Source organism: Triticum dicoccoides, chromosome 5B, assembly GCF_002162155.2.
Source record: "Triticum dicoccoides isolate Atlit2015 ecotype Zavitan chromosome 5B, WEW_v2.0, whole genome shotgun sequence".
NCBI lineage: Eukaryota > Viridiplantae > Streptophyta > Magnoliopsida > Poales > Poaceae > Triticum > Triticum dicoccoides.
The window spans coordinates 91,705,941-91,778,029 of NC_041389.1; positions in this window are offsets into that span (position 1 = coordinate 91,705,941).

Genomic DNA, 72,089 nt, shown 5'->3' on the forward strand with positions numbered 1-72,089 from the left:
GCCGCGGAGGCCTCACCACCCCCTACTACTCCCACCGCTGGCCAGGCCATCCCTCCACTCACCCACACGCCCTGTTATTCTGCGGCGATGGCAGCGCAGCCGAACCAGTGAACCCTCGTACTCCTCTCCGCGTGTGCATCCACTTCCACGTCTTCCCTGGCTCCGGGTCTTTGTTGGGGAATGAAACGTACACGCAAGATCATGGTGATGGCATAGCAACGAGAGGGGAGAGTGTTCGTCCACGTATCCTCGTAGACCGTAAGCGGAAGCGTTATGACAACGTGGTTGATGTAGTCGTACGTCCTCACGATCCGACCGATCCAAGCACCGAACGTACGGCACCTCCGAGTTCAACACACGTTCAACTCGATGACGATCCCCGGGCTCCGATCCAGCAAAGCTTCGGCGATGAGTTCCGTCAGCACGACGGCGTGGTGACGATGATGATGTTCTACCGGCGGAGGGCTTCGCCTAAACTCCGCGACGATATGACCGAGGTGGAATATGGTGGAGGGGGGCACCGCACATGGCTAAGGAACGATCCGTAGATCAACTTGTGTTGTTGTGCCTAGAGGTGCCCCCCTGCCCCCGTATATAAAGGAGCCAGGGGGAGGGGGTCGGCCGGCCAGGAGGGGCGCGCCAGGAGGAGTCCTCCTCCCACCGGGAGTAGGACTCCCCCCCTTCCTTGTTGGAGTAGGAGAGAAGGAAAGAGGGGGAGAGGGGGAAGGAAAAGGGGGCTGCACCCCTTGTCCAATTCGGACCAGAGGGGGGCTGCGCACCTCCTTCCTTTCGGCCTCTCTCCTCTATTCCCATATGGCCCAATAAGGCCCATATACTCCCCGGCGAATTCCCGTAACTCTCCGGTACTCCGAAAAATACCCGAATCACTCGGAACCTTTCCGAACTCCGAATATAGTCGTCCAATATATCGATCTTTACGTCTCGACCATTTCGAGACTCCTCGTCATGTCCCCGATCTCATCCGGGACTCCGAACTCCTTTGGTACATCAAAATTCATAAACTCATAATATAACTGTCATCGAAACTTTAAGCGTGCGGACCCTACGGGATCGAGAACTATGTAGACATGACCTAGAACTATTCTTGGTCAATAACCAATAGTGGAACCTAGATGCCCATATTGGCTCCTACATATTCTACGAAGATCTTTATCGGTCAAACCGCATAACAACATACTCTGTTCCCTTTGTCATCGGCATGTTACTTGCCCGAGATTCGATCGTCGGTATCCAATACCTAGTTCAATCCCGTTACTGGCAAGTCTCTTTACTCGTTACATAATGCATCATCCCGTAACCAACTCATTGGTCACATTGCTTGCAAGGCTTATAGTGATGTGCATTACCGAGAGGGCCCAAAGATACCTCTCCGACAATCGGAGTGACAAAACCTAATCTCGAAATACGCCAACTCAACATGTACCTTCGGAGACACCTGTAGTACTCCTTTATAATCACCCAGTTACGTTGTGACATTTGGTAGTACCCAAAGTGTTCCTCCGGTAAACGGGAGTTGCATAATCTCATAGTTACAGGAACATGTATAAGTCATGAAGAAAGCAATAGCAATATACCAAACGATCAAGTGCTAGGCTAAGGGAATGGGTCATGTCAACACATTAATCAAATGATGTGATCCCATTAATCAAATGACAACACATGTCTATGGTTAGGAAACATAACCATCTTTGATTAATGAGCTAGTCAAGTAGAGGCATACTAGTGACTATATGTTTGTCTATGTATTCACACATGTATCATGTTTCCGGTTAATACAATTATAGCATGAATAATAAACATTTATCATGAAATAAGGAAATAAATAATAACTTTATTATTGCCTCTAGGGCATATTTCCTTCAGTTGTCCCCTTCCTAGGCCTCGCCGTCGTCCACCGCCGTGGTCAACGTGGTCAAGGAATGACTTCCATCGGACGTGGACTGTACGTGGAGAGGCTGACAGCTGGGTCCGTGACAGTCGCAAGGAAGTGCCTCCTTATTACACGAAAAATAATTATTCCTCCACCTGACAGCGGGGACCCACCGGGCGGGCCACCGTATTTTGCGAAAAAATGATTCGCCCCCCTGACTGCTGGGACCCACCAACTACATCTTCGCACGCAAGGAAGTGCGTCCGAAAAAAAAACGATTCGCCCCCCTGACTGCTGGGACCCACCAGCTACATCTTCGCACAAAAGGAAGTGTGTCCGAAAAAAAAGATTCGCCCCCCTGACTGCTGGGACCCACCAGCTACACCTTCGCACACAAGGAAGTGTGTACGGGCAAAAAAACTATTTGCCCCCCTGACTGCTGGGACCCACCAGCTACATCTTCGCACGCAAGTAAGTGCCTGACAGTCGGGACCCACCTGGTCGAAGCGTACGTAGTGTTGTCATTCTGGTCGTGAACGTGTACGTACATACTGGTCGATGTAGAGGCGCACATATGTCGTAGTAGAGGTGCGCACGTCTCATAGTAGAGGCGCGCACGTAGCATGTACATGTACGTACAACGGCCAGGGTGCAAGAAAGAAAATACGGCCATGTACGTACATACGGGCGGGGTCTCGAACGCCTACTCGCGCATACATACGGCCAGGGCTCATGTACATGGCTGGGTTGGAACGGAGAAACAACGTCGTCATCGTGTTCATGGGGAGCCAACCGGCTGGGTCGGAACGGAATGCGTCGTCGTGTTCATCGGGAGGGCTTGGACAGAACAGGCGATGGAAACGAGGCCTGGCGTACCTCAGAACGAAGGAAACGGCCTTGTGTTCGACCGGCCACGTTCAAAACGGGATCTTGTTCATCGGGAGGGGTGTGGCGTACCGCAAAACAGAGGGAACGGACCTCCTACGGTCGAAACGGGGGTCCTGTTGATCGGGAGGGGTGTAGCATACCGCAAAACGGATGAAACGGACTTGTGTTGGAGCTCTATGGTCCAAACGGGGGTCCTGTTCATCGGGAGGGGTGTGGCGTACTGCAAAACGGGACTCCACAGGATACTGTTCATCTCCACCGTCGACCTCCTCCAGCCTCCACGGGCTACCGTCGACCTCCTCCAGCCTCCACGGGCTCCTGTTCATCCAGCCTCCACCGCGCGCTACTCCACTGGCTACTGTTAAACCACCCCTCCACGGGCACCCTCCACCGTCTACTGTTCATCCAGCCCTCCACGAGGTCGTCCTGTTCATCCAGCCCTTCACACCACGGGGTCCTCTTCATCCAGAGACAACGCCACCGCTCACTGTTCATCCAGCCCCCCTGCAATGCTCACTGTTCATCCAGAGAGGCAGCATTGATCGGCTTCAGTTACCAGCAGTAGCGAAGGAACCGCTCGATCGGGTTCAATTAACAACCATCAATCAATCGCTCGAGTTCAGTAATGTGTAGCCTGCAGTGCAATCACTCGGGTTCAGTTAGAGCCAACACCTTGCACACACGCGCGTACGTGCACGAGAGAAACGCACATTGCTCGGCCCCCGACCGCCCACCGTAACCGGGAACTCCCCTAAATTTTCCTCGCCCTCGCTTCTACCACGGTTTTTTCCGGCATGGACGGCCCAAAGAATGTCATGCAGCTGCATCTCCTGCCCACCAGGACAAAAAGCCCATTTTCTGTCATGATTTTTTGTCATAGAAGTAGGAGCCCACCACATCTATGATGATACCGGGTTTTGTCACAATTATCGTCATAGAAGTGTCATAAGTAGGACAGGAAAAAAATTCGTTCGGCACAAAATGTCACGGATGTGTCTTTTTTTTGTAGTGTGCGTTTTTAGAATCATGCAAGCCAAATGAGCCTTTACAGAATTACTTCAGTCACAGGTAGGTGTCGAAGGGAATTTTGTGTGGTTTGTCCTGCTCCTACCGCGACGTCGTCCACCTCACATGAGTTGCTTCATCGACAGAAGCATCCACCAAACCAGACATCACGACTCTTGACCGTCTTTCGCCGCCTCAGATCTCCTTCCCTTCCGCCGGCACCCACCGAAACGGCATCACCATCATCGACTCAGCAGATGAACCCAAGGAGTACACGGGTCCACAAGAGATAGGTCGCACTCTTTTGTTTCTACTTATGTTATGCATTGCCTAAAATTGCCTGCTACTTTATCGTCATGTTCACCTCTTGGACTCCAAGTCAGGTCCAAATTAAATGTTCAAACTTGAGTTCTAAATTAGTTGTGGGGCACATATCGAGGAAGCAATGAATAGTATCTCTATCTAATATCTTGTTCACCTAGGGTATGTCTATGTTGTTCATCTTGGGTGGGAAACAAATAGTAAAGCAATCATCATCTGTCTTTTTTTAAATTAAAGCAATCATCAGCCTGCTATCATTATTTTTGGATCCATCCACTGGTTGTTACCATCACTCTAAATTTCTGCATGCTCTCCTTACATAATCTCACCATATTTTTTTGGATGCATGTCAGATATTGTACACAGTCATGCTGAACATGTAGAGAAAAAGAGAAGAGGTTTGCGCGGCAATACAATGTCAGGCAGACATCGCTCCATGGTGGGTTTAATGGCAAACCCTCCCCACCCCTCTCCATATTGTAATCCAGAGGAATATATCTCTTCTGGGGCAGATTCAGACGCCGCTGACCACTCCTATTTACCCCCCAAGGTGGTTGATCTACCTTGGCATGATGATGTTAGTCATATCATGCATATGTTGCCTTGTAGTGCCTACTTTTGACATAATATATGTCATCTGCTTAGTTTAGACATGTTCTATAATGCCACATGTTTAGTTTCTATATCATACATGGGAATTATGCAGTCTCATGTCTTTTAGCCAGCCATAATATATGTGAAATGTGCAACGCCATCCTGTTTAACCAGGCATCATATATTTGAATGATATCTTGCCCATCCTTTTCTTCATTACATTTCCATTTGTAGACAATGTTTGTACATTAAACTACTCTTCCTGTGAATCAGCCATTTGGGTGGGAGATGGAAAAATCTGGAGTGAAAACAAGGCCTTCGGAGCAGACAGTGCTGCCTGTTGAAGCAGATCTCTTGTTGGGTCCCGATAGCTCCTCAGAGATGGATTCAGAGACAGATGACCAGTCCTATTCCCCTACCGAGGTGTATGCTCTAACTTGGCACAGTTATACTTCTCATATCATGCATATGGTGTCTTGCATTGCATAGTTAAGACATCATATACACAATATTCAACACCATGTTCTTAGTTCAGACATCATATCGAATACCCTCTATTTAGCATATAAATCACATATATGAATTAAATGATGCGATCCTGATTACTTAGATAGCATGTAGGTGAATTATGTCATATGATCCTGTTTAGTTATTCATCATATCTTTGAATTATGTTATGCTATGCTATCCAGTTTAGATAGACATCATATATGTGAAATTATGTCATGCTATCCGTTTTAGTTAAACAATATACATGTCAACTATTTCATGCCCTCTTTTTTCCACACTATCTATTGCATTTGTCTCTCATACAATGTCTATACATTCAACTATGTTTCCTGTTTATCAGCCATTTGAATTGGAGCGGGTGATGCCAGTATCTAGCGGACTAAAAACACGGTCTTCAAAAAAAACAATGCTACCTCTTGGTGGAGATAGCACCCCGGTTGTACATGCACGAGAACCAGCCCTACCACACATAACCCAAACTCTCGAAGATTGTACCCTACTGTGATGGACAGAGAACCAGCTTCACCCAATCTAACCCCAACCCCAGCAGATAGTAACCCAGTTCCTGTTGACACATCACCATCTCCACCACAGAGCTCCCAAACAAGAGTAGTTAGTAAGGCAGCTCCAGTTCCCAAAGGGCCAGTACTACCACGGCGAACCCCAACTCCACCAGTTAGTATGCCTATTCCTGTGGAGGAAGCACAACCAGCTAGTCGTAGTTTAGCATCTATCGCATTTGATGTTGTTAAATCGTATGTGCGTATCTTCCCATCTTGGAAATATTGTACTGAAGATGGAGGAAAATGCCCGTTGCAGGTGTTTGTCCAGGAGTTATGTGTAAGTAATGTTATTCATGGCAATTACTTTGCTTTGTCCCATACATTCTACCTCCATGATGGTCATAATACAACAAATTTCCCATTTTTCTCTATAGAGAAGGACCAATTTGGAAACTCAGGATGAGGTAACCTGTGCTAATACCTCTTCTATCTTCAAGAATGCTTGGTGGCAGTATCAGAAGTACCTGAAGAAAACGTACTTCACCAGCAAAGAAACTCATCAAATTCCCTTACGCTCTCATGAGACACATTTACTGGACGATGACTGGGAATGCCTTGTTCTGTACTAGTCCCGAACCAAGAATGTGGTAAGGTCTATGAGCTCATTTTCTATTTTTAAGTACTATATTCTTGCGTCTTACTGTACTCTGTTCATGTAGAACGAGTGCCTAAACCTGAAGAACAACTGTTCTAATTTAAGATTCCATTGCTATCATAGTTCAAAAAAGCACTAGGCGTTAATTATGCGTTTTGCCATCGCCTTGAGCTTTACTGACTGTCGTGGATTTGTCACGGCAGATGTCCTCATGAAAAGACTTAGTCGTGGAGCCATCGCTATGGGTTAACTTGAAGGGGTTAAAGCGGACACAAAGACACAAGGGTTTATACTAGTTCGGCCCCTTCAATGAAGGTAAAAGCCTACGTCTAGTTGTGATGGAATTGATGTGGTTTCGATGGCTAGGGAGCAAACAAGCTTCGCCTAGGCTCGAGTTATTGTTGCCTGTCCTTGAACCGCCGCCGGGTCGTCCCCTTATATACATGGGTGACGCCCGTCGGTCCACAGAGTCCCACACCGGTTCATACTTGTATCCCGGTTGGTCTCTCTCTATTCCTAACTTACAATACAAGTTTACATACCAAGCCGGTTTACAGCTACAGGTTCTAAACCGACTACAGGCCTTGGGACTTTATCTGCTTAATCACCTTTACACTACTAATGAAGTTAACCCGGCCCAGGTAGGCCGGTTCACGCCTAGTGGTAATATCCCCAACATTAGGCCCCAGATTGATTTGAACTGGTTCATGTCAATCCTTCACAAAAATCTTTGTCTTCAACCTCTTCTGGTAATTGGTAAACCGCCATGTCGTTATCATCTCTAGTTACTGTAAACCAGCATGACATCATCATGAAGTTAACATTTATGACGCCTTCTTTTATAAATAGATCTGCGATACCCAAGGCAGCAGCTCCACTTCCGAATCTTGCGGCTCCTGGATTCGCGCGCTTGACATACGTCCTCTGCCTTATAAATAGGACCGAAGGGTCATTTCCTTTTCTCCCCTTCGTCTCTTTCCCTTCGTCTTCCTCGCGTCGCCAGCCTCGGAGCTCCGCCGCCGCCGTTGACCTCTGCACCGTCTTGGGCCGCTGCATCAACCTGAACGCACCAGAGCACTGCAGTAGCCTTCCGCGTCTTCTTCAACTCAGGTAAGTCTTCTGTTCTTCTTAACATAGATCTACTCTAGGGTTTCATGTTCTTGCCGTGTTCATCACTTGTTCATACTCGCACCTAGATTCCTGAACATATCTGTGAAACCTTGCTCTGACCAGCAGTAGCTTCTTAGTATCCGCCTGTAGTTTCACGCTCAAGTCCGTAGATCTCATCTACATACCTGCCCATTGATTCACTTCCGTTCTGCTTTAATCTTCTGAATATTTTCTATTTTTCTGAACTTGCTTCAGATCCATTGCTGCAATAAGACCTTGTGAAACCTGTTTCTGCATACTTAGCCATCCACAACCTCAATTGCTTTTAATGTTTAGATCAAGCGGTTTAACTTAATATAGAAATAGTTAATAAACTGGTAGATACCATTAGTCCCCTTGTTGAACCGCCAGACTTCTGTAGCCATATGATGCCACTGCATAAAAATCCAGTTTAAAGGTACTGCCTCCGGTTTAACATTGTTCATACCAGCGCATTCTTGAACCGGAATCACTTATTTCTTGTAGATCTCATCATGGCCAAACAAGTGTATGTGTGCAACTGGGTTCCTTTTCGCGTCACAGAAACTCAGCTGGATGATTTAGTTTCGATCGACGCTTTAGACAGCAAAGAGACTATCCACTGGAGGGTTCCTGGCAATGAATGTCCTCCCACACCTCAAGAGGGAGAGGTTGTGATCTTTGCGGATCACTTAGCCCGGGGCTTCAAACCGTCCGGCTCTAAATTTTACCGGGTTGTGTTAGCCAATTTTCAACTCCGCCCGCAAGATATTGGCCCCAATTCTGTTACCAACTTATGTCACTTCCAAGTGCTCTGTGAGGTATACCTTCAAGAGAAACCCACAGTTGAATTGTTCAGAGACTGCTTCCACTTAAACCGCCGCACAGAATTCACTGATGGTCCCAATACCGAATTGGGCGGTATGGCAATTCAGAAAAGGAAAGAAATCACTTATCCTCATGCCAAACTGCACAGTCACCCCAAGGAGTGGAATGCAACATGGTTTTACTGCAAAGATACTTCCCCTGATGATGAAAATCCCTTGCCTGGCTTTCGTCCGGAGCGGCTCAGCAATACACACCCCTTCCCACAAAGGTTAAGTGCCAAGGATAGGAGTAAATACGCTCCGCAATTATCCAAACTCCGAGCCTTCATGGCCAATGGTTTAACAGGAGTAGATCTCGCACGCTGTTGGATATCATGGAGCATACTGCCTCTCAGCCGGCGCTCCGGTTTAATGTGCAAGTATACTGGTAGCATTGATGACCCACTCCGACACACCAACATTCAGCTCTCCGATGATGAAGTCATAGAGGCTGTGAAGAAAATGCTGAACGAACCGGAGCACCTCTGCGCTCAAACCGGCCTGGCCCGTTTCTGTGCTACCAACAAACCGCCAGCTGTAAGATTTTAATTGTACTTTTTACCGAACCTGTTATTGCTATCTCTGTCTGACATCAATTGCTGCTTAACCAGGGTGATAATCTGTTTTGGAGCAAGAAGCTTCCACAAGACAAACCGGAGAAAACAGAACGGCCAACCCGGCTAAAGACCAAGGTTGTCAAGAAGCCTGCTAAGAAGAGGAATACCACTGCTTCATCTGATCCGGATGTTGATGATGATGTGGGTAACTCGGACCCTGAGGTAGAACTCGATTCACTAGGCTTACTTTTTACATGCCTTATTGATAATGATACTTGTCAGGACGACGCTGAAGCCAGTAATGCTGATGTCGCTGAGGTAACTATTCTCTCTTCCGATTCAGATCCTTTGCCTTTGCCAAAATTTCGCCAGGAAAACCGGAAAATTAAATTTTCTCATCCTCTTGCTTACTTGGATCCCAAATTTCTTATGAAGACTCAGCAACATGAAGCTCTCTGCACAACCCGGCACAGCGGCCAGGTAGTTACCTCCGCCGGTTTACCAAACAATCCGGTTCGAAAACGCCGCTTCGAGGTCTCCGACCTTTTTATTAATTTACCTCCTAAAGTGGGTTTCATCCATCAACCTCTTAATCCGTCCGACTCCGATTATCAGGTTACTTCCCATTCTTCCTCTGATGAATCGTCAGCCACTCAGCTGCCACCACTAAAAACGGTTCTTGGGTAAGCTAGACTGAGTATATGCTTCCGGTATACCATGTTATAACTTATGCTGTTCCTTGACTCTTTGTTTCTCTTCCAGGGCTAAACCTAAACCAAGCAAGAAAGCCCACCTGAATAAAGCGGCCGAGGAAGACACTGCCCCTGAACAGGATAAAACACCGGATCTTGAAGCGTTCGTTCCTGAGGATATTCCCAATGATCCTCCTTTGCAAGATGATGCCATTATTGATAAAAGGCCTATCGATACCTCAGTCCCTGCTGATCAGCCTACCAGCTCCGTCCGAATTGATAGATCCTGCAGCCCTTCAAAGCCTGCCGATAAACCGACCGCGCCAACGCAAACCGGCGAGTCCAAGGATGATGATGTTGTAATTACCGGCATAGGTCACTCTGAACCAGGGAATCCTGTCGCTTTAGCTAAGGATACTATCAAAGAAGATTTCTCTGCCATGAACAAAGGCAAATGGGATGTTGATCTGGAAACATATGCTGCTCTGAGTGCCCGAGATCTTCATTCTGGTTACTTGAACCGGTTATACACTAGTCGTGTCTGTGAAGCTGGCATGGTAAAGATGATGAGAGATAAATTTGAGGTAACTTCCTTATGCTTCTTCTTTCTTTAATTACTGCCACTGTATTAATCCTCCTAGCCCCCAAGGGCCGGTTTGTAATCTTCTTCAAACCGGGACTTGAATATAGTCCTCAATACTTTGAACTCCATCAATGTAGCCCCCAAGGGCCGGTTTAACTTAGTATAGTTAAACCGGGACTCCAATAAAGATTCTAACATCAGAACATAATTGAGCAAATAGCCATTAGCCCCCAAGTGCCAAGTTGAATACCTGTATTGAGCTTGGGACTTTGCGATTTAGTAACAGATGAAAATTGAAGGTGCATTAGCCCCCAAGTATCAAGCATATAACTTGTTATGTGGTTGGTACTTCAAATTCTTGTACCGTTTGTTGAAAGCCACGCACTGTCTTTATGCAGGCTGAAGTGCAGATCAAAGAAGACCGGATTACTGACCTGCAGGAAATTTTGAAAACCCAGCAAGCTGAAACCGACAAGGCAAGAGAAGAATTAACCAGCGCTTTGAGTATCACAGAACAGCTGAAGGAGGGCTTTGAGAAGGAGCGGACTGATTGGGCCACTGAGAAGGCCGATTTAATAAAAAGAGTTGAAAACGCTGAAGCTGCTCTTAAACCGGTGGTAGATGAGCTGACCGCCGTAAAGCGGCAAGTACATTCCATGACCGCTGCTATCTTTGGTAAGTCCCTTTTGATTTCGTGAACAACTCTGGCCTGCTTATAATAAATCCGGTTTGTGATCTTTCTTGTATTGTTACACGTACACGCATTGGTCACTTAGGGTCAGATGTTCGAAAGAAATTGAAGGCTGCCTACACTTTAATTGAACAGCTGTATACCGGAGCGCAACAGATCATCACCACTACATCGCATAACAATCCGGCACCTTCCTTAATCCAAGACACTCTTAATAGGTTGTCAATGCTTCCTGCTCGGATTGAAGAACTAAAGAAATCTGCTGCTCGAACCGGAGCCATTAATGCCTTGATCCGGGCAAAAGCTTGGGTGCCGGATTTCGATCCTGTTGAAGCAGCTCAAGGCTATCCCAGCTTGAAGGAAGATGGCTTAGAGTTCAATGAAGATGATTTGAGGGCGATAAACCATGCAGTACGCCCTCTGGCTTGTCAATTGGCTGAAGAGGCAGACCTGTCGCATTATCAAGCTCAGTACAATGACCAGAACAAACGAGTGCATGCACCAACTCCTGAAGCGGAAAATCGGATTCCTCCAATCCGTAAGCATACTTACGCTCCTGATATTGAACCATCTTCTATGATCCATGAAGAGGCTGTCTTTCAAGCTTTAATGGGAATCGACTGGTCCACTATTGATTTCCAGCCAATGGATAGAGATGAGGAAGCTGAAGCAGCGCGGGACGACCCACAACCATCAGACCTGTTTGATGAGCAAGCTTGAACCGGAAGCCGGTTTACATAACTTCTTTATTATGATCCGCCGGAACAACAATGATCTTATTTGGGCACCGTGTTGCCTTGTAATAGGATAGTCAATACTTCTGTCTCGAAATATGCCTTCGTGCATAAGTACTGATGCTTTTGCTTGAAATCCTTAATTATATTTCCTGCAATCAGAAAAATCTTGAACTGCAGTGGCGGTTATACCGCCAACCGGTTTATAACCTTGATATATATATATATATCAATGTATTTAAAACATATAATCAAATATGTGATACAAAATACCTGCCATCGCTGGGCATGAAGTTGGCTTAGCCAGGCTTGAAACGGAGTATTTATAAACCGTTACCATCAAAGGGGAGAAAACAAGTCTTTTGTAAATCGTGCTGGGTCATTATGAGCCCCCCTGCTACTTCATGACGTTAACAGGAAAGTTAAACCGGGCATACTTCTCCGGAATACAAATGAACCGATTTCCGTCAGCTGAACCGGTAAAAAAGTGTTGTTGGTTCAAAGGAAACACAACAAAAAATTGAAGAATAGTCATAAAAGAAATATGGTAGCAAAGGTAATGATAAAAACCGTTTGCAAAAACATGCTTTACTGAGCTGATCAGATGGTGTTACCATGGTCGGACAGGACCAAGCCCCCAATAGGAGTGACAATGGTTCAAGTCAGCCAGGTCCCCAAATGAAACCGTGGCAATTATGCCGATCAAGAGGCGTGGCAATGGTTTGGGTTCGACCAAGCCCCCAAGTGATTTTGTGGCCTTAGGCCGATCAAGAGGCGTGACTGGTTCAGACTTGACCATGTCCCCAAGTGATCTGGTGGCTTTCGCCTATCAAAAGGTGTCCCGTTGGTTCGGACACGACCAAGGCCCCAAGTGATATCACAAAGCTTTTTTTTGAAAAGCAAATTTTCAAGGGGTAAACCGGAGGCCGTTTTAAAACAGAACCACTCCATGTAACCACGCATGATACGAAAGGACAGAGACCCCGCTTTAGCTAAGGCTCCGGTTTTATTATTTCAATGATAATATATACACTGCCATAATATGTACATAGATATAGCCGATGGCTCAAGTGTAGTAAGGCCGAAGATGAGCTATATTCCACGACCTGTTGGTCTCCTCCTCTGATGTGCGTGAGTCTTTATGCTCTCGAATATCAATCAGATAGTACGACCCGTTGTGCAGATTCTTGCTGACCACGAAAGGTCCCTCCCAAGGTGGGGATAACTTGTGCATATCCGTCTGATCTTGGATGAGCTGAAGCACCAAATCTCCTTCTTGAAAAGTTCTGGTTCTGACCCGGCGACTGTGATAGCGACAAAGATCTTGTTGATAAATCGCCGAGCGGGCAGCCGCTATGTCACGCTCCTCATCTAATAGGTCCAAAGCAACTTGCCGTGCTGTCTCATTGTTCGCTTCAACATAAGCCGCCACACGAGGCGAATCATGCCGGATATCACTAGGGAGAACTGCCTCTGCCCCGTAGACCATAAAAAACGGTGTGTATCCTGTAGATCGGTTGGGCGTAGTATTGATACTCCATAGCACAGATGGTAGCTCTTCAACCCAACATCCCGGTGTTCTTTGTAATGGAACCATAAGCCGGGGTTTGATGCCTCACAAGATCTCTTGATTAGCTCGTTCTGCTTGCCCATTGGACTGGGGGTGAGCCACTGATGATACGTCCAGTCTGATGTGCTCACGTTCACCGAATTCCTTCATAGCACCCTTGGATAAATTGGTACCATTGTCAGTAATGATACTGTTTGGAAAGCCACACCGGAAAATCACTTTTTTAATGAACTGAACCGTTGTAGCTGCATCACACTTGCTGACAGGCTCCGCTTCAACCCACTTGGTAAACTTGTCAACTGCCACCAAAAGGTGGGTTTTCTTATCCTTGGACCTTTTAAAAGGTCCGACCATATCCAGCCCCCAAGTCGCAAACGGCCAAGTAATTGGAATCATCCTCAATTCTTGAGCCGGCACATGAGCACGCCTTGAAAATTTCTGACAGCCATCACACCGTTTAACCAAGTCCTCCGCATCAGCATGAGCCGTCAACCAGTAAAACCCGTGACGAAACGCCTTAGCCACCAGAGACTTTGAACCGGCGTGGTGACCACAATCCCCTTCATGGATTTCGCGTAAAATTTCACAACCTTCATCAGGAGAGACGCAGCATTGAAACGCCCCTGAAACACTGCAATGATGCAATTCGCCATTGATAATTGTCATAGATTTGGATCGCCGGACTATCTGCCTGGCTAGAGTCTCATCCTCTAGCAACTCTCCCCGGTTCATGTACGCAAGATAGGGAACTGTCCAATCCGGTATAACATGCAGGGCTGCCACCAATTGAGCCTCCGGATCAGGAATAGCCAAATCCGCTTCACCTAGGAGCTTGACTGACGGATTGTGCAACACATGAAGAAAGACATTAGGCGGGACCGGTTTACGCTGAGAGCCCAACCGGTTTAAAGCGTCCGCCGCTTCATTTTTTCGACGATCCACGTGATCCACCTGATAACCCTTGGATTGACCTGCCACAATATCCACCTCACGACGATATGCAGCCATGAGTGGGTCTTTAGAATCCCAAGTGCCAGACACCTATTGAGCTACGAGGTCCGAGTCACCGAAGCACTTAACCCGACTTAGATTCATCTCCTTAGCCATCCGGAGACCATGGAGCAAGGCTTCATACTCAGCTGCATTATTAGTACAAGGGAACATTAAGCGGAGAACATAACAAAACTTATCACCTCGTGGAGAAGTTAACACGACTCCAGCCCCCGAGCCTTCCAATTGCCTGGATCCATCAAAATGGATAGTCCAATATTTGTGATCCGGTTTCTCCTCTGGTGCTTGCAACTCGGTCCAATCATTGATGAAATCAACAAGTGCTTGAGACTTCACCGCCGTCCGGGGTACGTACTTCAATCCGTGCGGCCCAAGTTCTATAGCCCACTTGGCAATCCGGCCGGTCGCCTCCCGGTTCTGTATGATATCGCCCAAGGGAGCTGAACTAACCACTGTGATAGGGTGCCCTTGGAAATATTGCTTCAGCTTCCGGCTTGCCATGAAAACTCCATATACCAGCTTCTGCCAATGCGGATACCTTTGCTTGGATTCAATAAGCACCTCGCTGATATAGTAAACCTGCCGCTGAACCGGATATTCCTTGCCTGCCTCCTTGCGTTCTACCACAATAGCCACGCTAACTGCACGAGCATTGGCCGCTACATATAACAATAACGGCTCCTTGTCGACCAGAGCTGCAAGAACGGGCGGATTGGCTAATTGCCGCTTCGAGTCCTCCAACGCTTCATCAGCAGCTGGACTCCAGACGAATTGATCTGTCTTTCTCAACATCTGGTACAAAGGGATGGCCTTCTCTCTGAGGCGGCTGATAAACCGGCTCAGTGCGGCGATCCGACCCGCCAAACGCTGAACATCGTTGATACACTTCGGTTTAGCCAGGGAGGTGATAGCCGTAATCTTCTCCGGATTAGCCTCAATTCTTCTGTTGGACACAAGAAAGCCCAGCAACTTTCTTGCCGGAACACCAAAGACACATTTGGCAGGGTTAAGCATCATCTTGTAAACCCGCAAGTTGTCAAAGGTTTCCTTTAAATCATCAACCAGTGTCTCCTTCTGCCTTGACTTGACTACAATATCATCCACATAGGCGTGCACATTGCGGCCGATCTGTTTATGCAGGAAATTCTATACACACCGTTGATAAGTGGCTTGGGCGCTCTTGAGCCCAAAAGGCATAGATACATAGCAGAAGGCTCCAAAGGGAGTAATAAACGCCGTCTTCTCCTGGTCCTTAACCGCCATTTTGATTTGATGATACCCAGAATACGCATCCAAAAAACTCAAACGCTCACAACCCGCCGTGGCATCAATAATCTGGTCAATGCGGGGGAGGGCAAAATGATCCGCTGGACAAGCCTTGTTGAGATCTGTATAATCCACACACATACGCCAAGTGCCATTTTTCTTAAGAACCAGCACCGGATTAGCAAGCCACTCTAGATGGAACACTTCAATGATAAAACCAGCTGCTAAGAGCCTGGCTACCTCCTCCCCAATAGCTTTGCGCCTTTCTTCGTTAAACCGGCGGAGAAATTGCTTTACCGGTTTATACTTAGGATCCACATTAAGAGCGTGCTCAACGAGTTCCCTCGGTACACCTGGCATGTCAGAAGGCTTCCATGCAAAAATGTCCCGATTCTCACGGATGAACTCGATGAGCGCACTTTCCTATTTAGGGTCCAAGTTGGCACTGACAGTGAACTGCTTGGACGAATCACCAGGCACGAAATCAACAAGCTTAGTCTCAGCCGCTGATTTGAACTTCAGATCTGAATCATGCTCTGTCGTTGGCTTCTTCAAAGGGGTCATGTCCGCCGGATCAACATTGTCCTTATAATATTTTAACTCCTTCGTGTCACAAACCAACTCTGCATAGGCCGCATCACCTTCCTCACATTCCAAAGCAACCTTGCGGCTCCCATGAACCGTTATTGTTCCTTTGTGACCCGGCATCTTGAGCTGCAAATAGATATAACAAGGCCGTGCCATGAATTTGGCATAAGCCGGCTGGCCAAACAAGGCGTGATACGGGCTCCGGATCTTCACCACCTCAAAGGTTAGTGTCTCGGATCGGGAATCATGCTCGTCACCAAAAGCCACCTCCAGGGCTATCTTACCAACAGGATATGCTGACTTGCCAGGCACCACACCATGGAACACCGTATTAGACGGTCTGAGATCCTTGTCGGTTAGCCCCATGCGGTGGAATGTCTCATAGTACAGGATGTTAATACTGCTCCCTCCATCCATGAGTACCTTGGTGAATTTATAACCTCCCACCTGAGGGTCTACCACTAATGCCAACTGGCCCGGATTGTCAACCCGGGGGGGGGGGGTGATCCTCCCTGCTCCACACGATAGGCTGCTCTGACCAGCGTAAATAACGCGGTACGACCGGTTCAACAGAGTTTACTGCTCGCTTATGAAGTTTCCGGTCGCGCTTATCTGAGCTAGTTGTGAAAACGTGATACTGCCCATTGGTCAACTGTTTTGGCTGGCTCTGATAACCCGATCGCTACTACTGCTGCTGTTGGTTGTAACCCCCTTGACCGTTCTGATTATCCTGGTCATTATTACCGCCCTGATTGAAACCTGAACCGGAAGCTCCATCGTGACCCGGCCCGTGGAAACCGGATCCTGAGCCACCACCTGATCCACGGTCATACCGGAAGGCATTAGAGTTTTTAAATTCCTGCATAATGAAACAATTCTTCCAAAGGTGGTTAGCCGGCGCCTCCTTCGTCCCGTGTTTTGGGAAAGGCTGATTCAGCAAATAGTTTAAACGATCCGGGTTAGGATTTGGAGCCCCATTACGATTCGCGGCTTTACCTCTGCGCCGCTGACCCTTGTCCTGCGCATTAGTGTTAGCCACAAAGTCCAGGCTGCCATCCGCCTTACGTTTGCCTCCGTTTCCATGGCCCGCCAGTTTGTATTAATGCCCCTTAGAGCTGCTATTCTTCTTTCCCTTCCCTGCTTCATCATCGTCAGTATCAGGATCCTTGGTACTATCAGAATCAGCATACTTCACTAAAGCGGCCATGAGAGTTCCCATGTCATTACAGAACCGCTTCATACGCCCTAGCTTTTGCTTTAGAGGCTTAAACCGGCAATTGCCCTCCAGGGTTAAGATCGCAGAGTCAGCATTGATCCTGTTAGACGAGTGCAAGACTTCAGACACGCGGCGTACCCAATGGGTTGTTGACTCTCCATCCTCCTGAACACAAGCCGCCAAGTCTACAATGGATTTACGCTGCTTACATGTATCTTTGAAATTCTGGATAAACCGGGTCCGCAACTGGGCCCATGAACTGATAGAATTAGGCGGCAGGCCCTTCAACCAAGTACGGGCTGTGCCTTCAAGCATCATGGTGAAGTACTTTGCACACGCGGTCTCATCCACATCCAGCATCTCCATTGCCATCTCGTAACTCTCTACCCACACTTCGGGAGATAAATCAGCGGTGTAATTCGGTACCTTGCGCGGGCCCTTGAAGTCCTTGGGCAGGCGTACATTGCGTAAAGCGGGGACTAAACAGGGTACTCCCAAGCTAGATGCGACCCCTTGCCCGACAGAGGTGGTTGGACGAACCGGTGTAAGCTGATCCGCCTCGTTTTGTGCTGCTAACTCGGCCTTCCTTCTTGCCCGGGCCCGGTCCACTACATCCTGAGCATCGTGAACACCACCGGCCGGGTTATTGCCACGGGCCGCTTCACGGCCCCACGCATTGCTTGATATGGCCGGTTCATCCAGGCACCTACTATAGCTCCGGCTTGGACGGGGTGTTGAATGAATCCGATCGCGGCTGTATGAATATGCCTCCTCTTGAATCAAAGCGGTCCGGAAAAGTTCCTTAACCCGGCGCGTCTCTATTGCTTGCGGAGTGTCTCCTTCGACCGGGATAGCTTCTAATCGCGCAGCAGCTGCGACAAGATTGTCCATAGGATTAGAATAATGACCCGGAGGTGTCTGGACCGGCGGAGGAATCACAATGTTCTGCCGAGGAGGTTCCATCAGGCGGGGTTGGACCGTCGCTCCTGGCCCTGGTGCCTCGACCCGGTTTACCTCCAGGTGCCCCGGCGGATTACTGGTTCCCGCTCCCGGAGTGTGAAAGAGATTTCGAGGGTCGAACCCAAACGGCAGGCGTGATCTGTGCTTCCGCTTCAAGACTTCCTGTGATGCGTTCTGGTCGAGCATAAGTTTATAGGCCCGGGCGTCCAAAGCGGCCCGCTCTGCGGCCATCCTGTCCTTCTCTGCTGCCAAGTCGGCTTTGGCTTGTGCAATCTTCTCTCTCACTTTTGCAATCTCTGCATCATGGGCCTCCTGATCCGCCGGATTGGCCTCTGCCATCAGTACAGCTAGTGCATCAAACAGTTCAGACAGAACTTGAACCGGCGGGCGCACAAGGCCTCCTGCCCCTGCTGCTGCTGCCGCTGCTGATCCGGAGAGCATTGCTGCTACGGTCGAGGAGTGATTCGCCGCCTGTGTACCGGCCATGAATATTCCAACCCGGTTGATCTGCTCAGGGGGGTCCGGAATACTGTCGCCATCAGAACAGCCCCTGATCTGGTCGTCTTGCAACTAATACAATGATTCTGTCTCGCCGGTTGAGGACTCGTCGCCGAAATAGACGACGGTCTCGCTACCATATTCTGACTCGTTCCCATGCTCTCCTCCGTGGATGACGCCCACGAAGGCACGCCTCACGGCCGGTTTAACCTGGGTATATCTCGCACGCTGAGCCGTCTCGACGACATCGATGCGGATGTCCGGCTCAGGCCCAGGCTCACAAATCTTGCCGATAAAAACGTGTATGCCACCAAAGGGGACCCGGTACCCGTACTCGATCGAGCCGGCTTCAGGACCCCATCCTGCATCGTCGATGTAGAGCTTGCCGCGACGACTTTTGGTCATCCGGCCCACAGCATAGCCTTCGAGTCCTTTGAGCTTGCCCTCCAAGATCATCAAACCATCGTGCGACAGCCCCACGGTGGGCGCCAACTGTCGTGGATTTGTCACGGCAGATGTCCTCATGAAAGGACTTAGTCGTGGAGCCATCGCTACGGGTTAACTTGAAGGGGTTAAAGCGGACACAAAGACACAAGGGTTTATACTAGTTCGGCCCCTTCAATGAAGGTAAAAGCCTACGTCTAGTTGTGATGGAATTGATGTGGTTTCGATGGCTAGGGAGCAAACAAGCTTCGCCTAGGCTCGAGTTGTTGTTGTCTGTCCTTGAACTGCCGCCGGGTCGTCCCCTTATATACACGGGTGACGCCCGTCGGTCCACAGAGTCCCACACCGGTTCATACTCGTATCCCGGTTGGTCTCTCTCTATTCCTAACATACAATACAAGTTTACATACCAAGCCGGTTTACGGCTACAGGTTCTAAACCGACTACAGGCCTTGGGCCTTTATCTGCTTAATCACCTTTACACTACTAATGAAGTTAAACTGGCCCAGGTAGGCCGGTTCACGCCCATTGGTAATATCCCCAACACTGACCAAAGCGCATGCTTATGCGCAGTTATGCACAGATTAAGCATGGTTATGCACAATGCGTTTTGCCACGCCTAGAGCCTAGGCGCGCTTAAGTGCTCGCTTAGGCGCACCTTTTTTTAACTATGATTGCTATCGTGCATACTGCTTTGCTCTTGTATCACTGCTTTTACTCATACAAACTTATTTTTAAATTGAAGGATCCAATCGAAACTCCAATGGCACAACAGGTATGTTCACGCATGTTTCTTTAACAGGTTTGCTCTTATCAATAGCTCTGTTGATTTCATTTTCAATTGTGTATACAGTTGACTTCTCATATCATGCACATTGCTAGCATCACAATAGAGCCAATAGTGTTGTTGTTCATGTAGACCCATGGTACCCATCTGAAATCTTGTTGTGCCGTGTAATTTCCCACGCTTTGTATTCTTTCACTGTTGTTTTGTCTTGAGCTGATATGATTTGAACCGTGTCTCTATTTTGATTTGGCAAGACAATGCAGTGCCCATAAGACATATATATATGTTTGTTTGATACATTTATTATGTACTAGTACTTGGCAATATAATACTTGGTAGTTTAATCATGTCCACCTTACTAATGAACTGGTTCACCAAAATGAGTTTCATATACTAGTACATGCTTAATATGTTATGTGTCTGCTTGTTTCTTCTTTCAGAATGCTGACAAAATATTGGGGAAGAGTGCCTTATTAAGCAATGGTAAAGGAAGTAATGTAGATAAGGTTCAGGATAGTGACACATCATTGTTGGTCTGCACCAAAGCTGATAAAACAGCTAAGGAAGACTATCTTGAAGACAGTGAGACAACCCCAAAGTCCTGTCTTGGTTTAGTGTTCGAGTTATTGGCCACTACCGCTTGCACAAGCTATTCAAACTCACTGTCTAAATCAGTTCGGTTTCTTGAGTCTCAACTAGAAGCTGAAAGACATCGATCAGCTATGCTGCAAAAAGAAGTGGAAGGACTGCGGAAGTCCCTGGAGCATTCAGATGCATACTTTCTGGTGCAATAACAAGCGTTGGAGGATTTTAGCGCCAAACAGGACAAAGCTAATAAGCTTGCTAAGCTTATTGCCAGCATGGTGGATACCCAGGATAACGTTTCTTGAGCGCTTCTGAAGTTGTTTCAGTTATGCTATTGCTTTGCTGCCGCGTTTATTTGCACTGGTGGCCAATTTTGATGGCCAGTGTATGTAATATGCTGCTTTGTTCCTATATTTGCACTAGTGGCGAACTTTGATGCCCAGTGGATGTAATATGTGTAATAGTGGTAATAGGCTAGCGTTAATTGCTTGCTTATTTATTTCCTTATTGTCTTGTTTAGTTGTTTGCTTGTAGTCACTGCAGTTCTTTTTCTGTGTTTTTTCTAGTGGCCACAATAACCTATTTTCGGTAACTAGGCCAAAATAATCATGGCAACACATGGACTGTTGTAACCATGGGCCTCTGATACGTCTCCACCATATCAACTTTTCCAAACACTTTTGCCCTTGTTTTGGACTCTAACTTGCATGATTTGAATGGAACTAACCCGAACTGACGTTGTTTTCGGCAGAACTGCCATGGTGTTATTTTTGTGCAGAAATAAAAGTTCTCGGAATGACCTGAAAATCCACGGAGCAACTTTTCAAAATTAATAAAAAATAATGGCGAAAGAATCAACGTCAAGGGGCCCACACCCTGTCCACGAGGGTGGAGGGCGCGCCCCCCTGCCTCGTGGGCCCCCTGGACGTCCACCGACCTCAACTCCAACTACATATATTTGCTTTTGCGGAGATAAAAATCAGGGAAAAAGTTTCATCGGGTTTTATGATACGGAGCCGCCGCCAAGCCCTAATCTCTCTCGGGAGGGCTGATCTGGAGTCCGTTCGTGGCTCCGGAGAGGGGGATTCGTCGCCGTCGTCATCATCAACCATCCTCCATCACCAATTTCATGATGCTCACCGTCGTGCGTGAGTAATTCCATCATAGGCTTGCTAGACGGTGATGGGTTGGATGAGATTTACCATGTAATTAAGTTAGTTTTGTTAGTGTTTGATCCTAGTATCCACTATGCTCTAAGATTGATGTTGCTATGACTTTGCTATGCTTAATGCTTGTCACTAGGGCCCGAGTGCCATGATTTCAGATCTGAACCTATTATGTTTTCATGAATATATGTGAGTTCCTGATCATATCTTGCATGTCTATAGTCACCTATTATGTGTTATGATCCGACAACCCCGAAGTGACAATAATTGGGATACTTCTCGGCGATGACCATAGTTTGAGGAGTTCATGTATTCACTATGTGTTATGCTTTGGTCAGGTACTCTATTAAAAGGAGGCCTTAATATCCCTTAGTTTCCATTAGGACCCCGCTGCCACGGGAAGGTAGGACAAAGATGTCATGCAAGTTCTTTTCCATAAGCACGTATGCCTATATTCGGAATGCATGCCTACATTACATTGATGAACTGGAGCTAGTTCTGTGTCACCCTATGTTATAACTATTACATGAGGAATCGCATCTGACATAATTATCCATCACTGATCCAATGGCTACGAGCTTTTCGCATATTGTGCTTTGCTTATTTACTTTACCGTTGCCACCGTTACAATTACTACAAAACTGCTACTTTTACTTTTGCTACTGTTATTGTTACTTCCATACTACTTTGCTACTAAACACTTTGCTGCAGATACTAAGTTATCCAGGTGTGGTTGAATTGACAACTCAACTGCTAATACTTGAGAATATTCTTTGGCTCCCCTTGTGTCGAATCAATAAATTTGGGTTGAATACTCTACCCTCGAAAACGGTTGCGATCCCCTATACTTGTGGGTTATCAAGACTATTTTCTGGCACCATTGTCGGGGAGCATACCTCTATTCTTTGAGTCACTTGGGATTTATATCTGCTAGTCACTATGAGGAACTTGAAAGACGAAAGAACTAAGATTTATCCCTCAACTACGAGGGGAGGTAAGGAACTGCCATGTAGCTCTGCACTAGATTCTCCTTCTGTTATGAGTAAGCTTGCGACACCTAAACCTGCTTCTTCTATTAATTTTGATATGTCACATGTTATTGATAATGCCACTTCTACTATGCATGATACTTATGATGAAACTACTTCTATGCTTGATACTACTGTGCCATTAGGTGAATATCTTGATGAACAACTTGCTAGGGTTAGAGAGAATGAAATTATTGAAAATGAAATTATTGAAGATAGTGATGATGAAGGTTCTCCCCCTAAGTATGAATTGTATGTTGTTCCTGAGGGTTATGTTATGGATGAAGAAACTGCTAGAGATTTTCTTGCTTGCAATGATAGATCTGATCTTAAGAAGTTATTAGCTAAACTGAAATAGAAAACTCTGAATGTTAGAACGAAATACGACCCTACTTTTTCTACTTCACCTATCTTTTTTACTGATAAGGATTATGAATTCTCTGTCGATCCTGAGATTATTACTTTGGTCGAATCTGATCCTTTTTATGGCTATGAATCTGAAACCGTTGTGGCACATCTTACTAAGTTAAATTATATAGCTACCCTGTTCACTAATGATGAGAAATCTCACTACTATTATATCCTTAAGATATTTCCATTCTCATTAAAGGGTGATGCTAAAACTTGGTTTAATTCTCTTGATCCTAGTTGTGTGCGTAGTCCCCGGGATATGATTTATTACTTCTCTGCTAAATATTTCCCTTCTCATAAGAAACAAGCTGCCTTGAGGGAAATATATAATTTTGTGCAAATTGAAGAAGAGAGTCTCCCACAAGCTTGGGGGAGGCTTCTCCGATTACTTAATGCTTTGCCTGATCATCCTCTTAAGGAAAATGAAATACTTGATACCTTTTATAATGGACTAACTGATGCTTCCAAGGACCACTTGGATAGTTGTGCTGGTTGTGTTTTCAGGGAAAGAAAAGTTGACCAAGCTGAATTGCTATTGAATAATATGTTTACTAATGAAAATAATTGGACACTTCCTGTACCAACTCCTGAGCCAACTCCTAAACCAACTCTGAAGAAGAGGGGTGTTCTATTTCTCAGTCCTGAAGATATGTAAGAGGCAAATAAATCTATGAAAGAAAAAGGTATTAAAGCTGAAGATGTTAAGAATTTACCTCCTGTTGAAGAAATACATGGTCTTGATAACCCATCATAGGTATTAAAGGTAAATTCTCTCTATAGATTGATAAGGTTGAAATCCCGTCTACTAAGTTTGCTAGCCAATGCTTGGATGAATTTGATGACTTTATGGCTAGACAAGAAAATTTTAATGCTTATGTTGGTAGAGAATTAATGAGTAATGCTTACATGATTGGACGCTCGAGTGATTATATGGCTAGAGTTAAAGGTGAACTTAAACTCATTAGTAAATATGCTTCTATGGTTACCACTCAAGCAGAACAAGTACTTAAAGCTCAAAGTGATTTGCTCGATGAATTAAATAATAAACATGATTTTGTTGTTAGAGTGGCTACTAGAACGGGTAAAATGACTCAGGAAACTTTGTATCCTAAAGGCCACCCTAAGAGAATTGAGCAAGATTCTTAGAGAAATAATGTAGATGCACCTAGTCCTTCTAAAAAGAAGAGAAATAAAAATGATAGGACTTTGCATGCTTCTAATGAACCTGTTGTAAACATACTTGAGAATCCCAATGATATTTCTATTTCTGATGCTGAAACACAATCTGGTGATGAAGATGAACCTAGTGATAATGTTAATGATAATGTTCATGTAGATGCTCAACCTAGCAATAATAATGATGTAGAGATTGAACTTGCTGTTGATCATGATAACCCACAATCAAAGAATCAACGTTATGATAAGAGAGACTTTGTTGCTAGCAAGCATGGTAAGGAAAGAGAACCATGGGTTCAGAAACTCATGCCTTTTCCTCCTAAACCATCCAAGAAAAAGGATGATGAGGATTTTGAGCGCTTTGCTGAAATGATTAGACCTATCTTTTTGCGTATGCATTTGACTGAAATGCTTAAAGTGAATCCTTATGCTAAGTACATGAAAGATATTATTACAAATAAAAGAAAGATACCAGAAGCTGAAATTTCCACCATGCTTGCTAATTATACTTTTAAAGGTGGAGATCCAGGAGTACCAAGTATACCATGCTCCATTAAAAGAAACTATATTAAAACTGCCTTATGTGCTCTTGGAGTCGGTGTTAGTATTATGCCTCTCTCTTTATATCGTAGACTTGAATTGAATAAGTTGACACCTACTGAAATATCTTTGCAAATAACTGATAAATCAACTGCTATACCTGTCGGTATTGGTGAGGATGTGCCTGTTGTGGTTGCAAATGTCACTATCTTAACAGACTTTGTTATTCTTGATATTCCCGAGGACGATAGTATGTCGATTATCCTTGGTAGACCCTTTTTGAATAATGCAAGGGTTGTTATTGATTGCAACGAAGGCAATGTCACTTTTCATGTTAATGGTTATGTGCATACGGTACACTTTCTGAGGAAACAACCTCAAGTTCATAGCATCAATTCTATTGGAAAAATTCCATCGATTATTATTGGAGGTTTTGAATTTCCTCTTCCTACTGTCAAGAAGAAATATGGTATTCTTATTATTGGGGATGTGCATATCCCCGTTGAGGTAACCTAGTGTTATTCGAAATTTCTCCGGTTCCATGTTATTCGGAATGAGTTTGTTAACAAGACTTTATCAACCTTGTTAGTGGATTCATTTTGATGAGCATGAGATGGATGAAATTAGAAGGCACAACCTTCTATACCCTCCTTTTACTTTCTGTTATTTAGATTAAATAAAGCAAAAATAGTATTTTTTTTGTTTGTTTTCTGAATTATCCATGTAATAAAAAATACCCCGAAAATAAAAGTTCTCCAAATGCCCTGCAAATTTAATATGATTTTTTCTAGAATATTTGAGAATATTTGGCACTGAGAACACAACAGGGGGAGCTGGCACCTGGCCACGAGGGTCCAGGGCGTGCCCACCCCTACAGGGTGCGCCCCCTGCCTCGTGGGCCCATGGTGACCCCCCTCCACTTATTCCTGCACCCACACACTTCTTCTTCCTCCCAAAAATATCACCATCCAGCTCAAGCACGAGTTCTAGCTCACTTTGCGGCCATTTTCGATCTCCTTGCTCAAAGCTCCATTCACAAAACTGCTTTGGGTGATTGTTCTTTGGTATGTGACTCCTCCAATGGTCCAATTAGTTTTTGTTCTAGTGCTTTATTCATTGCAAATTTTTGCTGCCTAGGTGACCCTGTTCTTGAGCTTGCCTGTCAAATTTATATGGTCCCAAGTAATTCTAATGCATGATACAATCTCTAGGCACTTGTGGGAGTAGTTGCTATCAATATTGTTGAGTTTGGTTCACTTTTATTTTGAGTTACTAAAAATTTCAGAAATTTTTCAGAGGAAGAAATATGTCTAGGAAAATGTACCAAGGTATTTCTTCAAGGAAGAAAGGACCCAGGCTCACAATACATGAGCAGGATGACGAACCACCAAGGGAAGCTGACGTGCGGCCTTGTAAATGGCCGTCAGAGGAGTGTATGGTCAAAGAAGACATCAAGGATAAAATGGATGCATATGTGCGTAATGCTGACCTTGAGGAATTCATGCAAGATAAGTGCCCTCAATACTACTATTTGACCGACTCATTTGTGAGAAGGTTTAAATTTACATCTTCGCGCAATTCTCAAAATGTCATGTTTGATATTTATGATAAATCATATACCATGGATCTAGAAGATTTCACTACTGCTTGTAAACTCCCGCAGTGGGGCAGTGTTAATGAACCTCGTAAATCTGAATATAAAGATTTTCTTGCTAATATCACTGTGGGAGAATCTAGAGAAATATCACAAGCTACCATAGGGAGCATTCACTTTCCTACTATACATTATTTTGCTCTCTTCATTGGTAGATGCATTAACGGTAAAGATGAAGCATGTCACATGTGTGTTCCTTATCTTTGTGTTCTCAAGAGTGTTGTATTAGGTGATAAACAATACAACTTGGGGGAAATTGTTGCACGTAGGTTGCATAATAATGGTTTAGTTGGAGACTTGTTTAGAGGGATTTATGCGACCCATGTGGCTAATTATCTTGGTATACCTGCACATGAAAATGATAGGGAGTTGCCTCCCGCTTATTTAGATTAGAATGCTATGGTTAATCATCATTTTCTTGAGAGGAATGAACAATTCCTCCAGTATCGACTAATCTTTGACAGACGTCGCACTGTCCATGTTGCTCTCCCTGCTCCTGCACTCTTTGACTATTAGGCAAAAGGAAGATATGTTATAACTAGGGAGGAGGCAAACGAGTATGAGACCAGGATGGAGGCAGCTCGCTGTCATGCTGCAGCTCAGGAGGCAATGGCTGCCGCATCCCAGTATGACCCCAATTACAACTTCGGATATCAGCCATGCTACCCATGGCCATAGACCAACTTAGTCCAAAAGCCTAAGCTTGGGGGAATACGTATTTCTCACCGACATTACATTCATGTTCACACATTCATTCTAGTTATCGGTGCTCATACTTTTTCATTGTACTATCCATGCTAGTTTAATTTCTTTTTCTAGCTTTCTTCTTGTGTGTTTGAACAACCTTAAGAAAAACCAAAAAAATAATTTAATTAGTTAGTTTACTTTCCATGTTGTAGTAGTAATAACTAAAAGAAAGCCCAAAAAGATTTCTCGTTCTTCTTTTGCTTGTTGGGAGCTTTCCCTGTAAATAGTTTTATTTCTTTTCTTTCCTTTGGGGGTCGAGAGGAGAAGACCATAATGAAAATGTGGAGTGGATCTCATATGCATGATTGTTGATTTAATCAAGAGCCCATATTACCTTGTCTTCTCCCTTGAATTGAATGCTTGCATATTCCAGCTTACTCCAATGCACGTGCACTATTATTATACACACCGTTCGGTTGTGCAAGTGAAAGGCAATAATGACGATATATGATGGACTGGCTGAGATGAGAGAAGCTGGTATGAACTCGACCTCTCTTGTTTTTGTAAATATGATTAGTTCATCATTCCTGATTCAGCCTATTATGAATAAACATGTTTGCAGTGACAATTAGAGATTATAGTTGCTTATGCCATGCTTAATTAGCTAGGAGCTTATAATGGTTAACGTTGCGTGCCAACATGCTATTAAAATGGTTGTGATGTGGTATGATAGGGTGGTATCCTCCTTTTAATGATTCGAGTGACTTGACTTTGCACATGTTCACGCATGTAGTTGAAACAAAATCAACATAGCCTTCACGATATTTATGTTCATGGTGGATTATATCCTACTCGTGCTTGCACTCGGTGTTGATTAATTTTAATGCATGTTCATGACTGCTGTCGCTCTCTTAGTTGGTCGCTTCCCAGTCTCTTTCTAGCCTTCACCTGTACTAAGCGGGAATACTGCTTGTGCATCCAAACTCCATAAACCCCATAGTTATTCCATTCGAGTCCACCATACCTTCCTATATGCGGTATCTACCTGCCGTTACAAGTAAATTTGTATGTTCCAAACTCCAAACCTTCAAATGAAATTCCGTTTTGAATGCTCGAACAACTCATGTATCAACTGTTGGGGAACGTAGCAGAAATTCAAAATTTTCCTACGAATCACCAAGATCTATCTATGGAGAAACCAGCAACGAGGGGAAGGAGAGTGCATCTACATACCCTTGTAGATCGCTAAGCGGAAGTGTTCAAGAGAACGGGGTTGAAGGAGTCGTACTCGTCGTGATCCAATTCACTAGAGATCCTAGTGCCGAACGGACGGCACCTCCGCGTTCAACACACGTGCAGCCCGGTGAAGTCTCCCATGCCTTGATCCAACAAGGAGATAAGGAGAGGTTGGGGAAGACTCCGTCCAGTAGCAGCACGACGGCGTGGTGGTGGTGGAGGAGCGTGGCAGTCGTGCAGGGCTTCGCCAAGCACCGCGGGAGAGGAGGAGTACTTGGGAGAGGGGGAGGGCTGTGCCAGAACTTGGGGTGCGGCTGCCCTCCCACCCCTCCACTATTTATAGGTGGGGAGAGAAGGGGACCGGCCCCCTTAGATCCCATCTAGGGTTGGGGGCGGCGGCCAAGGGGGGAGGAGTGCCTCCCAAGTCAAGTGGAGGTCCTCCCCCTTAGGGTTTCCCCTCTCCCATGCGCATGGGCCTTGGGGGGGCTGGTGCCCCTAGCCCATTAAGGCTAGGGAACCCCCTTACAGCCCATGCTGCTGTATTGGACGTGGTGGAACAATTTCCGGACCTCCGGACCCCTCCGGAATCCTCCGGAACCTTCTGGAAGCTTCCCGGTACAATACTAGAAAAACCCGAACTTTTCCCGGAACCTGAACAACAACTTTCCATATATAAATCTTTCCCTCCGGACCATTCTGGAACTCCTCGTGACGTCCGGGATCTCATCCGGGACTCCGAACAACATTCGGTAACCACGTATATCTATTCCATATAACCCTAGCGTCATCGAACCTTAAGTGTGTAGACCCTACGGGTTCGGGAACCATGCAGACATGACTGAGACGTTCTCCGGTCAATAACCAACAGCGGGATTTGCATACCCATGTTGGCTCCCACATGTTCCACGATGATCTCATTGGATGAACCACGATGTCAAGGACTCAATCGATCCCGTATACAATTCCCTTTGTCTAGCAGTATTATACTTGCCCGAGATTCGATCGTCGGTATCCCGATACCTTGTTCAATCTCGTTACCGGCAAGTCTCTTTACTCATTCCGTAACACATCATCCCATGATCAACCCCTTGGTCACATTGTGCACATTATGATGATGTCCTACCGAGTGGGGCCAGAGATACCTCTCCGTCAACCGGAGTGACAAATCCTAGTCCCGATTCATGCCAACCCAACAGACACTTTCGGAGATACCCGTAGTGCACCTTTATAGCCACCCAGTTACTTTGTGACGTTTGGTGCACCCAAAGCATTCCTACGGTATCCGGGAGTTGCACAATCTCATGCTCTAAGGAAATGATACTTGACATTAGAAAAGCTTTAGCATACGAACTACACGATATTTGTGCTAGGCTTAGGATTGGGTCTTGTCCATCACATCATTCTCCTAATGATGTGATCCCGTTATCAACGACATCCAATGTCCATGGTCAGGAAACTGTAACCATCTATTGATCAATGAGCTAGTCAACTAGAGGCTTACGAGGGACATGGTATTGTCTATGTACCCACACATGTATCTGAGTTTCCTATCAATAGAATTATAGCATGGATAATAAACGATTATCATGAACAAGGAAATATAATAATAATAACCAATTTATTATTGCCTCTAGGGCATATTTCCAACAGTCTCCCACTTGCACTAGAGTCAATAATCTATTTCACATCGCCATGTGATTAACACTGATAGGTCACATCGCCATGTGACCGACATCCAAAGAGTTTACTAGTGTCACTAAACTAGTTCACATCCCCATGTGATTAAGGCTCAATGAGTTCTGGGGTTTGATCATCTTTTGCTTGTGAGAGAGGTTTTAGTCAACGGGTCTGCAACATTTAGATTTGTATGTACTTCGCAAATCTCTATGTCATATTGTAAATGCTGCTTCCACGCTCCACTTGGAGCTTATTCCAAATAGTTGCTCCACTTTACGTATCCGGTTTGCTACTCAGAGTCATTCGGATAGGTGTTAAAGCTTGCCTCGACGTAACCCTTTACGCCGAACTCTTTATTACCTCCATAATCGAGAAACATTTCCTTATTCCTCTAGGATAATTCTGACCGCTGTCCAATGATCCGTTCCTAGATCATTCTTGTACCCCTTGACTGAAGCATGGCAAGGCACACTTCCGGTGTGGTACATAGCATAGCATACTATAGAGCCTATGTCTGAAGCATAGGGGACGACCTTCGCCCTTACTCTCTCTTCTGCCGTGGTCGAGCTTTAACTCTTAACTTCATACCTTACAACTCAGGCAAGAACTCCTTCTTTGACTGATCCATCTTGAACACCTTCAAGATCATGTCAAGGTATGTGCTCATTTGAAAGTACTTATTAAGCATTTTTGATCTATCCTTATAGATCTTGATGCTCAACGTTCAAGTAGCTTAATCCAGGTTTTCATTGAAAAACACTTTTCAAATAACCCTATATGCTTTCCAGAAATTCTACATCATTTCTGATCAACAATATGTCAACAACATATACTTATCAGAAATTCTATAGTGCTCCCACTCACTTCTTTGGAAATACAAGTTTCTCATAAACTTTGTATAAACCCAAAATCTTTGATCATCTCATCAAAGCGTACATTCCAACTCTGAGATGCTTACTCTAGTCCTTAGAAGGATTGCTGGAGCTTTGCATACTTGTTAGCGTCTTTCAGGATTTGTCAAAACCTTCTAGTTGTATTACATACAACCTTTCCTCAAGAAAATCGTCGAGGAAACAATGTTTTGACATCCTATCTGCAAGATTTCATAAATAATGCAGTAACTGCTAATCCAATTCCAATAGACTCTTAGCATCGCTACGAGTGAGAAAGTCTTATCGCAGTCAACTCCTTGAACTTGTCGGAAAACATCTTAATGACAAGTCGAGATTTCTTAATGGTGACACTTTACCATCATTGTCCATCTTCTTCCAAAATCCATCTGTACCCAACAGCCTCTACGACCATCAAGTAGTTCTTCCAAAGTCTACACTTTGTTTTCGTACATGGATCCTCTCTCGGATTTTATGGCCTCAAGCCATTTGTCGGAATCCGGGCCCACCATCGCTTCTCCATAACTCGTAGGTTCATTGTTGTCCAACAACATGACCTCTAAGACAGGATTGTGTACCACTCTGAAGTAGTACGCGTCCTTGTTGACCTACGAGGTTCGGTAGTGACTTGATCCGAAGCATCATGATCACTATCATCAGCTTCCACTTCAATTGGTGTAGGTTCCACATGAACAACTTCCTGTGCCCTGCTACACACTGGTTGAAGTGATGGTTCATTAACCTCATCAAGTCTCCACCATCCTCCCACTCAATTCTTTTGAGAGAAACTTTTCCTCGAGAAAGGACCCGTTTCTAGAAACAATTACTTTTGCTTCCGGATCTGAAATAGGAGGTATACCCAACTATTTTGGGTGTCCTATGAAGATGTATTTATCCGCTTTGGGTTCGAGCTCATCAGGATGAAACTTTTCACATAAGCGTCGCAGCCCCAAACTTTTAAGAAACGACAACTTAGGTTTCTCCAAACCATAATCCAGACGGTGTCGTCTCAACGGAATTACGTGGTGCCCTATTAAAGTGAGTGCGGTTGTCTCTAATGCCTAACCCATGAATGATAGTGGTAATTCGATAAGAGACATCATGGTACGTACCATATATATCCAATAGGGTGCAACTATGATGTTCGGACACACCATCACACTATGGTGTTCCAGGCGGTATTAATTGTGAAACAATTTTCACAATGTCTTAATTGCGTGCCAAAGCTTGTAACTCATATACTCATCTCTATGATCATATCATAGACATTTTATCCTCTTGTCACAATGATCTTCAACTTCACTCTAAAATTACTTGAAGCATTCAATAATTCAGACTTGTGTTTCATCAAGTAAATATAATCAACATCTACTCAAATCATCTGTGAAGTAAGAGCATAACGATATTCACTGCATGCCTCAGCACTCATTGTATCGCACACATCAAAATGTGTTACTTCCAACAAGTTGCTATCATGTTCCATTACTGAAAATGAGGCTTTTCAGTCACCTTGCCCATGTGGTATGATTTGCATGTCTCAAGTGATTCAAAATCAATTGAGTCCAAATGATCCATCTGCATGGAGTTTCTTCATGCGTATACACCAATAGACATGGTTCGCATGTCTCAAACTTTTCAAAAATGAGTGAGTCCAAAGATCCATCAACATGGAGCTTCTTCATGCGTTCTATACCAATATGACTTACATGGCAGTGCCACAAGTAAGTGGTACTATCATTACTATCTTATATATTTTGGCATGAAAATGTGTATCACTACGATCGACATTCAAACAACCATTCCTATAGGTGCAAGACCATTGAAGGTATTATTCAAATAAACAGAGTAACCATTATTCTCCTTAAATGAATAACCGTATTGTGATAGACATAATCCAATCATGTCTATGCTCAATGCAAACACCAAATAACAATTATTTATGTTTAACACCAATCTCGATGGCAGAGGGAGTGTGCGATGCTTGATCACATCAACCTTGGAAACACTTCCAACACATATCGTCAGCTCACCTTTAGCTAGTCTCTGTTTATTCCGTAGCTTTTATTTCGAGTTACTAACACTTAGCAACCGAACCGGTATCTAATACCCTGGTGCTACTAGGAGTACTAGTAAAGTACACATTTAATTCAATGTATATCCAATATACTTCTATCGACCTTGCCAGCCTTCTCATCTACCAAGTACCTAGGGTAGTTCTGCTTCAGTGTCCGTTCCTCTCATTATAGAAGCACTTAGTCTCGGGTTTGGGTTCAACCTTGGGTTTCTTCACTGGAGCAGCAACTGATTTGCCGTTTCATGAAGTACCCCTTCTTGCCCTCGCCCTTCTTAAAACTAGTGGTTTCACTAACCATCAACAATTGATGTTCCTTCTTGATTTCTACATTCGTGGTGTCAAACATCGCGAATAGCTCAAGGATCATCATATCTATCCCTGTTATGTTATAGTTCATCACGAAGCTCTAGTAGCTTGGTGGCAATGTCTTTGGAGAAACATCACTATGTCATCTGGAAGATTAACTCCCACTCGATTCAAGTGATTGTTGTACCAAGACAATCTGAGTACAAGCTCAACGATTGAGATCTTCTCCCTTAGTTTGTAGGCTAGAAAACTCATCGGAGGTCTCATACCTCTTGACGTGGGCACGAGCCTGAAATCCCAATTTCAGCTCTTGGAACATCTCATATGTTCTGCGACATTTCGAAATCGTCTTTGGTGCCTCAACTCTAAACCGTTTAACTGAACTATCACGTAGTTATGAAAACGTGTATGTCCGATGTTTGCAACATCCACAGACGATGTTCGGGGTTCAGCACACTGAGCGGTGCATTAAGGACATAGGCTTTTTACTGTCTGCATAATCGCTACTGTCAACTTTCAACTATATTTTCTCTAGGAACATATCTAAAACAGTAGAACTAAAGCGCGAGCTATGACATAATTTCCAAAGGGCTTTTGACTATGTTCAGGATAATTAAGTTCATCCGATGAACTCCCACTCAGATAGACATCCCTCTAGTCATCTAAGTGATTACATGATCCGAGTCAACTAGGCCGTGTCCGATCATCACGTGAGACGGACTAGTCATCATCGGTGAACATCTTCATGTTGATCGTATCTGCCATACGACTCATGCTCGACCTTTCGGTCTCTTGTGTTCCGACACCATGTCTGTACATGCTAGGCTCGTCAAGTCAACCTAAGTGTTTCACGTGTGTAAATCTGGCTTACACCCGTTGTATGTGAACGTTAGAATCTATCATACCTGATCATCACGTGGTGCTTTGAAACGACGAACTTTCGCAACGGTGCACAGTTAGGGGAAACACTTTCTTGAAATTTTAATGAGGGATCATCTTATTTACTACTGTCATTCTAAGCAAATAAGACGCATAAACATGATAAACATCACATGCAATCAAAAAGTGACATGATATGGCCAATATCATTTTGCTCCTTTTGATCTCCATCCTCGGGGCTCCATGATCATCATCGTCACCGGCATGACACCATGATCTCCATCATCGTGTCTTCATGAAGTTGTCTCGCCAACTATTACTTCTACTACTATGGCTACCGGTTAGCAATAAAGTAAAGTAATTACATGGCGTTGTTTAATGACACGCAGGTCATACAATAAATTAACACAACTCCTATGGCTCCTGCCGGTTGTCATACTCATCGGCATGCAATCGTGATGCCTATTACAAGAACATGATCAATCTCATACATCAAATATCATTCATCACATTCTTCTTGGCCATATCACATCACATAGCATACCCTGCAAAAACAAGTTAGACACCCTCTAATTATTGTTTGCATGTTTTACGTGGCTGCTATGGGTTTCTAGCAAGAACATTTCTTACCTACGCAAAACCACAACGTGATATGCCAATTGCTATTTACCCTTCACAAGGACCCTTTTCATCGAATCCGTTCCGACTAAAGTGGGAGAGACTGGCACCCGCTAGCCACCTTATGCAACAAGTGCATGTCAGTCGGTGGAACCTGTCTCACGTAAGAGTACGTGTAAGGTCGGTCCAGGCCGCTTCATCCCACAATACCGTCGAAACAAGATTGTACTAGTAACCGTAAGCATATTGAACAAAATCAACGCCCACAAGTACTTTGTGTTCTACTCGTGCAAAGAATCTACGCAATAGACCTAGCTCATGATGCCACTGTTTGGGAACGTAGCAGAAATTCAAAATTTTCCTACGAATCACCAAGATCTATCTATGGAGAAACCAACAATGAGCGGAAGGAGAGTGCATCTACATACCCTTGTAGATCGCTAAGCGGAAGCGTTCAAGAGAACGGGGTTGAAGGAGTCGTTCTCGTCGTGATCCAATTCACCGGAGATCCTAGTGCCGAACGGACGGCACCTCCGCATTCAACACACGTGCAGCCCGGTGAAGTCTCCCATGCTTTGATCCAACAAGGAGATAGGGAGAGGTTTGCGAAGACTCCATCCAGCAGCAACACGACGACGTGGTGGTGGTGGAGGAGCGTGGGAATCCTGCAGGGCTTCTTCAAGCACCGCGGGAGAGGAGGAGTACTTGGGAGAGGGGGAGGGCTGCGCCAGAACTTGGGGTGCGGCTGCCCTCCCACCCCTCCACTATTTATAGGTGGGGAGAGAAGGGGGCCGGCCCCCTTAGATCCCATCTAGGGTTGGGGGCGGCGGCCAAGGGGGGGAGGAGTGCCTCCCAAGTCAAGTGGAGGCCCTCCCCCTTAGGGTTTCCCCTCTCCCATGCGCATGGGCCTTGTGGGGGCTGGTGCCCCTGGCCCATTAAGGCTAGGTCTCCCCCTTACAGCCCATGTTGCTGTATTGCATGTGGTGGAACAATTTCCGGACCTCCGGACCCCTCCGGAATCCTCTGGAACCTTCTGGAAGCTTCCCGGTACAATACCAGAAAAACCTGAACTTTTCTCGGAACCCGAACAACAACTTTCCATATATAAATGTTTACCTCCGAACCATTCCGGAACTCCTCGTGACGTCCGGGATCTCATCCGGGACTCCGAACAACATTTGGTAACCACGTATATCTATTCCCTATAACCCTAGCATCATCGAACCTTAATTGTGTAGACCCTACGTGTTCGGGAACCATGCAGACATGACTGAGACGTTCTCCGGTCAATAACCAACAGTGGGATCTGGATACCCATGTTGGCTCCCACATGTTCCACGATGATCTCATCGGATGAACCACGATGTCAAGGACTCAATCGATCTTGTATACAATTCCCTTTGTCTAGCGGTATTATACTTGCCCGAGACTCGATCGTCGATATCTCGATACCTTGTTCAATCTCGTTATCGGCAAGTCTCTTTACTCGTTCCGTAACACATCATCCCGTGATCAACCCCTTGGTCACATTGTTCACATTATGATGATGTCCTACCGAGTGGGCCCAGAGATACCTCTCCGTCAACCGGAGTGACAAATCCCAGTCTCGATTCGTGCCAACCCAACAAACACTTTCGGAGATACCCGTAGTGCACCTTTATAGCCACCCAGTTACGTTGTGACGTTTGGTGCACCCAAAGCATTCCTACGGTATCCAGGAGTTGCACAATCTCATGGTCTAAGGAAATGATACTTGACATTAGAAAAGCTTTAGCATACGAACTACACGATATTTGTGCTAGGCTTAGGATTGGGTCTTGTCCATCACATCAGTCTCCTAATGATGTGATCCCGTTATCAACGACATCCAATGTCCATGGTCAGGTAACCATAACCATGTATTGATCAACAAGCTAGCCAACTAGAGGCTTACTAGGGACATGGTGTTGTCTATGTACCCACACATGTATCTGAGTTTCCTATCAATACAATTATTGCATGGATAATAAACGATTATCATGAACAAGGAAATATAATAATAATAACCAATTTATTATTGCCTCTAGGGCATATTTCCAACATCAACTAGGGATGTCTGTATCTTCCATGCTAGGTGGGTTATTCTCAAGAGGAGTGGACTACGCTCCTCATTCACGAGAAAATGGCTGGTCACCGGGATGCCCAGTCCCATGCTCAAATCAAATCAAAATAATTACAAACAAAACTCCCTAGGATTGTTGCCAGTTGGAGGCACCCGTTGTTTCGGGCAAGCCATGGATTGATGCTTGTTGGTGGTGGGGGAGTATAAACTTTACCATTCTGTTTGGGATCCACCTATAATGTGTGTAGCATGGAAGATATCAAGATCTCATGGTTGTTATGTTGACAGTGAAAGTATACCGCTCAAAATGTTATTTATCTCTATTTCAAAATCGAGCTCTGGCACCTCTACAAATCCCTGCTTCCCTCTGCGAAGGGCCTATCTATTTACTTTTATGTTGAGTCATCATCCTCTTATTAAAAAGCACCCGCTGGAGAGCACCGCTGTCGTTTGCATGCATTACTATTAGTTTAGATTGACTATGATTATGACTGGATGTCTTTTACCATGAACTACAATATTTAGTCAGTCCTTGATCTTTAAAGGTGCTCTGCATTTATGTTTTGCGGTCTCATAAAGGGCTAGCGAGATACCATCTTGTTATATCATATTATGATTGTTTTGAGAAAGTGTTGTCATCCAAGATTTATTATTATTGCTCGCTAGTTGATTATGCCATTGATATGAGTAAACATGAGACCTAAGTGTTATTGTGAATATGGTTAGTCCATAATCTTTGCTGAAAACTTGAATGCTGGATTTACATATTTGCAACAACAACAAGAGCAAATAGAGTTTGTAAAAGTTTTTCTTTATCAGTTTCAGTTTGTCAACTGAATTGCTTGAGAACAAGCAAAGGTTTAAGCTTGGGGGAGTTGATACGTCTCCGTCGCATCTACTTTTGCAAACACTTTTCCCCTTGTTTTGGACTCTAACTTGCATGATTTGAATGGAACTAACCCGGACTGGCGCTGTTTTCAGCAGAACTGCCATGTTGTTATTTTTGTGCAGAAATAAAAGTGCTCGAAATGACCTGAAATCCACGGAGCAACTTTTCAGAATTAATTAAAAATACTGGCGAAAGAATCAATGTTAGGGGGCCCACACCCTGTCCACGAGGGTTGGGGGCACGCCCCCTCCCCTAGGGCGCGCACCCCTGCCTCATGGGCCCCCTGGACGTCCACCGACCTCAACTCCAACTCAATTTATTTGCTTTCACGGAGAAAAAAATCAGGGAAAAAGTTTCATGGCGTTTTATGATACGGAGCAGCCACCAAGCCCTAATCTCTCTCGGAGGGCTGATCTAGAGTCCGTTCGGGGATCCGGAGAGGGGGTATTCGTCGTCGTCGTCATCATCAACCATCGTCCAACACCAATATTATGATGCTCACCGCCATGCGTGAGTAATTCCATCGTAGGCTTGCTGGACGGTGATGGGTTGGATAAGATTTACCATGTAATCAAGTTAGTTTTGTTAGGGTTTGATCCCTAGTATCCACTATGTTCTGAGATTGATGTTGCTATGACTTTGTTGTGCTTAATGCTTGTCACTTGGGCTTGAGTGCCATGATTTCAGATCTGAACCTATTATGTTTTCATGAATATATGTGAGTTCTTGATCCTATCTTGCATGTCTATAGTCACCTATTATGTGTTATGATCTGACAACCCCGAAGTGACAATAATCGGGATACTTCTCGGTGATGACCATAGTTTGAGGAGTTCATGTATTCACTATGTGTTAATGCTTTGGTCCGGTACTCTATTAAAAGGAGGCCTTAATATCCCTTAGTTTCCATTAGGACCCCGCTGCCACGGGAGGGTAGGACAAAAGATGTCATGCAAATTCTTTTCCATAAGCACGTATGACTAATTCGCAATACAAGCCTACATTACATTGATGAACAGGAGCTAGTTCTATGTCACCCTATGTTATAACTATTACATGAGGAATCGCATCCGACATAATTATCCATCACTGATCCAATGCCTACGAGCTTTTCACATATTGTGCTTTGCTTATTTACTTTACCGTTGCCACTATTACAGTTACTACAAAACTTCTACTATTACTTTTGCTACTGTTATCGTTACTTCCATACTACTTTGATACTAAACACTTTGCTGCAGATACTAAGTTATCCAGGTGTGGTTGAATTGACAACTCAACTACTAATACTTGAGAATATTCTTTGGCTACCCTTGAATCAATAAATTTGGGTTGAATACTCTACCCTCGAAAACTGTTGCGATCCCCTATACTTGTGGGTTCTCAGCGTCCTGCGGGCCGTATGATCCATGGGGCTTCTACGGGCCATAGGATCCATTGGCCTTCTATACGGGCCGTAAGATCCATGGGCCTTCTATGGGCAGTAGAATCCGTGGGCCTTCTACGGGCCGTACGATCCTTGGGCCTTCTACCGGCCGTACGATCCATGGACCTTTTACGGGCCATAGGATCCATGGGCCTTCTACGGGGCGTATCGTCATTTCGCCAATCATGGGTCGTACTATTCGTGGACCATAACGGGCCATCAATAGGCCGTATTTGATAACTCTATGAAAACAGCCCAACAGGGTTTTTTTGACATGAAAACAGCCCAACGTATTAACGGGCCACAAACGGGCCAACTGTAACGACGGGCTAAATTTGGCCCACAAGCAGAAAATGACAGTAACGGGCCATAAGTAACCAAATGCTGAAAATGAGCCCAAGAATAAATGGGCCCTTAGAAGGCCGAAAGATAACTTGGGCTAGAAACGGCCCAATGGAATAAAGGGCCGTTAATGGGTATAAAGTGATACACTGTTCATTACGGGCCAGTTACACCACGGGTCGTTAATGGGCCAAGAGTTACAAAGGGTCTCATATGGGCTGAAAGACGTCATGGGCCATACATGGGCCGGAAGTTAAAACGGCCTAGAATCATATTAGACGGCCCAGATGACGCTACTGGGCCTAATTCGGACAGGTCGTAACGGGCACTGGGTTAGCGGGCTGTAAATGGGCTATATGCGAACAGGCCATTAATAGGCTTTCCGTGGGCCGGCCTGCCACCTTTTGACCAAGTTAAACGGGCCGGCCTTTTCACAGGAATGGGCCTCTGTTGGGCCATGCCACATGTCGACGTATCATAGGCGCCTTGGGTCCAATGAGTGGATGACATCTGTCCCAACGGTGAGCCGACACGTGTTTCCTCCAGCCAATGATGATTTTACACGTGGAAAATCCCCATTGGTCGGGGCTGTTAACGGGTTATCGGATCCAAAAGCGGACCCAATAGCTTAACTGCGTTCCTTTACGGTGGATGCCACGTGTCGGTCACCCTTGACGAAAGCACTTCTGTGACGCGCGATTTATCATCATGGAAGTGCACACTTCCGTGATGATAATATTGGTAATGTCATGGAACACTTCTATGACATCACATTTATGACTATCTTGATTCTGTCATAAAATCATCATGGATGTACATGCATGACAAAAACGTGACCTACTGTGACAAACACTTATCATCACGGAAGTGTATTTTTTTGTAGTGTCCTCTTTGGGGAAATACCAATGTAGCTTCAAGCAACATCAAATTGCATGTTGCGTTCCCCAACAAGGGGCGATGAGGCCTCCGTGGCAGCACTGCTGGCCTCGGGAGGCAGGAGCAGGCGGCACGACCGGTGCTGGTTAGGGCGGCTGGAGCAAGAAGACCAGAGGTTTAGGAAGCACTACGGCCGTTGGATGGACAACGTACGGTCACTAGAGCTAGAATCGTTCATATTGACTAAGTTGAAAAAGCCCTTCATCCCTGTCAACTTAGTAGGCCCACAAGTCATCATGCCACTATGGTGGGTCCCAGCTAGCAGGGGGAGTATTCAATTTTTTATGCGTAATAAGGAGGCACTTCCTTGCATGCGAAGCTATAGCTGGTGGGTCCGAGCTGACAGCAGGGGGAACATTTTTTCATGAAATATAGAGGCCCTTCAGGTGGGGTCCTAGCTGTCAGGTGGAGGAATCATTATTTTGTGCGTCATAAGGAGGCATTTCCTTGTGTGCACGTAATAAGGAGGCATTTGCTTGTCAACCTCTCCACGTACAGTCCACTTCCGATGGATGTCGTCCGTTGACCATGCCGCGCCAAGAGCACCAGGGCGGTGGACAACGGCGAGGCCTAGGAAGGGAACCAAATGGAGCCCGGGAAGATGAGGCACTGGATGCCCATGCTGAGGGGAGTACGAGTGCTGACTGGTCGGCTGCGGGGTGAGGCTGACGTCGCCGAGAAATAACAGGATGTGCAGTTGGGTAGACGGATGGCCTGGCGGCAGCACAGCCGGCCACAGGAGGAGGGAGCAGGCAGTCTTGTTGGCGCTGGTTTGGGCGGCTCGAGCTGGAAGATCAGAGATTAAAGAAGCACGGCGACTAATGTATGGACATCCAACAGTCACTGCTCTGTGTTGACTAAGTTGACAAAGCCTTGCGTACGCGTCAATTTTTTTTAGGACATCGTCATCATCAACCTAGTAGCCCCAGAAGTTAGCCTCCAAATCTATAGACAACAGCATCGAGTCCATTAGCCATTATTTTCAATAATTTACAGCCCATTTGCTAATTTTTAAGGATATTTTGATGCCCATATTCTTTTTATTAGCATTACATACCATATATTCTAGGCACTGCTAAATAATTCAACAATTTTTTTTATATTTCGGTGGGGTTCGAACTCTTTTAATTATGAAATTTCAAGTCACCTTAAATATAATTTTTAAAAATTATATAAAAAAATTCAAAAAACAATTCTTGGCAAAAAAATGAATGAAATTTAAAATATTTACTAGCAAGATGCCCGTGCGTTGCACGAAACATGAAGATGCATTTGTATGTGTAGTTTATCTTGTGGGAGAAAAGGATGAACGAGGGAAGGCCGTATCTGCAAATGTGGAGAGGAGTGCGGGTAAATTGTCATAGTTTCCTTCCTATCCATTAGATATAGATCGGACGGCCTACATTGCAGGATGGCAGGCACACCATCATCACCAACTCTGCTTCTTATAGAGTAGAGAAATCCAGAAAAAATGATATTTTAATGTTATTGCCAGTTGGCTTTGGTTTAAAAATTTACAACACATTTCTTACAACTTATAGACCATTTTCTCGGGAAGCCAATTTCTTACTAGTTACATCCCTCCTTGTCTTGAAAGATTTGTAGCCTAGCAGGGTTGAGAAAAGAAAGTAGGCCTCGGTTGGGTATTCACCAAAAAAAAAAGAACTGGGCTAGCCATTTTCAGAAAGAAAAAAGATATCAACTTGGCTCATCATGTGCTGAAATAAAAGCGTAAGCATGGGCTAGACGGGCCACAACCCCCGCACAACTCACAGTTGAGCTCCATCTCTAAAACTAAAAAAACAACTGGGCGAGCTGCAGCGTCCCTGGTGTTATCCGCTTGTAGTGTAATTTTCTCATTTATTGACTACATTGACAATGGCGTGGGACCTAGTTGTCAAACAATTGGGAGGAAGTATTTTTTTGGCTTGTAGGAGTAATAACGAGGCACCTTCTTGCATAATGCAATGACCCTGGTGGGTCCCTACTGTCAGCCTCTCCATGTACAATCATCTCCTTATTCCTCCCGGTTGTTGACCATGTTGACAATGCCAGACGGTGGCGGGCACAGATAGCGAACCAAGGTGGAGAATGACTGCGAGGCCTCAGACGGGAATGAACTGGAGCAGTGGAAGGTGCGGCAGTGTAGTGGCAAGCGGAGGGGAGTACGAGGGAAACAACATGTAACTAAAGCTTACAAACAGTACAAAAATCCCAAGGATTAATTGTTCATCAAATTTAGACAAAACCTAGATTGAACATGGAAATAACATCTAACCCAACCACTCTTTTTGCAGTCACAAACAAATGGATCGGTCTGATCCATAAAATCAACACCCGGTGCAGAAAAATTTATTGGAGGATGACTACAAGTTGTTGTAAATAAGAGCAAAAGCACGTTCAGAAGCCGATTTGTCCACTTGAAACTTCTTTTTTGGCTGTTCAACAGGTCCGTCTGTGAGAAATATCTTTACGAAAAACTTAAGCCTCATGGACAATAGTAACCTCGCATTCAACAGGAAGAATGTGACAAGGCTTCTGTTTGCCTGGTTGGATGCATATCCATCCATCGTTATTGTCCTCAAACGAATGTCATGAGAAGCAAGAAAATCCTGGTGCTTATTACGCCACCGATTGGTTATATGTTTTGCTCCATGTGGTTGTGCCTAAGTAGACATGAAGATTGAAAACAGTTAAGGTCTGAAAAAAGAGTATGTCGAAAGAGTGACACCCGAACGGTTAATTCTAGTACAATATATATGGGCTTTCAATGTTCGTGAAATCATCACCTTTATATATAAATTCTCCAGAGATCGAAAGCATCACAGCAAGCCAATAATTATGTTTAGATCAAAACTGAACATTCTGATATAGAAGATCTTGACAGAATACAGATGCATTGATAGGATATCCATGGATGAACTCTTCATTGAGAATATAACATAATATTAGTACCCAAAGTGTACTCCAAGATGATATAAAACTTATGCACACAAATGAAAAATGCAGCTTATGATTACAAATGTGTAGATGATAATATACGGTACCTAAAAAAGTGAGGAGCCAAACGCCAACTTCCTGTGATCACTAAACGGATCATGAATTACACCCAAGGTCTCCAGTTTGGGTGCAGAGACGACAATTATTTGCGAAGGTTTATAACAATCATCAAGGAGCAACCTTTGAAGTGAAGGGGCATCTTCGTTGATGAGTTGTTGTCCTTCAAAACAAATTCCAATGCTTTTAAGGTGAGGCGACTTTATTTGGAGACAACTGATAGGGATTTCTATTCCCAAAACAATCAGCAAGCACTCCAGGGCAGGGCAACTTGAGCGGAGGATGCTGTGCAGTGAGGCCTCTGACAGATAAACCACCACAAGTGAAAGTTCTTTTAGAAGTGGGAGTCGAAGCATTTGTACCAGATCATGTGGTAGATGGCACCAGGCGAAGGTGGCGGTGTGGAGAGAGGAGGAAAACCGCGAGATGGACAATGGTGATGTGGGCACTAATTCTTGGCGTGTTCGTGCTACAAAACTTTTGTGGTAATGGTAGAACTCAAACTGCTGGAGTTTTCCGAATTCAGGGGATGTCAGCCAAGCGTCCACCATGCAGGGTATGGACATAAGGTAGCATGTCGGGATGTAGAGGCGTTGAATAGGGCCCTACTGGTGAGAGGAGATGATGGCTCTGAGGAGATCAAATACAAGAAGGATAGAAATCTGACGATAGTAGAGACTGAGGGGCGTGGTGCGCAATATCGGGCGCCACCGAGTTGAGAGGACTTGTGTGCGACATTAATCCTTGGTGGGGAGAAGCGAGATGATCTCCCCAAGGATGTCATCCGGGAGATGACTGATGTGGTCCATCGGAGATTCTACGGGTTCCTCAGATCCAGGGGGGGCTCGCCGCTTCTCCCCGCGCTGTCGGGTGTGAGATCTACAACCGGCGTCACCGCTGGCGGGAGCCTCATCTTCTTGGTGCTGGGGCTATCCGACTCCATTTTCCTTGAGGTCGTCGCGTCGAGCTCATGGATTTGAGCAGAGTCATGTATGAGGAGCCTAGTTGTAGTGCGAGTGAAGAACAAGGGGAGCTAGGGTTTTTCTATAGTAGTGAGGAAGAAGGGGAGCTCGGGTTTCCTGTACGAGTGAGGAAGATGGGGAGCGGGGGGAATTGGGGGGCAACGGAACCAGGAGAGTCTAGCAAGCTGCAGTATAAGTGGAAGCGAGGAGGAAGGATGGTTTTTCTGGGATCGCCCCCTCTTCAAGAAATATGGGCTTCTCCTTGCAAAAAACAAAAACAAATGGGCTTTAAGATGGATAGGCTTTTGTATCGACCCAGTCGGCTACCCGTGTTTCGTACTGGAGGGCCTTAGCCCTAGAGGCAACCCATTAGAGACACTCTGCAACTCTCCAGCTTATTGCCCATTCAAAAGAAAAAAAAGAGACGCCTCCAGCTTAATTATGGCTCCTCATCGGTAACATTTTTCAACTTGAAAAAAAGTTATAGTTCCATTTCAGCCTGGCTTGGCATCCACTAAATTAGAGGATGGTGTACTGCATGCAGATACTCACACTGGTCATAGCGCGGCAAAATGAGGGTTCAAATAACATGCCCACAATATACATAGATTAACAGGGATAGTGGGGTATTAAATCATGTACAAGCCAAATTCCCCTCCATTCCTCTCCAAACCCCTTGGGATGAGGTTGAACCGAACAAGGCCTAAGACTAACCACAGTGGGAGTAACTTAATTCCATATGGTATTATAATATGATACCTAACCCTCTCTTTCTTCATTTAATTCTACGCCACCTCATCAAATTTGCCTCCTAGTTGGCATGCATGATACTACTTATGATACTCCCATTATAACCAGCCTCGTAGAATTAATATACCTAATCAAAATGGTCACCGCCCGATCTCTTTGTCCTCCTCCAGCATCCGGCAGAAGAAGAATCGTGCAAGACACCGACTGTACTTGCAGGCGTCTCCTCGGTGGTGGCCTTCATGAGATACAATCGGCGGAGGCCTCCCGTGTTCTACTTCTCCTCAATGATGGCGGCGGGCGGGGACGTGCTGGCCGTCACCTTGTTGACATCCACGTAGCCGCGTAGCCGCGTCACCTCGTCGACATCTGCGGCGGCTTATTTTCTCTGCCTACATGTCGCGGCTACGTGCGCGTCGACGGCGGATGGCACAGTTGCAGACACTGGAGGTGTTGTACGACACGGCGGCTTTTTTCTCTGCCTGCATGTTGTGGCTACGTGTGCGTCGATGGCAGGTGTTGTACGACATGGCGGCGTCGAGGGCAGCAATGATGCCTGTGCTGCCGTTCTCCTTGACAAGCCGGCGTGGAGCAAGTCGTCACTCTTCCTCGAGCTATATTGGAGCGGCCAGCTATGGAACCATGTGCTGGCTTAGTGCGGCAACTACCTCTGACGGGCTAGGCGAGGTAGGTGGAGCAGCGAGCTGCCTCCCTCATAACTGTCGGGCTCGACGGGCCACCCAGATGTCTTCTATGCCGGGGAACTGCTCTTCCTGCTCGTCGGATGCCGCCAAAATAGTGGACAAAATGGTGGAAGGAGGAGCTTGGCTGGCGTCCCACTCCTGAACGGACGTGTATGGCCGGTGTGGGATTCTCGCATTCCACGCGGGTTTAAAATGTAGGTTTTTGAATGCGGCGAGGAGGCGGGTACATCTGGGAGTGCATCGGGCGGTGCCCTGGGTCGGCGCGCCGCTTCAAATGGCGGACACAGTGAGAGGTCGCGTCCTCCCTGACTCCCTTGACCGTGGACCTTGACGGTGTATGTCACCTTGTGTCCAGATCTGAGATGCCATGTGTACAAGATAAATGACTCCAAGTTCGACCACCGTGATGCTAGGTGCGAGCCGAGGAACACTGTTGGAGACACCCTCCTCATAATTTTCCTAGAGATAAATACACTGATGGTCACTAAAGTTGAGGACGAAGCACGAAACGGTCATTGCACTTTAGAATACGCTCAATATAATCATTGAATATGAGTTACAGTAATTATACGGTCATTGGCTCGCCGTAGAGCTCCGTATTTTGTCCAGTTGACTAGTCAAATTTGTATACGTGGAACCTACTATTGCGTTGTCATTACTACGTCCTGCCTGTCTCATGGCTCCCACCTGTCAACTAATGCAATAAATAAAAACATGTATTTTTTCTCGGTCGTCGGGAATCTATGTTCTTCCACTCTTTTTTTACGTGAGCTTTATTCATCCTTTTGCCAACACGCGAGACATCTAGAATCAAGGTGCACGTGTCATGCAAGAAAATGGAGATAATCAGATAAGTAGTGCGTAAGTGAGTTGTGCACTTTGATGGCACCTACTACGCCATATATTTTCTCCTCGATAGCACGTGAATAGTGCATGTACTCAACGACGGAGCACGGGATGGTAGCCCTGACATGTTTTCGTGCCTCCTTCCATCGGCCGTCTAGTCTTTATCGTCATCATCTGAGTTCTAGAAGATCTCACCCACATCATCATTAGGCATGCAACCGTCTTCATACACAACATGCGCAGAAGGAGTAGAGGCGATTAGGGATGCACCACATCATGGGCACTTCGTATGTGCTCGTGTGCGTGCAGCATGTGTGCTTTTCCATTGGTGCTATCTCTAAGGCCGAGGCTGTGGTCGCCTTCATCTCTGGCTAGTCGTTGAACAACGATGACAAAGAGGTGTTGCAAGAGATGCATAGGCGTTGTTGTGTGCGAGCTTTGCCGTAGCACGCCGAACAGTACACCGCCGCCGATGGCGCACGCCTCCATGCAACCGAGGGTGCGCATGCATGTGTTATTCACGTGCATTCTGAGGCCGAGTGTGTGTGCATTCATGTGTTGTGTACGTACGTTGTGTGCTCTATGTTGTGCGCGTATGTGCATGAGTTAGTGCGTTGGCGTGTGTACATGCGTGGCTGCATCCGTCTTGTACATGCATGGTTGCTTGCGTGGTTATCAATATAAAATATAAAATATCTTCAACTTAGCATCCTGATGTATCGTCTCTAGTGGTTAGCAAACAGTTCATGTTCTTTTATTTGTTTATTCCGCTAACTGACATGTGGAACCACAAGGCAGAAAGAGGACATGCTGTACTAGGCGCCACATTGACTGTTTGACCAGTAAACAAGTGCCATACAGATAGGATACCGAGCTATACGATGAACCAATGAGCGCACAATCATCACAACTCATATTCAGTGAACGTATTGAGCGTATTCTGAAGTTCGATGACCGTAGTGTGCTTCGGCCTCAACTTCAGAGACCGCCGGTGTATTTATCTCATTTTCCTATTCCCGCGTTTTAAGTTCCTATGAAGATAGACTTGTTTGGTTCAACCGCCTCCCTAGGTGTTTGGAGAGGAATTAGCCAGCACGAGGCGGTTCTATAGGTGGGCAGGCGGCAAAAAACAGGGGAAAATGTGCAAGGTTCCTTGCAGACGCTCCACCGTGAGGTTCCTTGCTCCTTCTCGGTCGTCGGGAATCTATGTTGTTCCACCCTTTTTTGACGTGAGCTTTGTTCATCCTATTGCTAACACGCGAGAAATCTAGCATCAAGGTGCACGTGTCATGCCAGAAAATGGAGATAATCAGATAAGCAGTGCGTAAGTGAGTCGCGCACTTTGATGGTACCTACTATGCAATATTTTTCTCCTCGACGGCACATGAATAGTGCATGTACTCAATGACGGAGCATGGGATGGTAGCCATGACCTGGTCAGCCCTTTTTTGGAGAGAGTACGTACTAAATAACTTTCATGTGTCCTGTCAACTCACAGAATGACGAGAAGCTTACTTACAATGCCTTCTCCCTCACCAACGCGTGCGCGGTGGCTCGTAGCACGAGAAGAAACTTTTGCTTACAAGGGGTGGACGTGCAACAGTTCATTTGGTGTCATATATCCAGAAGTACTATACAATCATTATTGTTCGACTTCCGGAAGAGGCAAAGAGCAAAGCGCAAGGTCACCTACTACAAGCAAGTACAATAGTGGGCTTATAGCTCGCTTACATGGCATTTTTGCCAATGTGGAGGAGAGAGATGTGAAAAAACAAGGGAAGTGGGCTCTCATGCAAGAGCCTAGCTATATATGCATTCCTAGGTAAATGCAATAAATGTGAAGAAAGAGATAAAGAGAAGATGGAAAAAGGTACTAATGTAATAGCCAACCTTATATCCCACACTATTGTAGGAGTGCATATAGATGATGGTTGTAGATGACATGGCGGTTCCTTGTACCCATCACTTGGCTATATTATTAACCATGCTCTAAGGCTAGTCATAGCGGGTAGTAACATAAATGTAGTGTCATGCAAGCCTTCATTTATTATGTTGTAGACTCATTTTGCGTTGGGATGCGTTATGTTACGGTAACATATTGTTTGGATACTCTAACTCAGTTAGAGGTTAGAGTTAGATTCTAACCCTGAACCAACCATGGACTAACTCTAACCAAAAAGGTGTTTGGATGGCAGGGTTAGATTGACAATAAATGCTCTTTCTCAATCATTTGGCAACTTTGGACCCTTTTGGCAGAGCAAGCCCTGGACGAGGTAGACAGGAACGCGCCCGGCAAGGAGCCGCGCTGGCCTCTCGCGCATCCTGCCGACCTAATCCGCCGTCCCTATGCAAGGAGTCGCGTTGGCTGATGCCGACGGGGACGAGCCACGCAAGGATCCACGACTGCTTACCGGCGAGCGGACGGGCCCCAGGGAGACGAGGGGGTTGGAACGGGAGGATAGGGCGGGGATGCTTATCGGCGGCGAATGGGAGCGCGGATACGGCGAGGCGCCTTCACGGGCGGTGCGAGAGGGAGGGAGGGAGAGGACGAGAAGCTTCCAGGAAGTGGGGAGGGATCTGCTGCGCGGAGAGCGAGAGAAAAAGGTGTTTTTAGTGGTCCCAAGAAGAACTAACCCAAATAAGCACCTCTTGGATGGGTTAAATTTTTTGTGTGGGTTAGATTTATCTAACCCAAACTAACCCTCCTGTTTGGATATTTTTAGGTTAGTTGAATCCAAACTAACCCAAACTAACTGTAACTCGTGGAACCAAACAGGGCAAACACCTCTCTCCTCATTAACTCCATGCCACATCAGCATATATGTCTTGGGATGCGTTATGTTTAAAAAACCTTCGATTAACATGTGTTCAAAAAACCAAAAATGTCAAAAATTACAAAACAAAGACTTCAATATTAACCAGACGGATGGGTCACTGCAAAGGTTTCTAATAAACCTTTGCAGTAACCCATCCCTCTAGTTAATATCGAGTCCACCTCCAATCCGGTCACCCTTCTCATGACTACACCAGCCCACCTATAGATGAGCTATCAGTAGGGAAGTTGGTCCTTGCTGATATAGGAAGCCTCTTTGTATCCTTTATGGCATACTCGGATAACCGCCTATTGCCGTCCAATAGCCAATGCCACGTCCCCTGCGAATATAGAAGCTTCCCTCCCTCGTCTAGGTGGTTCACGCGTTTTCGCCTGTTTTTAGCCGCCTGCCCACCTATAGAACCAGCTCGCACTGGTCAATTCCTCTCCAAACACCTAGGGAGGCGGTTGAACCGAACAAGTCTAACTTGTTTCTAGTGGGTACATTGACATGGCATCCAAAGGGTGTGATAGCTGAGTCTGGCAACATAATTGACTACCACATTGGCAAACGTGAGCATGGGGCCCACATGAGGAAGGAACACAAGACAAAATGGAGCGCGGAAGGGTGTGAATCGATTGGCTCACGTGTGATGACCACTGGAGCAATCCACTCAGATTGTACTACGTGAAAAAAATCGCGCAAACATGACCTGTTACATATTGTGAGTAGGTGACCGTGCACTTGGCTCTTCATCTCTTCCGGAAGTCGAAAAATGATGATGGTACTACAGTATTGATACTTCTAGCAATCTGACACCAAATGAACTGTTACACGTCCACCGCCTGTATGAAGCGCACTATCGTAAAGCAAAAGCTTCTCCTCGTTCTGCGAGCCACCACGCGTGCGTGAGCGAGGGAGAGGTCGTACTAGTAGTAGTAACCAAAGCTTTGCCCCCGTTTGCGAGTAGATCAGACACATCAAAAGTAGTGCATTAGTCTCCGAAAAGGGTTGACCATGTCCATGGCTATTAACCCGTGCTCCGTCATTCAGTGTGTGCTTCTCGTTATTCTGCGAGTTGACGGGACACATCAAAGTTAATACATGTTTAGTACTCTCTCCAAAAAGGGCCGACCATGTCCATGGCTACCATCCAATGCTCTGTCATTGAGTACATGCACTATTCATGTGCCATCGAGGAGGGAAAATATTGCCTTGTACTAGGTGCCATCGTAGTGCATGACTCACTTACGCACTGCTTATCTCCATTTTCTTGCATGACACGTGCACCTTGATGCTAGATGTACCCCGTGTTGGCAAAAGTATGAACAAAGCTTATGTAAAAAAAGAGTGGAACAACATAGATTCCTGACGACCCAGAAGGAGCAAGGAACCTCGTGGTGGAGCGTCTGCACTCATAATATTTTATATTATTCAGCGATATAAAATCAACCAATCATCTCCATAGTAGACCGGAGGAGTACGAAACACGGTAGCCCAGTGTAGTTACATCATACATGGCCAACCCATGCTATCACCATATTTCTTGGCCTCTGCGCGACACCTATCTCTAGTAATCCACCAACCCGTATCACTTCTCACTCCTCGTCTCTCTCAAAGTGTGGCGGACTGGCGTTTTTGCCGTCTATTGAGGTCGGTTAACTCATCACATGTTAGCGACTCTTGGGTGGGATAGTTTTTCTTGGTGGGTTTGGTGCAACTTGCTCCAATTTAACCCTCATGTGTGGATACTTTAGGGCTATTTGAGACTCAAACTAGCTCTAACCCATGGATCCAAACAGGGCCAAAGTTAGTCTCGGAAAACGCATTAAGCCCTATATACATGGACAAACGGAGTACATGATACTAGCAAACGCTCACCATTAGTAGCAGTTATTGGTTGGTTTTGATTTTTGATTCAGTTGTTGTGCTGCTACCATCCAATATTCGTGTGTGGTTGTTTCTAGAATAAAAAAGGAGGTAGTACTTACTGTGGGAAAGGTGAAGTGATGGTTTCTTCGCCCGAGCAACTTATTACTCTGGTAATATGGGAGTACCAGCGGATTCAACAAACAGAGAAATGATGGTTGCTTCGTCCAACCAACTTACTGTAGCGAAGGTGGGGCTCTGCGATTTGACTGCTCACTAGTCATTACTACTGCGGCGCAACAACTGGGGTGAATCTTTCCCTACAGTTGTGCACTCAATATTGCTACATGGCAGGTGGAGCTGGAAGAAGGATGTCCCACATGTCGGCGAAACAAAGTTGAATTGCTTCTGGCATTGCTATCAATCCTTCGGGATTTGTTTATATGTATGCATAATTTTAATCAAATTGTACTATGATGCTATGAAGGTTTCAACTTTAGTCCCCGCAGGAAAAAAAGGTTTCAACCTAGGATTCATGTGTCCTCTTGCCTCAAGATTATCTCACTACAACATTCCATCCAATACAAATGAAACTACCATGGATGCTAATGCATCTCAATGGTTCGCAGGTCAGCGCCAATATTCACATCACAACTGAAGACAAAGTTGTGAGAAGGTGTACAAATAAAGAAAAATATATAATTGATCGATGTTGTTCCTAGGCATGGCTCCATTTCCTGCACACAGTGTTCATTGGTTGGCAGCTAGTTTCATCCAGCTCTATAGCCAAAAAAGAGGTGTATGTAGGACATCACAATCCAATCATTTTGTGCAGCTCGACTAAAATCGAGCTGACCATCCCTGTTTGCAAAGATATACAGCCAGTGTGATTACAATAATAGTGGAACTAGATGATGAAACATAACACACACAAATAGAAGCCGATCACCTCTGTGATATCTCTTTAAGACTAACTACTAGTTGGAGAAGATTAGGCACGTAGTTGGATGAGGAGGATAGTAAAACCAAGCTCCCTTTCTATAGTCCCATAGAAATGTAAAAACGTTGCCTGTGTGACATTTTGGCGGAACTGCACAACACACTCTTAAGAAAAAGTGATTTGTGCAGTTTACCAAAAGGTCGCAATAGCAACGAGGTGAAATGGATAGCCCTGTTTGCAGAAGGAGGTAGAAAGTAAAGAATTACTGCCCAATAACACGAGTTGAAGATACATACGCCAACAAAAAGAAGCATATTCCATGTAATAAGGGAAAGATAGCAGCATGTTGGTTTATCAAAAATGGTTTGAGGACGAGATTGCAAGATGGAAAGTATGCCGGCCGAGATACGTTTTAAGCAAACAACTAAAGAAGATCCACATGCAGGATTTTCCACATGCAACAACATGGGAAGATGGGCAGTGGAGCAAGGCCGGAGGAAGATGTACCTGAGGGTCGTCGGGATGTAAGTAGGAAGGCGCTGGCGGCCGGGATCTGCCCATACTACGACAACGACCAAGTGGCGAAGGCCCTACCGCGCCAAAGCTTGGTCAGAGAGTACAATGGGTACTGCAGATCGGGACGTGCTGCCTCAACACCATCGAACGGAGAAACGATGCACATCCTCCCTTTCCGCCGGCGGACGGGATGCAGGCAGATCACTGACCAACAGTGAGAGAGAGGCCACCGCCGCCTTGTGTGAGATGGTGTGATGAGAGACAAATCCCGGCAGGCAGGCTCCGTTGTATATAGTATAGCGGATTTTTCTTTTTTCATGACGACAATCGTTTTATATTCTGTATGTGCCATTGAGGAATATAACTTTATTTAATACTAACATGTCAAGTCAAACTTTGTTCCGTCCCGCGTGGTACTAAAGGAAATATGCCCTAGAGGCAATAATAAAGTTGTTATTTATATTTCCTTATATAATGATAAATGTTTATTATTCATGCTAGAATTGTATTAACCGGAAACTTGATACATGTGTGAATACATAGACAAAACAAAGTTTCCCTAGTATGCCTCTATTTATCTAGCTCGTTAATCAAAGATGGTTAAGTTTCCTGACCATCAACATGTGTTGTCATTTGATGAACGGGATCACATCATTAGGAGAATGATGTGATGGACCAGACCCATCCGTCATCGTAGCATAATGATCATTAAGTTTTATTGCTATTGCTTTCTTCATGACTTATACATATTCCCGAATACTGGAGGAACACCTTGTGTGCTATCAAACATCACAACATAACTGGGTGATTATAAAGATGCTCTACAGGTGTCTCCAAAGGTGTTTGTTGGGTTGCCATAGATCAAGACTAGGATTTGTCAATCTGAGTACCAGAGATGTATCTTTGGGCCCTCTCTCTAATGCACATCACTATAAGCCCTGTAAGAAATGTGACCATTGCGTTAGTTGCAGGATGATACATTACGTCACGAGTAAAGAGACTTACCGGTAACGAGATTGAACTAGGTATGATGATACCGACAATCAAATCTCAGGCAAGTAACATACCGATGACAAAGGGAATAACGTATGTTGTCATTGCGGTTTGACCGATAAAGATCTTCGTAGAATATGTAGGAACCAATATGAGCATCCAGGTTCCGCTATTGGTTATTGACCGGAGATGTGTCTCGGTCATGTCTACATAGTTCTCAAACCCGTAGGGTCCGCACGCTTAACGTTCGATGATGATTTCTATTATGAGTTATGTGTTTTGGTGACCGAAGACTGTTCAGTGTCCCAGATGAGCTCATGGACATGACAAGGATTCTCAAAATGGTAGAGAGGTAAAGATTGATATACTGGACGTTAGTATTTGGACATCGGAATGGTTTAGAGACGTTTGGGATATTTATCGGAGTACCGAGGGGTTACCGGAACCCCCGGGGGAACTAATGGGCCAATATAGGCCATAGGGGAGAGAGAGGGGAGCCCACAAGGGGTGGCGCCCCCCTATGGGCTGTCCGAATTGGACAAGGGAAAGGGGGTGCTGCCCCCCTTTCCTTTCCCCCTCTCCCTCTCCTTCCCTCTTCCCCCCTCCATGAGAAGGAAAAAAGGGGGCGAATCCTACTAGGAGTGGAGTCCTAGTAGGACTCCCCCCTTGGCACGCCCCTGGTGGCCGGCCTCCTCCTCTCCCTCCTTTATATAAGTGGGCAGGACACCCCTTGGAGACACACCGATTGTTCCAAGCCGTGTGCATCATCTCTCTGCATGGTTTACTCCTCCGGTCATATTCACATACTGCTTAGGCGAAGCCCTACGCGGATCACATCACCATCACCGTCACCACGCCGTCGTGATGATGAAACTCTCCCTCGACCCTCTGCTGGATCAAGAGTTTGAGGGACGTCATCAAGCTGAACATGTGTTGAACTCGAAGGTGTCGTACGTTCGGTACTAGATCGGTTGGATCGTGAAGACGTTCGACTACATCAACCGCGTTAACCTAGATAGATCTTGCATGATCGTAGGAATTTTTTTGAACATGCTACGTTCCCCGACAGTGGCATCCGAGCCAGATCTATACGTAGATGATATGCACGAGTAGAACACAAAGAGTTCTGGGTGATAATATTATTACTACTTACCACCAACATCTTATTTTGATTCGGCGGTATTGTTGGATGAAGCGGCCCGGACCAACCTTACATGACCACGTACATGAGACCGGTTCCATCGACAGACATGCAACTTGTTTTGCATAAAGGTGGCTGGCAGGTGTCTGTTTCTCCAACTTTAGTTGAATCGAATTTTACTATGACCAGTCCTTATTGCAGGTTAAAATAGCACACTTGACGAAAAATAGTTGTGGTTTTGATGCGTTGGTACGAACATTTCTTGGTAGAAGCCCGTAGCAGCCACGTAAAACTTGCAACAACAAAGTAGAGGACGTCTAACTTGTTTTTGCAGGGCATGTTGTGATGTGATATGGTCAAGACATGCTGTGATATACGTTATTGTCTGAGATGATCATGTTTTGTAAAAGTTATCGGCAACTGGCAGGAGCCTTATGGTTGTCGCTTTATTGTATGAAATGCAATCGCCATGTAATTTCTTTACTTTATCACTATGCGGTAGTGATAGTCGTAGAAGCAATAGTTGGCGAGACAACAACGATGCTATGATGGAGATCAAGGTATCAAGTCGGTGACGATGGAGATCATGACGGTGCTTTGGAGATGGAGATCAAAGGCACAAGATGATGATGGCCATATCAGGTCACATATTTTGATTGCATATGATGTTTATCTTTTTATGCATCTTATTTTGCATGGTATGGCGGTAGCATCATCAAATGATCCCTCACTAAATTTCAAGGTATAAGTGTTCTCCCTGAGTATGCACCATTGTGACAGTTCGTCGTGCCGAGACACCACGTGATGATCGGGTGTGATAAGCTCTACATTCACATACAACGGGTGCAAGACAATTTTGCATGTGCAGAATACTTGTGTTAAACTTGGTGAGCCTAACATATGCAGATATGGCCTCGGAACACTGAGACCGAAAGGTCGAACGTGAATCATATAGTAGATATGATCAACATAGAGATGTTCACCATTGAAAACTACTCCATCCCACGTGATGATCGGGCATGGTTTAGTTGATATGGATCACATGATCATTTAGATGACTGGAGGGATGTCTATCTAAGTGGGAGTTCTTAAGTAATATGATTAATCGAACTTTAATTTATCGTGAACTTAGTCTTGATATTTTTGCATATCTATGTTGTTTTAGATCAATGGCCCATTCTACCGTTCCCTTGAATTTTAATGCATTCCTACAGAAAGCTAAGTTCAAAGATGATGGTAGAAACTACACGGACTAGGTCCATAACTTGAGGATTATCCTCATTGTTGCACAGAAGACTTATGTCCTTGAAGAACCGCTAGGTGCAAGGCCTTCTGCAGGAGCAACTCCGGACGTTATGAACATCTGCCAAGCTAAAGCTTATGATTACTCGATAGTTCAGTGTGCCATGCTTTACGACTTAGAGTCGGAACTTCAAAGACGTTTTGAACGTCATGGAGCATATGAGATGTTCCAGGAGTTGAAGTTAATATTTCAAGCAAATACCCAAGTTGAGAGATATGAAGTCTCCAACAAGTTCTATAGCTGCAAGAGGAGGAGAATAGTTCTGTCAGTGAACACATACTCAGAATGTCTGGGTACCATAACCGCTTGACTCAAGTGGGAGTTAATCTTTCTGATGATAGTGTCATTGACAGAGTTCTTCAATCACTACCACCAAGCTATAAAGGCTTCATGATGAACTATAATATGCAAGGGATGAACAAGACGATTCCCGAGCTCTTCGCAATGCTAAAGGTTGCGGAGGTAGAAATCAAGAAGGAGCATCAAGTGTTGATGGTTAACAAGACCACTAGTTTCAAGAAAAAAAGCAAAGGGAAGAAGGGGAACTTCAAGAAGAATAGCAAACAAGTTGCTGCTCAAGGGAAGAAGCCCAAGTCTAGACCTAAGCCTAAAATCGAGTGCTTCTACTGCAAAGGGAGTGGTCACTGGAAGCGGAACTGCCCCAAGTATTTGGCGGATAAGTAGGATGGCAAAGTGAAAGGTATATTTGTTATACATGTTATTAATGTGCACCTTACTTATGCTCGTAATAGCGCCTGGGTATTTGATACTGGTTCTATTGCTCATATTTGCAACTCGAAACAGGGGCTACGAATTAGAAAAAGATTGGCTTAGAACAAGGTGACGATGCGCGTCTGAAATGGTTTCAAGGTCGATGTGATCGCCGTCGGCATGCTACCTCTACATCTACCTTCAGGATTATTTTTAGACCTAAATAATTGTTATTTCGTGACAGCGTTGAGCATGAACATTATATCTGGATCTTGTTTGATGCGAGATGGTTATTCATTTAAATCAGAGAATAATGTTTGTTCTATTTATATGAGTAATATCTTTTATGGTCATGCACCCTTGATGAGTGGTCTATTATTATTGAATCTCGATCGTAGTGATACACATATTCATAATATTGAAGCCAAAAGATGCAAAGTTAATAATGATAGTGCAACTTATTTGTGGCACTGCCGTTTAGGTCATATTTGTGTAAAGAGCATGAAGAAACTCCACGCAGATGGGCTTTTTGAATCACTTGATTATGAATCACTTGATGCTTGCGAACCATGCCTCATGGGCAAGATGACTAAGACTGCGTTCTCCGAAACAATGGAGCAAGCCACTGACTTATTGGAAATAATACATACTGATGTATGCGGTCTGATGAGTGTTGAGGCTCGCGGCGGGTATCATTATTTTCTGGCCTTCACAGATGATTTGAGCAGATATGGGTATATCTACTTAATGAGACATAAGTCTGAAACATTTGAATAGTTCAAAGAATTTTAGAGTGAAGTGGGAAATCATCGTAACAAGAAAATAAAGTTTCTATGAGTTGATCGCAGAGGCGAATATTTGAGTTACGAGTTTGGTATTCATTTGAAACAATGTGGAATAGTTTCGCAACTCACGCCACCTAAAACACCACAGCGTAATGGTGTGTCTGAACATCGTAACCGTACTTTATTAGATATGGTGTGATCTATGATGACTCTTATTGATTTACCGCTATCATTTTGGGGTCATGCTTTAGAGACAGCTGCATTCACGTTAAATAGGGCACCATCTAAATCCGTTGAGAAGACACCATATGAACTGTGGTTTGGCAAGAAACCTAAGCTGCCATTTCTTAAAGTTTGGGGCTGCGATGCTTATGTGAAAAGCTTTAGCCTGATAAGCTCGAGCCCAAATCGGAGAAATGCGTCTCCAAAGGATACCCAAAGGAAACTGTTGGGTACACCTTCTATCACAGATCCGAAGGCAAGATATTCATTCCTAAGAATGGATCCTTTCTAGAGAAGGAGTTTGTCTCAAAAGAAGTGAGTGGGAGGAAAGTAGAACTTGATGAGGTAGTTGTACCTTCTCTCGAATTGGAAAATGGTCATAGCAGAAATCAGTTCGAGTGATGCCTACACCAATTAGTGAGGAAGCTAATGATGATGATCATGAAACTTCAGATCAAGTTACTACCGAACCTCGTAGGTCAACCAGAGTACGGTCTGCACCAGAGTGGTACGATAATCCTGCTCTGGAAGTCATGTTACTAGACCATGATGAACCTACAAACTATGAGGAAGGGATAATGAGCGCATATTCCGTGAAATGGCTTGAGGCCATGAAATCTGAGATGGGATCGGTGTATGAGAACAAAGTGTGGACTTTGGTTGACTTGCCTGATGATCGGCAAGCCATAGAGAATAAATGGACCTTCAAGAAGAGGATTGACGCTGATGGTAATGTTACTATCTACAAAGCTCGACTTGTTGCGAAAGGTTATCGACAAGTTCAAGGAGTTGACTACGATGAGACGTTCTCACCCGTAATGATGCTTACGTCTGTCCGAATCATGTTAGCAATTGCCGCATTTTATGATTATGAAATTTGGTAAATGGATGTCAAAATTGCATTCCTTCATGGATTACTTAAAGAAGAATTGTATATGATGCAACCAGAAGGTTTTGTCGATCCTAAAGGTGCTAATAAAGTGTGCAAGCTCCAGCGATCGACTAGTGCAAGCCTCTCGGAGTTGGAATATACGCTTTGATAGTGTGATCAAAGCATATGCTTTTATATAGACTTTTGGAGAAGCTTGTATTTACAAGAAAGTGTGTGGGAGCTCATTAGCATTTCTAATATTATATGTGGATGACATATTGTTGATTGGAGAAAACACAGAATTTCTGGATAGCATAAAAAGATACTTGAATAAGAAGTTTTCAATGAAAGAACTCGTTGAAGCTGCTTATATATTGGGCATCAAAATCTATAGAGATAGATCAAGATGCTTAATTGGACTTTCACAAAGCACATGCCTTGATAAAGGTTTGAATAAGTTCAAAATGAATCAGTCAAAGAAAGGGTTCTTGCCTGTGTTACAAGGTGTAAAGTTGAGTCAGACTCAATGCACGACCACTAGCGAAGATAGAGAGAAAATGAAAGTCATTCCCTATGCCGGAGCCATAGGTTCTACCATGTATGCAATGCTATGTACCAAACCTGATGTGTGTCTTGCTATAAGTTTAGCAGGGAGGTACTAAAGTAATCCACGAGTGGTCCCTGGACAGCGGTCAAGAACATCCTGAAATACCTGAAAAGGACTAAGGATATGTTTCTCATTTATGGAGGTGACAAAGAGCTTATCGTAAATGGTTACGTCGATGCAAGCTTTGACACTGATCCGGATGACTCTAAGTTGCAAACCAGATACATATTTATATTGAATGGTGGAGCTGTCAGTTGGTGCAGTTCCAAACAGAGCGTCGTGGCGGGATCTACGTGTGAAGCGGAGCACATAGCTGCTTCGGAAGCAGAAAATGAAGGAGTCTGGATGAAGGAGTTCATATCCGATCTAGGTGTAATACCTAGTGCATCGGGTCCAACGAAAATATTTTCTGACAATACTGGAGCAATTGCTTTAGCAAAGGAATCTAGATTTCACAAGAGAACCAAACACATCAAGAGACACTTCCACTCCATCAGCGATCAAGTGAAGGAGGGAGACATAGAGATTTCCAAAATACATACGGATCTGAATGTTGCAGACCCGTTGACTAAGCCTGAGCAAAACATGATCAACACCAAAACTCCGTGGTTGTTAGAATCATTACTATGTAATCTAGATTATTGACTCTAGTGCAAGTGGGAGACTGCAGGAAATATGCTCTAGAGGCAATAATAAAGTTGTTATTTATATTTCCGTATATCATGATAAATGTTTATTATTCATGCTAGAATTGTATTAACCGGAAACTTGATACATGTGTGAATACATAGACAAGACAAAGTGTCCCTAGTATGCCTCTATTTATCTAGCTCGTTAATCAAAGATGGTTAAGTTTCCTGACCATAGACATGTGTTGTCATTTGATGAACGAGATCACATCATTAGGAGAATGATGTGATGGACAAGACCCATTTGTTGTCGTAGCATAATGATCATTAAGTTTTATTGCTATTGCTTTCTTCATGACTTATACATATTCGTCTGACTATGAGATTACGCAACTCCCGAATACCGGAAGAACACCTTGTGTGCTATCAAACATCACAACATAATTGGGTGATTATAAAGATGCTCTACAGGTGTCTCCGAAGGTGTTTGTTGGGTTGGCATAGATCAAGACTAGGATTTGCCACTCCGAGTATCAGAGAGGTATCTTTGGGCCCTCTCTTTAATGCACATCACTATAAGCCTTATAAGAAATGTGACCAATGCGTTTGTTGCAGGATGATACATTACGTCATGAGTAAAGAGACTTGCTGGTAACGAGATTGAACTAGGTATGATGATACCAACGATCGAATCTCGGGCAAGTAACATGTCGATGACATAGGGAATAATGTATATTGTCATTGCGGTTTGACCGATAAAGATCTTCATAGAATATGTAGGAACCCATATGAGCATCCAGGTTCCGCTATTGGTTATTAACCGGAGATGTGCCTCGGTCATGTCTACATAGTTCTCGAACTCGTAGGGTCCGCACGCTCAACGTTCGATGATGATTTGTATTATGAGTTATGTGTTTTGGTGACCGAAGATTGTTCGGAGTCCCGGATGAGATCATGGCCATGACGAGGAGTCTCAAAATGGTCGAGAGGTAAAGACTGATATATTGGACGATAGTATTTGGACACCGAAATGGTTTCAGGATGTTTCGTATATTTATTGAGTACCGAGGGGTTACCGGAACCCCCCGGGAAATAATGGGCCAATATGGGCCATAGGGTAGAGAGAGGGGAGATCATAAGGGGTGGCACACGCCCCCCATGGGCTGCCCGAATTGGACAAGGGGAAGGGGGTGCGGCCCCCCTTTCCTTTCCCCCTCTCCCTCTCCTTCGCTATTTCCCCCTCCATGAGAAGGAAAAAAAGGGGGGGGGGGGCGAATCCTACTAGGAGTGGAGTCCTAGCAGGACAACCCCCCCTTGGCGCGCCCCTGGTGGCCGGCACCCTCCTCTCCCTCCTTTATATACATGGGCAGGGCACCCCTTGGAGACACGCCAATTGTTCCAAGCCATGTGCGGCGTCTCTCTCCACGATTTACTCATCCGGTCATATTCACGTAGTGCTTAGGCGAAGCCCTACGCGGATCACATCACCATTACCGTCACCACACCATCTTGCTGACGAAACTCTCCCTCGACCCTCTGATGGATCAAGAGTTCGAGGGATGTCATTGAGCTGAACGTGTGTTGACTCGGAGGTGTTGTACATTTGGTACTAGATTGGTTGGATCGTGAAGACGTTCGACTACATCAACCGCGTTAACCTATCGCTTCCGCTTTCGGTCTACGAGGGTACATGGACACACTCTCCCCTCTCGTTGCTATGCATCTCCTAGATAGATCTTGCATGATCATAGGAATTTTTTTGAAATTACATGCTAAGTTCCCCATGAGGTACACAACCCTCCTTCAAGTAAACAACCGCTACACGCGTTAAATTATCACATGGGCTGCCTTTCGTAAAAGAAATGAACTCCATCGTGTACCAGCGCGGGTGTGGCCGGGAACGAGACGTGGGTACGTGCGTCCTGCGTGCACCTCTTCTTTAGGTGCAGGAACGTATTTGGGTGGGTGTGAGAGAGATGGTTTGTGCGAAACAGAGGCAATGTGTCGATGATATCTCAAACGAAAAAACGTAACATATGCAATGTGTGTGAAATAGAGTCATGGATATATCATATATAGTGCGAGCGATCCACGAAAAGAGAGTGTGTGGCTGCGCAATCGATAAAGAGTGGAGGGATCATCTAAAACAAGGATGAAGTGTGTGGATGCACAATTGATAAAGAGTGCCATCGAATTTGTGTTTGCCCACGTCAAAGATACAGGGCGGCTGGCCTACTGGAATTCGAGAGGGCAAAGGTGCAGTTTTTCTCTGTGGCATGGATACCTACCTACAACGTTCGACTATCAGTGTGTGTGTGGGGGGGGAGGTGCAGAGACCTAACTATAGAGAGGTAGATTGACTAGTATATGTGTGGAGAAGGAGAGAGACCTAGCTATGTATTGAGGGAGATCGATTGGCATCCATGCATATGTGTAGCAGAGGAATAATATTGGGAGAAAGACAAAGGTAGAGTGCCGGAGGGTTGGTGGTGGAGTTAGTTCTCACAAATTGTGGGAGAGGCCTGCTAGACAAACGGAGGGTACGAGTGCAATATCAATAAGAGAGGGCCAGGGATGTCTGCCTGTCTATGCACGTGCGTGTGAGAGACGGGTCGGGAGGTATGCAAGGATGATGAGCGGGAACGATATGGTTGTGGTAACCATAGGCAACTACATAGGAAGATCAATCGTCGTGCCCGAGAAAGGGAGAGACATAACTAGTGAGGTAAGTCTATTGGTGCATGGGATAAAAGAATTATAGTCAACCTAGCTATATGTAGGGAGAACGGTACGTATGCATGCATGCATGTGTTTGAAGCAAATAAGGTTCAGAGAGACGGACATGGGGAGAAGGGTGCGACTAGGAGGTGATGCGAGAGGCCTACTATGTCGAGAGGGAGGAATGTGTGAGTATGAGATTGATGAAAAGACGGGCGGGAGTGTGCACCTGCGTGGAACCATATTGGACATAGGGAGGCATGAACGGTGAGAAGAGAAGATGGGAAGTGTGTGTTTGTTGTAGGCACACTTGGCTAGAGACGTATATCGTTCGGTGTGTGCCGGAAAGAAGGAGCCGGGGGGCTCTACGCACACCATGGGTGAATGACCTAAAGAGAAATAACGAATGTGCGCGATGGAGGGGACGCTGAGGGAGGGTGAGAGGGGGAGGGTGTGTGCATGCACGATAGAAAGTTAGCGCTATCTAGCTACAAAGAGAAGAGGATATTGAAGGTGTAAAAGACGAACAGAGATCATAATTCATTATAAAAAAGTGGATATAAATACTTAAAGAACATATCATAATGTAGAAGAGTGATTATAATTTGGGATAATGTGTGGCTTTTGCAGCTCAGGGCTAAATACTTGTCATAATGTAGGGGGCGGGGCACTATACTTCGTGTGATAAAGACGGTGTATGTATGGAACATGGTTTAGATTATGAATATCTAGTTAGTACATCAAATGTACTATTATTTGGAATCAACATCAACTGTAAAAAAATTGAATTCAAGTTCACATAGTACTCATAGTTCATATCTATCTCTATAGTAATCATGTGGTGTGTTGTTAAGGTAACACACGAATGATGGTTGAAGTTGGCAAAAATCATGATTGTAGATTCTTATTCAAATAGAGAAACAAATTCACATTTAGTTCGAATTGCAGCAGTAGTATAGACATTTGGAATGCACTAAAATGTTGGTGTGAGTAGGTTACATGCATTATACAGCCAGTGAAAAAATTTAATTGGACATAACATGGATTCATAGCTTTGAATAGCATTTGTATAGTAAAATGGGACAAGACTCTCTCTTTGTGTGGTGTGAATATTTTTTTTGTTTTTCCGTTGAGGGAAATGCGAATTGATTTGGTACGTACAAGTACACCTTTAAACGTTAGGCTTGTCCCTAATATTCAACCCGCGCCTTGTTATATCCCGAAAATTCAGATAGTGTGCTCCCTAAACACGCCGCTTCATAACCCGCGCCTTGGTATCCTGAAATTACAACGGGCGCAGAAACTCCCTCCAGCTGTCAAATCCCGACATGCAAAATTCCCCTTCTAACCCTGAGCCGAAAGGGCCGCTAGTTCAAATCAGTGGGGGTACTTTTGTAACACACCCTACATTTTGGACAAGCGCGTTGCTAAGTCATGGTTCCCCCCTCCCATCGCCTCCGATTCGCCATTCGAAATCCTAGGCCGCCATTACCTCTTCGCTCCAGCCGTGACACCACATCCTCCTCCGTTCGCCACCTCACCCTGCCAAGTCGGAGCCTCTTCCCCGACGATGTCGTCCACCGCAACAGCTCGACACCCCTCGTCCCCCTCCCTGGATGAGGATCTGTTGTCCATCTTGTCATCCCGCCGGTTCAGCCGCCCCGTCCTCCACCTCCAAGGAGCTGCTCTGACGATCGCCTCGTCTATCACGGCTGCTCCATCCCCACAGCGCCACCTTAACCTGCTCTACCGGAACTGCATCATCCTCACGGAATCCTCAGACAAAGTCGAGGCCTACTCGGTGCCACCAAAGAGGTTGTACACTCATCGCATCGCACCTTGTCCTTAACTCGACCCCCTAGCGCCGACGGTGCTCCATCCCACACCCCGATGGCGTGGCTACCTTGAAGTCGGCTGTCAGTGGAAACGACACCTATGGGATCATGGGAACCCCTACTACGGTTGCAGGGTGCGGGGTCGTGAGAAGAGCGAGATCGGTAGTCAACACAAGCACTCAGGTCGTTTACCCAGGTTCGGGCTGCGAGAATGTGTAAAACCCTAGTCCTGCTTTGGTGTGTATATCAGTGTTCTTGGAGTTCTTGAGCTAGCTACAATGAGTGTAACTTGTCCAAGGGTCTGAATCCTTCTCTTGGATGCCTCATGCCTCCTTTTATAGTCAAGGGGATCGCCACAGTGGCACACAGGAGGTGGCATCGGTGTACTGTGGCTAAGCTTATCGCTCAGCCATTATGACAGAAGACACATTTAATGCGCCCCTTAGGTGTCCTTCTTACTTTATTGCCGCTTCGCCCTGCTTCGACACGCGCCCGGGCCAGCGAGGCGGTCAGCGCCATGTAGGCTGGCACGCTGCTGAGGTGGCGCGGTGGTAGGGCCTTCACGAAGATTTGCATGCCACCACGTAGGCATGCGCTGAGTTGGCTTGGAAGCCCCACGTTGACACGTAGGTGCCTGCCTAGCTGGCGGGCTAGCAGCTACATGGGAGCGGCGGTGGAAACTTGGGGGGTGTGGGCCTGGCTGTGGCCCCGTAGATGTCCCCGGCAAGGGCCTTCTCAGGGCCCCGGCAAGGGTCTTGTCGTGGCGTCGTGGTCGTCCCCGGCAAGGATCTTGCCGGAGGTCTTGTGGGTTTTCTCGGCAAGGATCTTCCCGAGGTTCGTCGTCTTCTAATCCTCATCTGATTTGGAGTGCTTCTTGTCTTCACAAAGATATGCATGCCACCATGGGGGCCCCTCCCGAGCCTTGGTCCCAACATGGTCGATGGTGTTGGAAAACCTGGGGCTCAAGTGTGGCGCGCTCCGCTGGCATTGGGTAAGCTGCCCCAACAAGGTCCTTGCCGGGGCTATGGAGGCCGCCCCGGCAAGGTTCTTGCCAGGGGAGCCCACCTCGCCCTCTTGCTTCTTTGTGTCTTGGCGTTGCTTTGACCATCTTGCATCTTTGACTCCCTGTCCTTGCCCCGCTTAAGTGTGGCCACGGGCGTGGCTCTGACTGCCCATGCACAGGTAAAGGGGTACAAAGTAGTGCCCTTAATTCTGTACACTAACAGGAGCCCTGTGGTCTGGGCCACACATAAGCACAACACGTTGTTGGGCCAGGCCCAAAACGGTGCGCGGGCAGGCGGGGTTTGTTTTATTGAGGTGATTTTTCCACCTGCTGCGCTTCCCCATGATCCACGTTGAACGCGTGACGTGGGGATCGTGCGCGGGGGTGATCGAAGCACGCTTGCATCATCTTGCAGTGAATAGCAAAGAGGCGGCTTGCGAGTCCCTTCGAGACTGCAGGGCTTCTGCTCATTTACTCTCCACGCCTGGGAACCATCGTTCCACGTGTCTCATTACGCCTGCCCCTTGCGCCACGTATGCTGCATGCACGATGCAGGGCGGGTGACAGGCGCGCGGAATATGGGAAGACGTGCCCGCGTGGGTTGATACCCACACGCCTTCAATTGTGCGGGGAGGGCGGTCGACGGCCTTGCCTGCTGTGATCTTAATGAGCGGGATTGGCTGGGGGGCGGCCAAGCACTGACCCCAGCCCTTTATAAGGAGGGGAGTGGGAGGGACGGCACCCCTCTGTCCTTCGCCATCCGCCTCTTCCCATCACTGCTTCTTCCTCCCTTTTGCCATGGTAAGAGGGCGTGCTGACGCTTCGACGGTGGAGGCGAGGGTCTCTGCTCGACAACGCGCTCCTCCTCGCCAAGAGCCCGTGGCGTTGGAACAGGCCGCGAGGAGAAAGGGGAGGGGGCGAGGCCGAGGCCGCCGTGGCGCTCGGGGAAGAGGAGGATGTGGAGGCGCGTCGGCCTCGCCTCCGCCAGCGGCCCTTCCCCAATGGAAGGCCACGTCGGGGACCAGCCCCGCGAGTTCTTCATCAGGCTGCGCCGCCCGGCACCTAGTTGTCTCTGTCTGCCTACTCCATTCGCTCGGAAGATGGAGCTCGACCCACCATAGGCGCTGAGGCTGCACATGAGGGGCTGCGGGAATAGCGGCACATGGGCCGACGTTGATTTCCCAGCCCCTCACATCATGTATCTTTGCCGCGGATGGAAAACCTTCGCTCGCATCCACAACCTGACGGCGGGGCTTATTCTCTACTTCAAGTTAATGGAGAATGGCCTCCTCTCTGTCAAGGTCTTCGGCGATTTCGGAACTCGCCTGAAGTGATGCGTGGAGAGCTCCTCGGATGACAAAGACTCGTCCTCAAGCAAGAGTGACGAGGAGGACAGTGGTAGCGACGACGAGGGTAGCAGGCAAGAGGATGGCGGGTCCGACTAGGTGTCGGACCCGCCGCCCCGGGGCGGTGCCAACAGTAGTAGCATCTGCACCGGGTTCCTTCTCCGCGTGGAGCCGGCTCCTTGAACTTCTCGGGGTCGTCTCCTTGGGCGGCTGGCGTGGGAAGGCCGGAGAAGGTGAAGAAGGCGGGTGGCAGGACGTCAAGTCGAAGTACGATGGCACGGACGCCTTCGTAGCGTATTGACGGACCGCTGCCTCATCTTCCAGCCTTCTTCCCGGCACCATCATCACCAGCCCTCCCCTAGGCGGCCACCGGCATGTTCTCTTGGCACCTTCTGCTGCTCGTACCTCATCTAGGCGCTCCTCCTGCCCTCTTGCCTTCTTGTTCCGTTTCCTGAGGAGAGGGACAAGAAAGGGATTACGGGCACCTTATCTTTTTTTAGCTTGTAAGCCTATGGGCCTTAGTTAGATTTAAAACTTGTAATCCCCTGCTCATGTTTGCATTCCGTACGAACTGTACCTGTGTGGAACGTATTAATGAAAAAGGGTGCTTGCCGGGTCTTGTGTGTGTGAGCAGAGCCCATACCAAGGAACGAATCCTTGTTATTTTCAACATAAACATCGTTGCCCGGCAGCAGGCCTTGCCGCTCCCCTACTCCATTCGACTACACTCACGCCTTTGGCGGAGGAAGGGGCAAAGTAGGGGTGGGCCCTACGCTTGCTTCCTTGTCGATGTCGGTGTCAAAACCGGTGGATCTCGGGTAGGGGGTCCCGATCTGTGCGTCTTAGGTTGATGGTAACAGGAAGCAAGTTACACAATGTTTACCAGGTTCGGGCCCTCTTCGATGGAGATAAAACTCTACTTCCTTCTTGATTAATATTGACGATATGAGTAGTACAAGAGTAGATCTACCACGAGATCGTAGAGGCTAAACCCTAGAAGCTAGCCTATGATGATTATGATTGTAGTTGTGATCGGCCTTCTAAGGACCAACCTCTCCGGTTTATATAGACACCGGAGAGGGCTAGGGTTTACACGGAGTCGGTTACAAGAAAGGAAATACAATATACAGATCTCCAAGCTTGTCTTCCACGCAAAGGAGAGTCCCATCCGGACACGGGACGGAGTCTTGAGTCTTGTATCTTCACGCTCCAATAGTTCGGACGATGTATATAGTCTGGCTGTTCGGATACCCCCTAATCCAGGACTCCCTCAGTAGCCCCTGAACTAGGCTTCAATGACGATGAGTCCGGCATGCATCCTTGTCTTCGGCATTGCGAGGTGGGTTCCATCTCCGAATACTCCAAAGTAATTATCGAACAAGTAGACCGTGTCCGGATCTGCAAGATGATCTTCACATACCATCGTAGAGAAGATGATATTTCACAAACGTAATCTGCTAACCCCGTGACATGTCATTGCGGTCGGGTCAATATACGAACCGTTTTCCCACAACCAGTCGTAGCACGCATAGCGAAGTGGTTTCTTCTGCATGTTTTTCCACAGCAGAGATCGTGTCCCTTTATTGTGGGATTCTCATCAATACGGGTGTGGGTAATTCAACCGCACCGTTAATCGTGGCGAGTGGGAAGAGAGAGGGTTCCACCAGGCAAGTGGGGAGGCGCAAAAAGCTTTTACCGTCTCTATAAAGAGATAAGGTCTCTTCCTCTTTACCCACGCCTTCCCCTTCCGCTAGCTCATTCCCCTCTGTTCGAGCCCTAACACCCAAGCATTCTTCTTTTCCATCAAAGAAAGGTTTTCCAAAGATGTCCATATCCGGGGCTGGAGGCAGATGGATGGCCTCTATCGTCTAGGAGAAGGATATCAAGAGGCTCCGGGAGGCCGGGTACCTAGCCAAGAAGATCGGCCATCGTCTCCCACCAGCGGGGCAGGTCGTCCCTACTCCGGAGCCTCATGAGAGAGTGGTGTTTCTTCCCCATTTTGTCCGCGGGCTCGGGTTCCCCCTCCACCCATTTGTTCGTGGAGTCATGTACTACTATGGGATTGATTTCCATGATGTTTCCCCCAATTTTTTCCTCAATATCTCGACGTTCATCATCGTGTGTGAGGCCTTTCTCCAGAGCACGCCGAGTGCGGAGGTTCCATGGTGAGCAAGATGCCCAAGGTCGTTTGGCCGATGGGTGCCTTCAACGACTCCGTCAAGGAGTGGTAGGAGCAGTGGTTCTATATCACCGAACCACGCAGCAAGAAGTGGACTGCAGCTCCCGAGTTCAGATCTGGAGCCCCACCGCGACTCATGTCTTGGCCTAAGAAGGGCCTGAACTGGTCCTCGTCCGATGAGCTGTCGTTGCTCCAGACGTGCGTTCAGAGTGTGGTCGACAAGGACGTCAAGCTCGTCGACATAGTCCAGGTGATGTTAGTTCGCCTGGTTCTCCCTTGCCAGCGCCGATCCTGCAATTTGTGGGAGTTCGACCCAACCGAGCACCAAACCCTTTGGGAGCTCTATGATTCCTCCCACAAGGATATCTGGAAGGTGCTCTTTAAGTCCGGCAAGTCGTGGCCGGGATCCACCGAGGACCGTGGGTATCAATTATCCTATTCTGCAAGCCCGGTAAGTTATAGCCATGCTCTGTTCATCCATGCTTCAGTTGGCACGTCCCAAGGGAGACATTTTTATCGTGCTTTATCGTGACCTCAGGGATGGATAAAAAAGGTGGAGAGAATACATTGTCCGGCCCTGCTCCCAGAGGAACCAGCCGGACCTCTTATGACGAAGATGCTGGTCCCCGCGCCTTACGAGGCACCAAAGAAAGAGGCCCCAAAGAAGGTCAAAAAGACCCGGAGTGGCCTCCATCCCCGCGAGGCTTCAGACGCCAAATCCGAAGACTCCAGCGACGCTCCTTCTTCCGAAGACGAAGAGGAGGAAGCAGAGGAGGACGATGTCGATGTTCTGGGAACGGGGGTCCCCAAACTTGCCTGCCTGGGGCCTGCGGCGTGGCTCAAGTAGGGGGCCACTGTGGCCCATCTTCGTCAACACAAGTTCAAGACCCTTGCGAGGGGCCAAGCTTCGCGGGGAGTACGATAGGAAGCTTCCTCAGGCACAGCCTCGTTAGGCTAGCTTGCGAGGAGGTGGAGAGATCAAGGCGGGGTACCTCACAAGGTGCCCGTGATGTAAGCCATGATGATCGGAGCCACGCGGGCGCCCGACGGGCGTCGGCCTGGGCAGTGTCCTTGTTTCCCTTTCGGTGCAAAGGGGGCAAGCATAGGCCAAGGCATCAGGCAAAGGTTACCGTTTCAGTGCAAGAGCAAGACCAGCAGAGCGGAAGGACGGAGGTCATCATGGAGCCCAGGAAGGCGTCAACGTCAGTCCTTTGGCAGGCGAGGACCAACTTTAGTCAGGATAAGTGTACTAGATGTTCCCCTTCAAAATGGCCAGTTGTTGGCGCCCTTCCCGCTCAATATTTGGGAAGAGGACCAGCGCCTTGCTCTATAAATAGGACTAGCCACCATAGTATAGAGGCATCTCAAATCGACCCCTCCGAAGGGACAACACCACCACAAGAACAGCTCCTCGCGAGGCTGTTCTTCCTTTGTATTGTTCATCATCACCCCCCGAGGCAATCCACACACCACACACTGGAGTATTGTATTACACCATAATGGTGGCCTGAACCAGTATAAACCTTGTGTCCCTTGTGTTGCTCTCCGTGTAGTCTAGATCTCTTGCGAGGCGACGAGACGTGAGCTGGTAGGGGGAGCGATCTCCATGCGCACCCCAGAGTTTGAACCTCAAGGGTCTGCCGGAACCCGAAATACGACATTTGGCGCGCCAGGTAGGGGTGCGCCGGAATCGTGCCTTCCGCCATCTTGCGTTTCGTCGTCCGTCGCATCCATGTCTGACGTACGTCGAGCCCGCCCCGATCACCTTGCTTCCCTCGCCACCCGCGTTGCCCAGATGGCGCCCGTCGGCGGATGCCCCCATCGTTCCCCGTCGCCTTCCGCCAACGTCGCCACTGGCCCGGCGGGGAACGAGCAGCAGGCCTCATCCCTGCATCCTTCGGTGCGGCGAGAGGGCCGCACCACCACCCTGTCGCTGACTCCAGCCGTTTCGTCGTCCCATGCCCATCGCGCCCCTGCAGACACACACGCCGTGCTGCTCCTGGCGCGAGAGCTCCTACACTACCATCCCGTCGAAGACCTCTACGAGGACTGGCTCGTCCGCATCACTGAGCTCGTCAGCGCTGCAGGGGGCTCTCCTATGCCCTCTCTCTCGCTGCCTTGCCCTCCATCTTGCACAGGAGGCGTGGATCAGGAAGCGCCTCTGCCACCTCCTCCCCAAGAAGGCGCCCTAGCTCCACGGCGCGCGGCTCCAGGACGATACCCACCGCGTCCGGTGTCCGGGCGACAAGAAAGGAGCTGCCAAGAGATCCCTCATCCCCAAGAAGCTGCTCGCGTGCTCCCTGCCCTGGCACATCATGACCGCGCTCCTGCCCCAGCATGCCAAGACCCCGCGCTGCTCCTAGTGGTAGCGCGCGGAGACCTCCAAGATCCAGCCCTTCGTCACCACAGGCCTCTTGTGGCCACTGCGGGCTGCCGTGCCTTCACCGCCGAGCTGCGCAGCGTAGCTTGGCCGGGCAAGTTCAAGCCTTATCTTCCTTCATGCTACGACGACACGGCTGACCCTGCGGAGTTCCTCCAGCTCTATGAGCTAGGCATCAAAGCCGCCAACGGGGATGAGAAGGTCATGGCGAACTGGTTTCCCATGGCGCTCAAGGACGGTGCCCGCACCTGGCTCCTGAACCTGGCTACTGGCACGATTTCCTCTTGGGACGAGATGCGCACCCGCTTCATCGCCAACTTCCAAGGCACTCGC